Source organism: Lepeophtheirus salmonis, chromosome 1 (genome assembly GCF_016086655.4).
Source record: "Lepeophtheirus salmonis chromosome 1, UVic_Lsal_1.4, whole genome shotgun sequence".
Taxonomy (NCBI): Eukaryota; Metazoa; Arthropoda; class Copepoda; order Siphonostomatoida; family Caligidae; genus Lepeophtheirus; species Lepeophtheirus salmonis.
Genome location: NC_052131.2, coordinates 10,684,922 through 10,748,518, shown reverse-complemented (window position 1 = coordinate 10,748,518; position 63,597 = coordinate 10,684,922). Strand labels below are relative to the sequence as shown.

The 63,597-nt window shown below is 30.8% G+C and overlaps 4 protein-coding genes and 2 long non-coding RNA genes across 8 annotated transcripts; 4 read left to right on the top strand and 2 right to left on the bottom strand.

Annotated features, from left to right (window-relative positions):
* Positions 1–8,591: 8,591 nt before the first annotated feature.
* Positions 8,592–10,082, bottom strand: LOC121132101 (uncharacterized). Its single transcript, XM_040727549.2, has 5 exons — positions 10,007–10,082; positions 9,514–9,954; positions 9,225–9,448; positions 9,009–9,158; positions 8,592–8,941 (listed from the first exon to the last, which is right to left on the bottom strand). Exons 1-3 carry the CDS (start codon positions 10,022–10,024, stop codon positions 9,311–9,313), a joined length of 597 nt encoding a protein of 198 aa, XP_040583483.2. The 5' UTR covers positions 10,025–10,082; the 3' UTR covers positions 8,592–8,941; positions 9,009–9,158; positions 9,225–9,310.
* A 7,695-nt stretch (positions 10,083–17,777) lies between these two features.
* LOC121122625 (uncharacterized) lies at positions 17,778–18,418 on the top strand. Its single transcript, XR_005865823.2, has 2 exons — positions 17,778–17,970; positions 18,045–18,418. It is a non-coding gene; the product is annotated as an uncharacterized lncRNA (long non-coding RNA).
* Positions 18,419–20,058: 1,640 nt separating this feature from the next.
* On the top strand, positions 20,059–22,875 carry LOC121116714 (uncharacterized). The gene is made up of 2 exons (XR_005863924.2): positions 20,059–21,187; positions 21,347–22,875. It is a non-coding gene; the product is annotated as an uncharacterized lncRNA (long non-coding RNA).
* A 2,446-nt stretch (positions 22,876–25,321) lies between these two features.
* LOC121116689 (uncharacterized) lies at positions 25,322–29,233 on the top strand. The gene is made up of 6 exons (XM_040710983.2): positions 25,322–25,972; positions 26,051–26,408; positions 26,520–28,200; positions 28,268–28,443; positions 28,504–28,851; positions 28,914–29,233. The coding sequence occupies exons 1-6, from the start codon at positions 25,670–25,672 to the stop codon at positions 29,129–29,131; spliced, it is 3,084 nt and encodes a 1,027-aa protein (XP_040566917.1). The 5' UTR covers positions 25,322–25,669; the 3' UTR covers positions 29,132–29,233.
* Positions 29,234–29,353: 120 nt separating this feature from the next.
* On the top strand, positions 29,354–36,808 carry LOC121116698 (SH3 domain-binding protein 5-like). 3 transcript variants are annotated; one of them, XR_011779777.1, is made up of 6 exons: positions 29,354–30,495; positions 30,574–30,910; positions 30,969–31,333; positions 31,393–31,710; positions 35,614–35,742; positions 35,839–36,808. XR_011779777.1 is itself a non-coding variant. In XM_040710993.2 (4 exons), the coding sequence occupies exons 1-4, from the start codon at positions 29,954–29,956 to the stop codon at positions 31,523–31,525; spliced, it is 1,377 nt and encodes a 458-aa protein (XP_040566927.1). In that variant the 5' UTR covers positions 29,354–29,953; the 3' UTR covers positions 31,526–32,063. The 3 variants fall into 3 exon arrangements, 1 of the variants encoding a protein (XP_040566927.1); XR_011779778.1 differs by lacking the exon at positions 35,614–35,742; XM_040710993.2 differs by lacking the exons at positions 35,614–35,742; positions 35,839–36,808 and having other exon boundaries at positions 31,393–32,063.
* On the bottom strand, positions 32,425–34,010 carry LOC121116707 (uncharacterized). The gene is made up of 4 exons (XM_040711006.2): positions 33,542–34,010; positions 33,340–33,471; positions 32,876–33,264; positions 32,425–32,817 (listed from the first exon to the last, which is right to left on the bottom strand). Exons 1-4 carry the CDS (start codon positions 33,752–33,754, stop codon positions 32,544–32,546), a joined length of 1,008 nt encoding a protein of 335 aa, XP_040566940.2. The 5' UTR covers positions 33,755–34,010; the 3' UTR covers positions 32,425–32,543.
* Positions 36,809–63,597: the final 26,789 nt, after the last annotated feature.

Genomic DNA, 63,597 nt, shown 5'->3' with positions numbered 1-63,597 from the left:
TTACTATAATTATAATTGATAGATATATATAATACTAATAGACTTAGTCCATTTTTTGGGGGTCTTCTAATTAATCCATTATCTTATAGACCCATTTTGAGAAAATAAAAGGTCACATGTCTAATATTGATAGTTAAACAGGCTGTTTGAAATATTTTCTGCTTTATTTTACATATGTATACAAAATTGATCACTTTTTTCATTTTTGATCATTTTATCTTTAATTTTATTTGATGATAAAAAAGTGGACACATTCTACAAATAATGATATTTAAGGTGATAAATACTCTTTAAATTAACTAAAAGAATAGTATATTATTAATATATTAATTCTGAATCAACAGCAAAAATCAGAGTTATAACAGATTGCTACTAGATTGAGGCAGTAACAGAATCTGTGCTAAAGTACAGTCTACAATTCATAAATGACAGTTCATAGTACGACATATATTCATCATGGATTTTTTTAATTGATGATCTTATAAACCAAAGGAAAGACTTATGTTGTGTTTTCTACATTAAAGATTATTCAGCACTTATTTTGTATATTTATTCAATAATAAAATCTTGTAAAATATAATTTACCTACCTAAAAGGTGATTTTATATAATCAAGAATTTCAATACCATATCAAGGAATCATACATAAAGTACCGTGATAGTCATACCGTATTGAATTATGGTTCATACTGTACTTTCCCAGCTGGGCCGTATTTACTATGAGTGGTGACTAGGGCAAAGATAAATCTGCGGGTTCATTATTATTATAATAATAATATTTTTTACGTTGGCATCGCAGTAGCTAATGGACAACGTGCTCGGGATAAATTATTCTCTTGAACTCAATTTCCGTAGGTTTGCGTCCAGGTAATTCCTAGACATATACCTACTTTATGTATATGGACTTCACACAAGATTCCTATACTAGTTGGAGTAATTGTAAGACTATAATGTATACTTATACTTAATCAGGGCAATTCCATTAAACCAATATACGGAATATTAAAAATAAAATATTTTTATGTTTGATAAATGGCATTTTATTTCAACACTTTAAATTGCTTATTATAATCTTCGAACATCTATTCGAATTATCTTTTTCAAAGTGAATAAGATCTGTATAAAAATAAATTACGAGTAGACGCATGATAAGTGTGAGAACCCACGTGATTTAGGATATAATCATTGTTTGCCCAGATGTTTGTGTACTGGACATATAATCTCAGTACAAAGTGGTTTACTCGAAAAAACCCAAAATTATCAACAACCAATTATAGTTAATTTATTATGGTATTGATAATTTTTGGGGCTAAGCCCCCAAATGATGAAAGCTAGCAACGCCTCTGCCTTGCTTACTTAAATGTTGAAGAATCTCCTTTGTATAATCGTAATACATTTTACTCCTCCAAAATCATATGACAAGGAGTTAATGCTAAAAGAGTCTTATTTAAATAGTAACATAAGTCTTGCTCACGCCATCACATCATATTCTACAAAATGCCTATCCTTAGATATACATTAGACGACTCCCTCAGGACTATTTTGGCATAAATCAGTATAGTTGAATTCATTCTATGGATATATATACGTTAAAGGTTTGATTTGTGTTGTTTTTTCATCCTTAATACTGAAAAACCTTGAATAATATATTTATTTATATATATCCAATCAAAGGGATGGTGTTAATGAAGCCTTATTATAGAAGGTTTCATAACAATTTGTTCAAACTTCTTATCCATTTATGAAATAATCTTATTATTCATGCAACATCATTTTCTTGGCAGTGGAAGGGAAATTCTTTATAGCTTGTACTTGTATTGTGTTCAATACCCCCTTAGCAGAGACTAAGACTGGATGTAGACGGAAGGAAAAAGAAATGATCTAAGAATAGGAAAATTTTGATTTTGTTTATAGGGTCTTGGTTAGGGGCCATTTAGAAAGTATATACGAAAGTTTTTAGGCATTTTACTTCAACCCCTCCAAATTATGTTATGTTTCTTTAACCCCTTTTCTTATTTTGTTTATCTAATTTCAAGACCCATTTTATATAGGATTAGAGTTGACAAGCTTTAAGTTTAACCCCTATATATCTATATCATTTAACAGGCTGCTGATATTAGCATTTGTCTTTTCTCCTCGAGTTCCCCATCCCATTTTTGATAACTCTTATTTTATAAAAGTTTTAGAACAATGGTTTTCTAAATTCTTACGTCGCATACCAACCACGAAAATATCAAGATCATTATTATTTTAAACTTTAAAATTTATGACAAATTGTTATATAATAAAATTTGGATGATTTTTTTTTATAAAAGTCACATTTTTTTAAAAAATATTTTTGGTTAACCTTTTTTGGGGAAAATCTCCCCCCTTAATAAATCCTTTGTGAGTTTGACAACCATTAATCTTGGGACTTCAACAAGTTCACTTAAAATATCAGTGAGTTAAATTAACCAATTAAAAAAAAAAAGAATATAGATTAGCGTCTTTCCTTTTCCTATTGCTCTAACCAAGTCAAGATTTGGTGATTTTAACATCCTTAGAAGTACTAAAATTAGAATTATAAAGTTGGAAGAAATAATTTATTTTAAGTTTATGAGACTTAAAAAATAGGCTGAATAATTTATACAGTGCAGTGTTCAAACGGAAACATAATTCCTATGTACCACCTAACCTCTCATTTAAACTTCCTCTGACGTTCGTAACGTCCTTGAAATATTGTTAAAGATGGAAAAAAATAACTTAGTCTGTACGGGATGGCGCATTGAGACACTGGAATTATACACCTACGTTTATTTATGAAATATTACTTAACTACTTAAAATTGGTGAAGTATTATACTTCATTTCATCTCCGTAGGTATACAATTGTGTCCTCCAAAGGTGATACATTGATTTTCGAACGAAATGAGAGGAAAAAAAAAAGAATGGTCATTCAGTTTAGTTAATTTCAGAAAAAAGGAAAATTATATTTCGTAGTTTCTTAGAAAAATAAATAAAAAAATATATATATTTATTTATTTATGGATATAATGGAACATATCAATTTCCATTAGCACAAAACTTGACTTCTATTTGTGGAAGATATCAGAGTTTTCGGTCCAAAAACCTTGTTTAATAATCTCGTTTAAGGAAGGTATTTTATTGCTCTTAAGCGCAACCATGGCTGACCTAGTACTATGGCTGGTGAAAGAGCTGGTGTCAATACCGGCAGTTTCCGTGCAAACTCTCAATTAGCGGCTGAGAGTTTGGGTGGAAGCTTGTGCTACCGGGCCTTTGCATGTATTAAGAGGAAAGTGGTATCTCTCTTAACGATTTTTTGAAAAGATATTAGTTTTAAGATATGAGATACTGGGTCTAATCTTTCGTTCTCATTTTTTGCTATCGTTATTCCTCCTCTGAGATGTCTAAAGTTAACGTTTCTCACTAGTTCTAAGACGGGGATAAATAAAGAACCATATTTATTTCTTTTTATATTCGATCCTAAAATGCTCAGGGAAGATACTCTGGAAATGGAGGCCACGGCTGTTAAGCATAGAGTTTTTCTTGATAATTGTTCTAAATCTGGAGAATTTAACATATCCCGGGTTTGTAGTACATTCAAAAGAAGTCTGACATCCCAAGTTTCTCTGTACTTTGGTAAAGGCGGACATTTATTAAATAACCTCTTCATTAATCTTTTTAAATTAGAGGAATTAGACAGACCTTCTGAGTCTGTTTGAAATTGTACAATTACTGCTCTATGTGATGTAATAGAAGAGAAAGATTTTCCCTCTTCTACTAAATCACTTAAGTAATTAATCAAATACTCTGCAGATACGTTAAAAGGATCTATGTCAATGTCCTGGGAGTAGGTTATAAATCTATTAAAGTTATAGGAGTAAGCTTTACGTGAAGAAGCTCTTATGTCACCTATCATGATATAAATTGTTTTATCTGTTAAATATTTTTGTTTGATGTTGTTTTTCAGATTTTCCATGACATTAAGCAACCCAGGTGTATCTTCGACAGGTCTCCTGTTTTCCAATTCATTATTTCATCCTTGCCGAGATTCACAAAGTCCTGGGCTAATTCCTTTATTTCTTGAATCCAGATTGACGCATCACAACGAGGGGTTATTATTATCGCCAGTCTTAGTTTTGGGTCTCTTATTCTTACTATTTCTTTGTTGAATAAGTGGAACTGGCGGAAAGAAGTAACCCTCTTTCTCCCAGTTTATTGCGAATGCATCTGTCGTAATTGTTGTGTCGTCTGGAAGCCAAGAAACATAATTTTCTGTTTGGTGGCACTCCCTGGAGGCGAAGTAATCGCATTTTGGGTTGAACAAGAAACGCGTGATTTGCTGAAAAATCTGAGGCAAAAGCGTAAAATTCCAAATTTCCTGGCCCTGGCGTGATAGGAAATCTGCTTCCACATTTTCTTTTGTCGGGATCCAAAAGAATCTCGCTCTGCAATTCATTTCTTAGATTTTTTTACAGAAAGTCACTGCTAAATTTGCCATTTACTCGTTCTTCGTTCCTCCTATCGCCTTGAAATAATATTAAGCTGTAGTATTATCTACAAAGAAAGCAATGGAAGTATTTTAAGATGTTATATCTAAGCTTTGAATAATAGCTCTCATTTCCAGTATATTAATATGTTCTACTGATTCCCAATTACCCTTTATGCACCTCCCGTCTGAGGCAAATACCCCATATCCCGAGGGTAAAGCATCTGTGCGAATTTCCAAATCTGGATGAAAATCTTTCCAAATTTGTGAGCATTGAAAATTAGTATTTAAGGAGAACCAACAATCTAGCTCTTGTAAAGCCTCTGTAGACGGAGAACCGTACGTACATTTGGATTCTGTCCAGAGCCTTTTCTTGCTAACTCGCTAAATTGAACGAAATATTACTTGGGCAAATTCAACAACAGCTCTACAGCTTTCTAGAAGGCCTATTATTTTATGGCCGTCTTCCGGAGACTATTTGTCCAGTTTTCTAAGAGACAAACACCAAAATTTTATCTTGTTAATTTTTCCTTGTTTATTCGGACTATATAGTTCTTAGTATCTTAATCATTCAATTACGCTTCTCATTAATTTAGTGAAAGTTCTAGAGGCACTGCTTTGGCCGAAACAAAGAACTTAAATTTGAAGAAGTTATCTCCCCATTTAAACATAAGAAACCTTGTATGATTGCTATGAATAAAAAAAGAATGATAGGCGTCTGTTAGGTCAATGGGACAAAGGAAATAATCCCTTTTTATCGAAAGTTTTAATTTTTGAGGTGTTTTAATTTTGAACTTTGAGTGAACTACAAAACAATTTAGAGGTTTAAGATTAATAACCACTCTTCTTCTTATTTTATCTTTTCATTTGACAGCAAAGATGCTGGAACACACCTTGGGACATTAGGATAAATAATCCTAGACAGGGGTAATATCACCTCGTTCTAAAAAAGATGAAACCTCTTGATTAATTGCTAGAATCGTGTCTTTATCTGGATTGGGGTTCCCGATTATTATGTTCTTTTTAGGTCCTTGGCTAATAAGTTGTAATTTGTAGCCCTCCTCTATTATTCCTAATACGAATTTACTATTGGTTATTAATTTCCAATTGAACATACAATGGTAAGTTTTCCCCGCCTTTATTGGAAGGAAAATTTTATCAGACCAGGTAAAACCCAGTTCTTTTAAAAAAATAATAACTTCAAAAATATTAACCATGTTTAGTTTGTCACAAAAAGTGAAAAAACTTTGGTAATTCTTAAGATAGAGGAAACTCAGCACATTTTTCAGGGAGAGGGCCAAGTTGAAAATGTGATAATTTTGATTATAAACCCTATTTAACTATTATAATTGAAGCTTGAATAATTCGAGGACTTCTTATCCCTCTGATGGAAGGTTTTATTTGGTCCCATAAAGGTTGATGGTGTCGGCTGTCGGGGAGGGTAGTGTTTAAACCTTGTCACTTTTCCTATGCAAGATAATTTTGACCTGAATAAGTTCCCATCCCCTCTTTTTAGAGTTTGTCACCCCTTTGTCGAGGTCAGAGATTGAGGTTATCCCCTTGCCTAATCTGGTGGCGAGTTCAGGGTGGGAATTCTCCAACAATTTCAGCCTTCCTCAAATGTAAGGCCAAGGGATAATGGGGTTTTTTTAATAAGATCCGAAGACATCTTAAGTGCCCTCGTGGTTTCCTCATAAAAAGCTATTAAGGGTCTTAGAGCGGACCTCCAAGTTTTGTGGAGAATGGTTCTACTCGTCAGATTACCTTCCGTCAAATATTGTATAAAATCCGGATTTACCTCCGGGATTGCTAGCTTTTCATAGTTCTCCAAGCTCAGTTCGAGCTTTTCATCTAAGAATTCCTTAAAATCCGAAGTGCTTAGTCTGGTCTCTGTCGAGAAGAGCTCTTTTCGGAAAAGTTCCATAATTTTATCGGAAGGTAAGAAACTAACAGTTTTCTTACTCGCCCTAGATCCAGTATCAGACTCCGGTTCCGTCATTGCAGGCATCTTGGGAGCTGGCGGTGGAGCGGTGTTACTGCGAAAGTGTTCATTAGACCCGAGTAATAATCGAAGAAGTTATTTTTGCTCCACCCTGTGCTTAGGGCAAAAGGAAACATTGGGAAGGGCATCCCTCCAGATGGTGTTGTCTGAACTTGTGCCGATGCCCCCGATGTTGATTGTTTTGGGTCAACAATCGTGTTGCTTTAGTCATTGGCCTCCAGTGATGTTTTTGGAGACAATGACCTTGTGTTGGCGTATTTTTATTCCAGTGGAGATTTCCTCCAATGAACTATAAAAAACCCTAAGATATAAAGAAGAAAAAAATTTTGGAAAAAAAAAAATGTGGAGCGTTGTTACTCGTGACCTTTCCCTACAGCGTAGAGAACTGAAGAGAAAGTTTAAAAACCTTTACAATATGCTTAGTTTAATTGGACTGAATCCCGTTGTTCTGATCGTTTATAATAGTTATACATATTTCTCAGTAGTTGGATTTTGAATTGGCATCAAACTTTCTTGAAATATTGATGAAGCAAAATCATTGTAAGTTTCTTAATAACTATACAAAGTTCGAACAAGCAATTAAATGGACAAGTCACAGTGTCCATTATATTAGATAAAGATTTCAGAAACACTAAATCTGAAATTAAATTTTCACTTTTATTCAATACTTCAAATTAAGGAGCTCACAAATATCATAATTTGATAACCTTCAGCAATAAATTTTCGTTTTTTGTTAAGCTTTAATTCTATACTATTTGTAAAATTTGAAATGTCAAATTTATATTGTGAGGAATTATCAATCAAGACGTTCTGCCTAATAAAATATATTGATATGAGACTTATGCAGAGTCAATGATATGAACGTTGCGTTTTAAAAGGTTTTGGAGTTATGGTCAAAGGATGAAAGTAAGGTCGAAATGAATGGGATGAGGACAATGACTTAGAAGGACAGGCTTTTTCATTTGTGGCGAGGGAAAGCATCCCGCCGAACCACCGGGAAATCCAAATCACTTTAAAAGGCTATATCTGAATAGAATATGAAATATCTTTGTACGTTAATGCTGATAACTCTTCCTGGAAAACAGCAATGTGTTTGATCATTTATAAAGATATCGTAGATATAAGCCAATATTTTAACATTGCACAGGTGTGCACGTCTAAAACTGAACACTCCTTTAAATTTTACGGCTTGAGGGTTTGGACGAGGGGTTCTCCTGTAGACCTTAAGGCTTTCTTAGCTAGCTGGTCCATGGTCCTTCTGCTGACGGTTACCTTGCCTCTCTTGTCCTTGATAGACTTTTTCACGGCAGCAACCATTTTGTTCGACCTTCCAGGCCTTGACTAAGATCTTGTGGTTGCCTCGGGAGTCTCTTTGACTACCACGCTGTAAACGGGGGTGCGGCTGCAGTTCAGAACCTTGGCAATTTCAGTGGGAGTTTTTCCCCGCGTGGAAAGTTTCAAAATTGCGACTCGACGTCTCTCCATATTATTGGCTGTTATTTTACTGTTGCTATTAAGATTTTGCTGGAGTTTTGTATATAACTAGTCAAGACTCTTACCTTGAAGTATGAACCTGCTTCAACTCAATAAAATCACGAATATGTGCATGACGTAAATTTAAAGGAGTGTTCAGTTTTAGACGCACACACCTGTAGTATGTAAATTAGGAAAACTCGTTTACTAATTATTCTGTAATGTATCCACCAACATAGATTATTATATCCTTTCTTGATCAAGTTTAAGGTTAAAAAGGCCCATCCAAGTTAAGGAAGGATCAGATTTGTGTTTTTCATTTTCCTCTGAGTAAAGTCCTTCCCTAAGGAGGGTATATGAATTTAAATATTAAATTGTTCGAAATATTTTGAAGTTATATTTAAATTTTATGCTGAAAATATTATCATAACTTATCGATTATAATCATTATGAAATTAACATTTTTTTTAAATTTTACAGCCTAAAATCAATATTGTTTATTTTTCAAACATGCTTCCATCATGTAATTTAAATTTAAAAAATATTTAAGAAGCATACGAGCTCATACCACGGACTTTTAAGTAACATACTTAAACTTTATCGAAATTGCAATTAAAACCAGCTTTTTTTTAATACATAGACAAATATATTTATCTTACAAGACAATAATAATGTATGGTCAACCACTTACAATCTATATAATACAAATGTGAAGAAAAAAATTACAAATAAGACACATTACAGTTAAAGGCAGTGAATAATTTCATTGAGATTATTGGGCCAAACCACTGGCAGCGGATGGGACATAGCACCATTTCTTGACTACAGGCTTCAGTACTTTTCTTGGATTCTTTCTTGATCTAGAACATACTTCTTTGGGAACATCCACACATTCCTCTGTTGGTTTTAATGAGGGAACTAATTTTGTGACTTGTTTACAAGCTTTTTGTGGCTCAAGATTACAAGTTTCAACAGGCTCCTGAGAATATATAATAGAGATTTATATAATTTAATAAGACATTTAAGCAAGGAAAATAAATTCTTACCTCAACAACGACAACTTCACGCTTAGGGAAACATTCTTCTTGTCCAGGACGAGCAACACATCCAGATGGGCCACAGAGTTGTCTAGGCACCTTCTTGCATTCAGTTTCAGGACTATACTTTTTCACATTTTCTCGTCTACTTTGACAGACCTATAATTATTCAAACATAGAGTTGATTCAATACTTAAAATGTTTTCCATGATCAAGGAAAAATACTTGTCTGGGCCACTTGGTACACTTTTGTTCCGTGGTATATCCTTGAGTTACGTCCTCACATTTTTCTTCTTGGATAGTCTCACAATCTACGATATCATCTTGAACGTCATGCTCGTGATAACGAGTAGAACATTCAGTTTCAAAACCGTCTTACATTCCTCTGGTCCCTCACCTTCACAAATGAATGGTGTGTGACAAAATTGGACCTCTTCCTCATGGGCAGTCTTAAATATGCATAAGTGTAAAAATTAATTAGAATTGCATGATCCTACAAAACGTCCTGACTCACCTTTTTATATTCGATAAAACAACTCTTTTTAAAGTTTTCCTCGCATTCCTCCTCTTGTTGCGCCTCAAAGTCCGTGATATAGGTTGTATGACATCTTTCTGAATAGCTGTGATGACATTCAATATGTTCGTCATACTCTGTTTCCTCCACAGTCACAACTTTGTCAATACATCTCTCTCCAGCAGCGGCTATACTACCAATGTCCAAGGGAACATCGTTTCCTGGAGGAAGAAAATTTTGACGGGAATCTCTGGAAGAAGCGGCGTTTGCTACTTCATCGTGATGTCCATCATGGTGATCGTGATGTTGAGCATGATTTTGATTTTCGCGGGATCCTCGATTATTGAAGGGGAAAACATTGACAAGGGACTTGGCTGTCCTTTTGTTTTCATTTGGACTCTCTTTTGCTAACGCAAAAGATAATAAGCCAAAGAAAGTAACCTTCAGCAATGAATAATATCATTAACTAATCTAATATTTTTTGAGAAATTACCTGTATCAAAAGCTTCATATTGTTGTGGTTTGGGTTTTTATAATTCAGCCTTTCTTTCGTGGAGAAACTGCTGTAATTGATAATACACAGACAATTGGACCCATTTTTATACACTTTTTGGAAATAGGTTCCTCCATAAAGAAATTGCATACCAAACGAATGGTAGGAAGTATCATGAGGCAAAGAGCGCTCGCTCCTGCAGCCAAGGGAATAGGTAATATTCGTTGTTATTAGATTTTTTTTTTGAGTGTTTATCAACAACATATTTTATTAGAAAACTCAAATCCATAAATCAACCAAATTATTGGCCTTATTAAATACTTTACTATAATTATAATTGATAGATATATATAATACTAATAGACTTAGTCCATTTTTTGGGGGGTCTTCTAATTAATCCATTATCTTATAGACCCATTTTGAGAAAATAAAAGGTCACATGTCTAATATTGATAGTTAAACAAGCTGTTTGAAATATTTTCTGCTTTATTTTACATATGTATACAAAATTGATCACTTTTTTCATTTTTGATCATTTTATTTGGCAGTGATAAAAAAGTCGACGCATTCTACAAATAATGATATTTAAGGTGATAAATACTCTTTAAATTAACTAAAAGAATAGTATATTATTAATATATTAATTCTGAATCAACAGCAAAAATCAGAGTTATAACAGATTGCTACTAGATTGAGGCGGTAGCAGAATCTATGCTAAAGTACAGTCTACAATTCATAAATGACAGTTCATAGTACGACATATATTCATCATGGATTTTTTTAATTGATGATCTTATAAACCAAAGGAAAGACTTATGTTGTGTTTTCTACATTAAAGATTATTCAGCACTTATTTTGTATATTTATTCAATAATAAAATCTTGTAAAATCTAATTTACCTACCTAAAAGGTGATTTTATATAATCAAGAATTTCAATACCATATCAAGGAATCATACATTAAGTACCAAGATAGTCATACCGTATTGAATTATGGTTCATACTGTACTTTCCCAGCTGGGCCGTATTTACTATGAGTGGTGACTAGGGCAAAGATAAATCTGCGGGTTCATTATTATTATAATAATAATATTTTTTACGTTGGCATCGCAGTAGCTAATGGACAACGTGCTCGGGATAAATTATTCTCTTGAACTCAATTTCCGTAGGTTTGCGTCCAGGTAATTCCTAGACATATACCTACTTTATGTATATGGACTTCACACAAGATTCCTATACTAGTTGGAGTAATTGTAAGACTATAATGTATACTTATACTTAATCAGGGCAATTCCATTAAACCAATATACGGAATATTAAAAATAATCAAAATAAAATATTTTTATGTTTGATAAATGGCATTTTATTTCAACACTTTAAATTGCTTATTATAATCTTCGAACATCTATTCGAATTATCTTTTCAAAGTGAATAAGATCTGTATAAAAATAAATTACGAGTAGACGCATGATAAGGTTGAGAACCCACGTGATTTAGGATATAATCATTGTTTGCCCAGATGTTTGTGTACTGGACATATAATCTCAGTACAAAGTGGTTTACTCGAAAAAACACAAAATTATCAACAACCAATTATAGTTAATTTATTATGGTATTGATAATTTTTAGGGCTAAAACCCCAAATGATGAAAGCTAGCAACGCCTCTGCCTTGCTTACTTAAATGTTGAAGAATCTCCTTTGTATAATCGTAATACATTTTACTCCTCCAAAATCATATGACAAGGAGTTAATGCTAAAAGAGTCTTATTTAAATAGTAACATAAGTCTTGCTCACGCCATCACATCATATTCTACAAAATGCCTATCCTTAGATATACATTAGACGACTCCCTCAGGACTATTTTGGCATAAATCAGTATAGTTGAATTCATTCTATGGATATATATACGTTAGGGGGTTTGATTTGTGTTGTTTTTTTCATCCTTAATACTGAAAAACCTTGAATAATATATTTATTTATATATATCCAATCAAAGGGATGGTGTTAATGAAGCCTTATTATAGAAGGTTTCATAACAATTTGTTCAAGCTTCTTATCCATTTATTAAATAATCTTATTATACATGCAACATCATTTTCTTGGCAGTGGAAGGGAAATTCTCTATAGTTTGTACTTGTATTGTGTTCAATACCCCCTTAGCAGAGACTAAGACTGGATGTAGACGGAAGGAAAAAGAAATGATCTAAGAATAGGAAAATTTTGATTTTGTTTATAGGGTCTTGGTTAGGGGCCATTTAGAAAGTATATACGAAAGTTTTTAGGCATTTTACTTCAACCCCCTCCAGCATTATGTTATGTTTCTTTAACCCCCTTTTCTTATTTTGTTTATTTAATTTCAAGACCCATGTTACGTACGTACTTTATATATATAGCCCCTAATGATTAGAGTTGACAAGCTTGAAAGAAAAAGCTAAGTTTAGAAATTAGAAAAGGAAAAACGGGTGTAGCGAGTGCTATTCCTTCTTTTTTGCTTATTCTTTAATAGGCTGTTGGCTAACTTCTCCCTCTAAAGTAAGCATTCTCACCTATCTTATGCGTAAATTGTTCTAAATTTGAGAATAATTAATATAATTTCCCTGCACTAATTCTTTTTTAAATGTGAAGGTTATCCTCTTTAAAGCAGTAATTTATTTTCTCCCCCACTTCCCCCCCCCCCTCCAAAAAAAAAAAATATATCATTTAACAGAGAACACATCACTAATTTTATAAAACTAGTTTTAAAAACTTGAATAATGGTTTTAGAATAATGGTTTTCTAAATTCTTACATCGCATACCAACCGCAAAAATATCAAGATCATTATTATTTTAAACTTTAAAATTTATGACAAATTGTTATATAATAAAATTTGGATGATTTTTATTTATAAAAGTCACATTTTTTTGAAAAATATTTTTGGTTAACCTTTTTTGGGGAAAATCCCCCCCCCCTTAATCAATCCTTTGTGAGTTTGACAACCATCAATCTTGGGACTTCAACAAGTTCACTTAAAATATCAGTGAGTTAAATTAACCAATTAAAAAAAAAGAATATAGATTTACGACTTTCCTTTTCCTAATGCTCTAACCAAGTCAAGATTTGGTGATTTTAACCTCCTTAAAAGTACTAAAATTAGAATTATAAAGTTGGAAGAAATAATTTATTTTAAGTTTATGAGACTTACAAAATAGGCTGAATAATTTATACAGTGCAGTGTTCAAACGGAAACATTACAATACAAATAATTCAATAGTTCTCAATAACAAAATATACATATATTTAATTATACAATTTATATTTTACTCTTCAGGTAAATTACTATTTTCAAAAATAGTGTTTAATTGCCTCTTACTATCTATCATTTGTACTATTTTTTAATTTTAATAAAAGTAAACATATTTTGGTGATAGGAAATAAATCGTTTCTATTTATTAGGAGAAAATGTAAATAAAATAATCCTTTTACATAAAAACTTGAAACTAGATTAGTCAAAGCATTCAAAATATCTATTATAAAATATAACTTTAAACGATTTTTTTGATTTTATTATATTTGAAAGAAAACTATGTAATGATCATTTACAGTGTATAAATGTTTTCTTTATTTTTTGATGACTACCAATTAGATGATGGACTATGGTGCAGTCTAGTAGGGACCAAGGCAGTTACTAAGATTTTTTCTTTCTGGGTTGACTAGCTTGAGACGACATTATTTTTTATTTATTTTTTAAAGTTTCTTATAATGAGTAGCTCTTTTTGACATTTTTTATTTTATAGAAATGATCATTAAATTAAAAGTTAATTTATCATTAAATCCCTCTGCAGTCAGACTCCTGGAGGACGAATTTAAGAATAAAAGACTGATAGACACAATAATTTAGAATGTTATCTAAATTCTGTAGTTTTAGTAGAATAAGATATAAAGTTATGTTTAAATATTAAAAATATATTTTAGTTGGCTGGCAAAAGCATCTTATTGTACGGGCAGTTACGACAAATACCAGATATTTATGTGTTGGAAATAGATGTATAAGTACAAGTATTTGGGTTCGGTCTGCAAATCCCAGCCCAGTTATTATTTTTAGAGAACCAACCTAATTTGATCCTTAAATAAATTTAAAGATGGATCAGTGTCACAGAAAAATTCTGTCAAAATAGGTTCCCAAGAAAAATTCGACCTAGAAATTGATCTGTATTTGTATTATTTAAAATTCGGTTTAGAACAATGAATTGTTGATGGCCTCACGTGTATATTAAAATAATGAATATAGGCACAAAAACGTCATATATTTGTACAGCTCATGAATCAGAATAGGGGAGAAAATTGGTTCATAGCTTGATACCAAAATAAGTGGGACTATAAATATATGTATAAGGACCTAAAATACCACTCTACTATTTGAAAACATTTAAATTTTGGTGAACGGCCTGAGATTGTGATCAGGATCGAAATATCGGTTCAACTAGGTATTTCAAAAATCCCTTAAGGCTGAACCGAGAAAAAAAATCGATCTTTGACCGAGTTTGAACTTTAATAGATACCTAAATAACTAGAATCATTATTGATTTATTTCGCCGGATAGGATTTATCAACTAATTGTACAATGACAATTAATCAGATCTGAATCAACTCGGTATAGAAAAAATCACTTGAGACTGAACTGAGAAAAAAAAATCGATCTTGGACCGTGTCTCAGCATTAGGTACCTAAATAATTACAAATATTATTGAGTTATTTTCCAGATGGAAGTATAGCTAATTTGCCCATGACAACTAATGGAATTATTCCCCTCTCCCCCTGTTATTCTTATAGACATTTTTATAACTATGTCATAACATTTAGAACAATAGCAAGCGAAATTATACGTAAATTGAAATTCGCAAAAAGACTCATCTGCTTCCTAAATATTTTTATGGGACGATGTACTTATGTAATATTTTTCACAATACCTTAAACTTGATAGAATGAATATATCTAGAAAATTTATGAGTTCAAGCTTAAAGCAACAAAACTCATATATAAACAACGCTTTTTTCAACCTATTTAAGAATCTTTTTGCTCACTCCTATCGCCGTTCATCTTCATTTGGAAAATAAAAAGACTAAAAAAATAAATCGCAATTTTTTTTCGCATTACATGTGGTTTGAAGGTCAACTTGTTTATATACTCGTACTCCTTATAATTATTCTTTTTGTTGGAGAAAATTGTTAAAATAAAAATATAATTTCTCTTGGTCTTCGAGAAATTATTTTTAAGGCTGGCCCTGTCTATTGCGTAAATAAATCCACTCTTTCTAGTTTTTTTTTTTTTTTTTTTTTTTTTGGGGAGGAAATTGCCTTCAAGAACATATCGATGGTTTTGTAATAACAAGGCACATGAACCAGTATGATCCTTAAATGGAAATTTACAAATCCAATTATTATACTACCCTAGTTAAAACGTTTATATATTACATCTTATATCTAACAAAGCTTTTTTAAATATTAACATGGCCATTTTAACGTCTAAATAGTATGTAAAATACAGTCCTAATTCCTCATACTACTAATAACTTGTTTTAAAAAAAATTCAAAGTCGGAATGTCGCATGAAAAAGTATAAGTCATCTCAATGAATACGATAACCATTCCTTAAAATGACTTCTTAATCACATCATTTGATTATCGTAAATATACAGAGGTGCGGAATAAAGTTTATCTCCCGAGATTCCGTTTTCCTGGGATTTCTGAGGACGTTTCAACTACGGGGAATTCCTGAGAAATGACTCATCTAATTATTTAATAATATAAGCTACATTTAATTGGGTCATGTTATATATTCCACAATTATACAACCCCAGCTTTATCAAAAAAAGGGAGACCATGGGCTATAAAAAACGGGCAAAATTAGTGAAGAATGATATATATTTATAGATGATAATTGATAATTGAGTAAAACTTCCCACAAATTAAATCTTCACAGATTTCCCATTTTCCCACAATTTTTGTTTTGTATACTTAATTGTTTGTGAGTGTCCTTTATGGGTTCCCACACCATTGAGTCTAGAAGGCTGAAACGTTCATGGGTGTCTCTTTTGAACATTATCAGGCTAAAACGAAGGTGGCAATTTCTGGGAGGGGTATCATATGAGAGGGGCTTATTCTATAATCAAACACACAAAAAATATTTTTTGGAGTTCAGAGAGAGTGGAAGGGCTTGAGTTATTAGTCAAAAAGTCACTGACGTCTCAAAAAACAAATATACTAATAACAACATTTGCTAAGTTTATTCAAAAATCAAAAAGTTATGGGCAAAATAAAAAATCGCCGAAAATTGCATTTTCGTTTTTTTCAGGTGCAAAAAAATACAAGAAGACGATGGAATATTGGATTTGTTGAAAAAATGAAGTTTGTAATTATTTTTTTTTTTAAATTCGTTTGCATATGATTCGTCCATCCATCTAGGGAACTCTTGACGAGTTGATCTCGATTGGTGAAGTGACTGAGCAAAATTAATTGCCCCCCACTTCAACCCAATAGGATGATAAGAATCTCCCATTTTTAATAAATTGACAAATAGATTTGTAAAGCATCGTCTTGGATTTGTCGACGTCAATAAAATTTGTCGAGTTTGTTCGCTGAGAATATCATATTGTAAAGCTGACTAGCATGTAATGTATTGAAATATAATAATAAATCTGAAGCCCTATTAACACTGTCTTGATAATTTTGGATGAGATCTCGATTTTCGACCGAAAATTCACACACCATGAGTGATTGATATCTCAGAAATCAAAAAGGTTCGCGATCTTTAATTTTGAAAAACTTAATGATGGGAGAGGCTATGTATCCGGATATATAAAACAATAGATTTGCCTGAGATTCTTTTCTTCTATAGTAAAATTAAAATTAGAGGAACTGAAAATAAATATATGAATTTGGATCAGTCCTTTTTAGATTTTATTTTCACATTCATGCTTACTTTTTGATTTTCATTTAATATTCTTAAGTTTCTAATTTTATATCTTAACGTATGTAGAAATTATATATTTGTAAAGGGATTGAGAAGTTTCCCTTGTACATACGTTAAAATAAAAAATTAGAATTTTAATGAAAATTTTGAAATTTAGCACCATAACTTTAAAACTGAAACTTCTTAATCCCTTTACACATATATTTTTTTCATCAATACATAACAGAAAATCAGATTACCGAAAAATGGTTTCAACTTTAAAGTTATGTTGCTGAATTTCAAAAGTTTCATTAAGATTCCTTTGTATAATATAATAAATTATGGCATATTTAAAATCAAATTCTCTTTTAAAAGTAGTTGTATTTATTATTAAAAGTTAATCGCTCAATATTCAAATTCTCCTAGACGGAATAATTTTATGGATACAATAACAACAACTAGTTTAGCTGTTGAAATAATTGTTTAATTATAAGTACGAAAAACAGTCGTATATAATATATAAAACTCATAATGTCCTTCCACAACTATTCCCTCAATATGATTGATTTAGTACCTCTTCCTCCACTACAATTTCGTGAATCTACTCTCCTAGAAGCACCTACAGCTCCTGATCTTGATGATACTACTACGCCTACAGAGTTCACGACTGGGAAGAAAGGATCCATGAACGTATGGTATATATATATATATATATTTACTTTAGAATTTGTATTGTGTTACTATTTGATTTAATATATATGCATAATTCGTAATAATAAAAAGATACCGTTAAAAAATCCGGGTTAAGGAAAATCAATTTTAACAAAAAAAAACAAAAACAATCAACTAATTACAAATATCATAGTCAGAAGTCACCTCGACAGAGAAACTTTGGGAATTTCATCTCACGGGGAAATTTGGGGAAACCTTGAGGACACATGAGGCAGTGTAAAGGTCCTTAAGATACAGTTCCACAGTTCTTATTGCTATGATTGTTATGTTCACTATGCAGTTTAACATGAGGAGCTATAAAAGGTATGAACAAAATGATTTACATCGTATTAAATCCGCTCTAGTTGGTGTTCATTAAAAGAAACTCTACTTGACAGCAATCCATAGCAAGGCATCTTCGGATGGAGACGAATCCTAATGGAATATGAGACACAAGATAGAAATTCACTCGAGAAAAACTTTCTTTTTAACTGTTACATTTGATCAGAAACTTACAAACGTATTCACAACTCATCTGTTGGCAATGTATGCTACTCGCATAGGTAGGCAGTAAACATGATCATTCATCCATCCATCTAGGGAACTCTTGACGAGTTGATCTCGATCTGGGGATTGGTGAAGTGACTGAGCAAATTAATTGGGCTTCTCTTCTATCTGTAATCCACCTACCACAAGACGACTGCTCTGATTTACAAAAACAAATCAGTCAGAATCTTTGATTTGAATTAAACAACTACAATACGACTTCAAATTATTGTATTATTGTTTTGCTTCTTTTCTCTTTCTTTCTTCCTGCAGCTAAATTACCACAATTCTTCCTTTTTTTTTAAAGTTTCGGTTCGAACTACCGATTTCATCAATATTTTTAGGATCAGTATAAAATGATTTGATTAGTTGTCTCCATATAGTCCGCTGCCTCCATAAAGTCTGGCTTCCATAACTATTAATCCATATTTTTTTAATATTTACGTTAACAATACAATATCAATGAGAGATTTTTTTACAAATGATTTTACAAATATTACATGATTAATCTTATTTTATTATTCTTAATGCAAATTCACAAAGAAATTTGGCCTATATTTGAATTATTTTTTCTTTTTAACGAATAGCAACTCAATCTTTATTCAATAATTTAAATTTGATGTAGTTTGGACTTCATATATTAACTTGGTTGTGTACACTTTTGTATATATTTGATATTCAAATCTGTTGGATCTATGTATACTATTTAAGACATTGTATATATCGATAACTTTAGTTTAATTAAGCCTATAATTAATTACCATTATTTAATTATGTTATACATAGATGAATGGAGTTTATTGATTTGCTGTTCTAACTAGCTACTACCTAGAAATTCTGAACTCCTCTTAAGTATTCATAATTTGAGGTCTTGTCAAGTTTTGCAAATTGATTAGACAGAGGAAGGCTTAGTGGTAATTCATTTTTGGACATCAAACAGTCTCTATGGCTCAATAATAAGTTTTTATACTATTTGAAGTGAACTAAAATATAAGTTTTGCGTTGAAATTTGGGTCAATTATGTATGTAAAAAAAATCGAAAATAACTCATACCTCTGTATAAACGCCTCAGGTATGAAAGATTATATAACCCAAAAAGAAAACACGGAATTAAAAGTTATGTTTTGATTTAATAGTCATTTAATCACTTCAAGTTTAGAGATTGTTTTCTTTCGAGTATGCATGTTTTTTGTATAAATTTGATAACTTCTTATTTCGCAAGTTTCATAGGACCTATCCCAATATATTGAGCATAGTACATCAAAATATTTTAATTTAAAAAGGAAATAAGGGATAGGTATCATACATAGCTTCTTAAACTATAATTTTTCCATCTTTTTATAATAAGTAATGCTAATATTCTCTTTGATTTCCATTGAAATTATGTAATATTGAGTTACATGTTATCCATTGTTATTAGGAGGAGGAATAAAGAGGTCAAGTTTCTACATCATTTTTAGATATGATTATAATGTTTACCTTTTTTGACAAAAATAAAAAATATTTCTATAAAATATGTTACAAATATTATGAGAAAAAAGCCTTGAAGACATGTATAAACAGTTTTAATTAAAAAATGTATTTTCTTAGGTTTTCAAGGAATGGGTACTTGCCATTTATATTATTTACCCATTAATACATAGTATGGGCGCCGTTAAGGGGAGAAGCTGGAGTTGTTGAGGGGATGTCCAGGGCCAGCGGTGTAAGATATATATTTGTAATTGCGGGCCAAATTATATATTGATGACCTCATAGTCATGCAACCTTACTATTTCATTATTAAGTTTTCTATAGTTCCCTTGCCACTGTCCAGGGCCGTATTTAGGTGGCACGTACTCCAGTCCTGCACTTGATTATATAAAAAATAGAGGACCCTGCAATGTCTATATTTTTTTACAAATAATTTACCCATAATTAATAAATGTTTCTTTCTTTAAAGAAGGGTCATTAAAATATTATGTTTCCTTAAAAAGCCATTTAAAAAAATAATAAACTAATTGGAAATGTATTTGAAATTTATACAAACAAAGAAAATGACCGATACATTTATCTTTGCCCTAGGCTCCACTCACAGTGGAACCGGTGCTGAAAATGCCCGCCTCCTAGATTTTACATAATTTATTTAGTAACAACCTTGATTGCCCCAATGAGTTTAAAAATCCTGCCTGCGGTACTGCTACATACCGTATTAGGATTATCAAGTTTTACGCAATTCTCACGAATTTCCACGAAATCTCACGCCACACATGGTATTATACTCTTATCATCAATCATAACAGTATAAATGGCGAATTTATAATCACAATATTTTAAATGGGAGCCAACCCACCCTGTCATAAAGATCCCAAAACTAGCCACTATTTCAGTTTAATGTTTTATCTTATGTTAAGAATTATTTTTGTGAGTATACAAAATTATTCTTCATTTGTCAAAACTTAATTAAGAATTCACATCGTATTAATTTCAAAACTTGAGAACCTTTCTGTACATTTAGTCTAGCACCACCACAAAAGTTTACAACACATTTTCTTTTCGGTTGCAGATATTTTGGTTCTTTTCCTTTAATCAGTGTTATATTAATGATAAGTTGAAATAGAATTAGCTCTTGTTAAGCTGGGAACAATTCCCAACAACTGTTAAATTATTATTCCATAGTTGGAAAGAATTGACATATTCCCAACTTATTTGCATTTTTTTCTGTTTCTTTTTTAAGGAAAGGTTGCGAAATACTATATCGGTAACAGTGTGTTAAATTTGTGGGATCTAATAAAGAGGGATTAAGCACGCCTCACATTCTAAAATTGCTGTGGAGAGTGAAGAAATTATATTGTTCTTTGTTTTTTCCTTTTTAGAATATTCCTCGAATTGAGAAGTTTTCAGTAATATATTTTTTTGATTTATTAATTGTTGTGTCTTGACGAGTTGTGTAAGACACAAGCTATAATCAACAAGTATCCAGGACAATCGAGGAAGAACGTGGAGAAATAAGACAAAGGTTGATTTAGATGGAGCACAGATATATTATATTAAGTACATAATATAGACTATTCTAATAAGAATAAAAGGTGATTGTCTATTTTAACTCTTAACATCAAACATAGTACTTTACATATTATATCTATGCATATCTAACATATTAAATATTTATAATAAGAACAATAAGAAGAGGAGAGAAGAAATTTCATGCACTACAAAATAATAAATCTATAATTTTAGATACGACAGTCAATGATTGTCAGAGGTGAGAAATTGCACTCTATACTTGCGACTCAATATCAAAGATTCGAAGCATGCCTTGGACTCCAAAGCTAGTATATTGCAGACTCGGGGGGAAAAGCTTTAACACATTCCTCAATCTGGCAAAAGGTGAAATATGAATTGGGCATCTTCTGAATCAAGACGCAGTAAATAATTGAATTAATTAAATGAACAAATAAACGCGTTTCACTCCTCCAATCAACTCAACAGTGTGTCAGATATCCAATTAAGGCTGTTTTTAGAGAAAGAGCTTACTTTTTATTCTTATCAAAAGCATAAGAAAGTTTGTCTATATTCTCAGTTCAAACAAAATTAAGATTGTTGATACAATTCATATTGTCCTAGCTTATTTGTAAGTTATTCTTGGGTAGGGAATTTATAATGTAGGACCAAAAGAGATGATTACGAAAATTAAAATATTGATTTCTTCTGATGTCTGGTATATAAATTATAATAAAGATGCGTTTCACTCCTCCAATCAACCCAACAATTTGTCAGATATCAAATTAAGGTTGTTTATAGAGCAAGAGTTTGTGTATATTGTGAGGTCAAATAAAGTTTATTTTGCTGATGCAAATCATTACGTCAAAGATTATTTAAAAGGATATAAATACTATAATGTGTAACTGAAGGAGATGATTACAAAATTGAGAAATTGATTTTTTGTTAATGTCTCTTATACCAATAAGTTAAAATTTACGAATTTTGCTCTCTTCACCATCAATAAGGACAGAAGAAGACTAATATATACAATGGACCTTGTTTATAAGTACTATATGCGTAGTAAAATTATATTATGATTTTTAAATTGATTGAATTAATACCTTAAAAACGTCTAATTTCATAGTTCAAAGCTATGGTCCCTCTGTTAATGTGCAAGAAAATAGGAAATGCAAGAGACATAGTGATCCTGGAGCCAATAGAAAAGTGAATAAACTGAAAAATGTATCTTAAATTCATTGTATGTCTCTAAATCAAAAATTTATTGTATTTAATGTCATAATTGTATTTATAATATTGTAGCAAGTAAATGTGCATTTCATTTCTGTATTCAGGGTGAAATATTATTTATACCGCACTAATTTTTTTTCTGTGGCAGCATTTAATAAAATTGTTTCATATCTTTTTTAAACTGGAGTCTTTAATGTATTATCATTGGTTTTCATTGATTTATATAATGCTGATAAATTATTTTTTTAATTATAAATTATGTTTTATTGAAGTCCTATACTTGTTCTAAGAACATAGTCTCCTTGTATATTAAGATACTCCACTTTAGTCCTTGGCTTTTTTCAAATCATGCCAAATATATAAGATTTATTTATTGAAGGTTCCCCTCAGCAAAAACGAGGTTATGTCATTTCAATCTCCATGCTTCATCCTTCCAATACTAAATACACCATGAAAATATAGTTTAACTTAAAATATATTTTCTCAAGTTCAATGATTATTCGAAAAAATCACTTCTAGTATATTTGCTATGAGGCACTTAAAGTAATAGGCTCAAAAATGTTATTATTTGTCCAAGTTGAAGGTATAGGTTATAATATATTGTTTCAGTGATTCGTATGCACAGAAGGTGAGTTTTCATATTTTTTCTCCCAATTAATTTATATCCATTACCAATTTTTGTTTTTAAAATCAATCTTTAGATTATTATCATACAACCAATTTGGCAATTCTATTAACAAACTGTTGACGATTGACTTCAAAATCTTTTCCGCTGTACATTTGAATATACATAAGTTATGCACTCAACAGTCTGTAAAAATCAGGGCTGCAGAGTTGGAGTTGTGCCATTTCTGGTGGAATCGGAGTCAGAAAATTTGTACCGGCTACCAAAATTGATTTAATTTATGTAAACAAAACTTATTTATAATCCAAGGCTTATATTAGTATTCGTTATGTTATTTTCTAAACATTTATGAATTATAGCTATTAAGTACTATTAATTTATTAAACTTATTAAGTTAACTAATGTATTACTTCACTAATTTCCAAAGTGCTTTATAGTCCATCCAATCAAAATTCCCAAACTTTTAAAGTTTAAATTATTGTTTGGGGTAGAACAGATAGCGCTTTAGAGATGGAGTATGCTCTCTTTTTGATATTTTACAAGTAGTCATACAAAAAAATTTATCCCAGTTCATTCAATGTATATTAATTATATCGGATTGAATAAAAGTAGATAATATTATATATATATATATATATATTCATATTATTATACTTCAATAAATTATCATCAATTAAGGGACCTAATATTAAAAATCCTTTTTAAAATGATGAGAGGAAAAATATTCATATTTGACCCTGTGCATATTTTCAAAAATTTATATAATAATTTCTTATGCAGTCGAAATTTCATTTTCCCATCTTTTGAAAATGGCAAAATTACTTATACTGCAAAATTAGACGGCATTAAACCTATCTTTGAAAAGGAAATAAGCATGGGCATCAAATATGTGCATAAAGTAACTAATCAAGTAATTCATCCACATCCTATAGAAAAAAACAAAAGTTAACTTATCACTAAAAATTTTATGAATCAACAATAAAGGCTTTAAATCATTATGGTAAAAATTTCGGAGAATTGCAAAGTTACAACCAAACCTTTCCAAATAAAATTAAGGGATGGTAGTAGAAAACCAATTTCTAACGATTAAAGAACACAAATATAGTATCTAATTTCATTCGGAGAATAGTTATTGAAGTGGATGACAATATCTTGTAAGTGCAACAGTTTATCCAATGAAACAGTTCAATCTGCAATTCACGCAGTTAAAGGATCGACCTAGGACTTATCCTCTACATATACCTAAAACACGTTAAGTTTATATTACTTAGGAAAATAAATTATGATTCTATTGAAGGAAAATTTGTTATATTGGTGGAGAGGTAATTAATTTTTGAGTGTTGTCATTTTTTGAGAGAGTGATTTTTTTTTTTTTAATCAGGTCCTTATTGAAAATGAATATTACGACCTTAAGATAATTAAAATAAATTTTCCCATTGAACTCTTCCTTACAAAACGTTGAACATGATTCAAAAACATTTTCTCATGATCTTATTTATGTCGATATAAACTCAAAACTTAGCAAATTAAAATTATTTACAAAATAAAGAGGATAAAAACGAAGATGGGGCAGATTATTGCATATTTAATTCTTCTTAACAGAGTATGAGTCGCAATCAACTTAATTTATTTATAACTTAACCTTACAAAATGAATTTATATCGTACAATGTTTACCAAGTTATTTATTTATGACTTATAATTACATCGATTAATTTATGAATATCATATTAGCATCTACCAATTGGAAGAAAATTGCTGAATTATAAGTTAACTAATTAACTCATCAATATTGTGAATTCCAGAAAAATCCCAATAATTATAATCGTACAAACAAAAATTATTCTTAAGATCAACTGTACCTGAATTAATAGACATTAATTTAATGATTGACAACTTACCCCATCGTCTATGACAACCCATCAAAACATTTAAAACATTAAATTTATCTTCCTTATTCAGATACATTATAATTTTTACAATACAAAATTGTAGATAAAAAACTATTTTTATTGTTATATGTAATTATATTAATTGTGTCTAAAATTAGTTTGGATGGGTTACAGCTCCTCCTCTCTACCTATTCCCGAGGCTTCTACCAATAATCATATTTGTCAAGAAATTCGCAAACAGGGATGAGGTAAATTGCATTACTGAAGGGACATGAGGGACAAAGGGAAGTAATTCAGCTTTTTTATATATAGTTATTTCCTTAAAAAAAAATATGAATCGTAGTGATCTTTTGAAAAAATACTCATGAAATGACCCCTTATAGAAAATGAACAAATGCCGCTCATTTTTTCAGTTCTTTCGTTCAAAGCACAATTCATTTTTCCGTTCAACCTCCATGCCTGTTAAAAAGTGTATGGCGTTTATTATTAACGTAATTTGAGTTACAAATAACCTCTCTGGGAGGGCCTTCACCTATCCCGAAGCCCTGGTCATATTAAATTTAAAATATATTAAGTGCGTCAACATGTCTCCATCTTCCCTAAATAGGACAACCTGTCTCGATCTTCCCTAAATATGACAACCTGGCACGATGACGTCACCATTTAATGTTAAAATATTTAGGGAGGAAAATTTTGAAAAGGGAATTCAGCGTTACAAAAATGTTTTCAAAATACTATGATAAATCCTGTCCATGAGCGATAAACGAATTTTTCCTCTTCGACCCAAGGTAAGGGAGCGACTCCATGAGAAAAGTTCTACTCCAGGTTCTTTACTCCTCATGGTGGAGTCCTTCATTTATCGCGCGTTAGCTGCGGGTGCAACACGGATACTCATTGAGTTGGATTTGAGCCCTTCTGTTTATAAGCTGCGGTTTATGGATGATGGAAAACCCATTGGCTATAAGGAAATTCCCAGTAATTGGATCAAGAGTTCAAGACGGGTACAAATATCTTCGGAGAATCATTGCTGGATATTCCGAGAAGGGAAATTTGAGGTTGTGTGAGACACAAATAAAAATGTTCAAGATTTTTATTATAATTAAACCATTCCTTTTTTATATTGATTTTATTAGGAAAACTCTACCAGAAATGTTGACAATGAAGGGCCAATGCATAATGAAATGATATTCTCCGATTTCTTATACTTAAGTCCTGTACGTCAACGAATTCTTCATCCATACAGAGATGTCGAAGAAATTCGAATACAAGTGGTAGTTCCTTATTCCCTTCTTCACTTCGATGTTCATTTTATGTTAACAGAGAGTAGAACAAAGGAAATTGTATATTCCGTCAAGGGAAATTGTAAAAGTCGAAAACAGCGATTTATTAGTCACCTCAACTATTGTAAAATCCCATTTTCGGAAAGTCATATGAGAGAAATTAGTCAAAAGCTAGAAGTGTTTCATGTCATTGGACTTATGTCCACGTTAGGTACGATATTATCAATATGCTCATTTATGTGATGGTTTTCGATGACAGTCTCAAGGCAGTTTATTATGTATTATTACATTCTATTATTCCTAATATCATCTCTTTGTCAAGGTATACCAGAAGATAAGCACCAGTTTCTCTTTCTAAATGGTCGCAGTATACAAAAAACAAAATGGCATGGTTATATCAACGGAATAGTACATAAATATTCAATACACGCTTCGGCATCCTCCAATCCTTGTTACATATTAGCCATAAAATGTCCTGAAAATGAATACAATATAATGTACGAGTCTAAAATGATGAAAGTGGAATTTGTTCGTTATAAATTATTAACTGAGCTTCTTAAAAATACCATTCTAACATTTTTGTCACAAAATGGAATTGGTGCTCATTTGAAGCATGTTCAAAATCGAAAGGGTCCTCGAATCAATGCGTCTTCCTTTTCTATGAGTGGAGTGACACCCTTGGAATCAACCTCAAAAGAAGATCCAAGAATCCTTGCTCACGTATTAAAAAGGAAACAAGACTTGTCTCAATTTCAAATTGCAGATCTTCACGATGGTGTTAGGAAGGGACTCCCCGCTCAAAAGCTAAGAGTCGTTGATAGTGTTCAAGGATTAAATAATGTTTTAGATGATGATTTGCTTCTAAACAAATTTGTTAAAGAGGATGATGTTATGTCTTCCGCTCGTTCTGCAGATTTTCCCGACATTTTTGGAGTACGATCCCAATCCTTGAAGAATACATCATCCCTTCATTCATCTTCTTCATCTTGTAGATCATATGATAAAAATAATCGAGAGGTGGCTTCATATGCATTTTTAAATAATTCAATGGATGAAGAATGTTCCGATTTTCCACTCTCCTCCACCTTGACCAATAGAATTATTCAAAATGTATCTCCTATGGAAACAAAGTTTTCAATGGATGAGTCGAATACAACTGCTGCTTCTCATAATTACTCAGCTATACTAGAATCTACTGATGATCCCTCTATCTCAGGAGATCGTTTCCTTAATATAGGACATTGTTCTCCTCCTCCATTTAATTTTATAGAATTAGATAATTTTCAGCAACAGCCAGAAAACTGTGTGGAGGATGAATCGGTAGAGAATAAATTGGTGGATACTCTTAACGTTGATGTGACAGGATATTCTGAAGATAATTCTTTTTGCAGAAAATTTAGAAGTAAATCAAGCAAAAAGATATACAAAGAGTTCCTTCTTCAGCAAATGAAGCAAATCCAACAAAAAATCGATCAACTAAATGAGGAAGAATCTTCTCCTGATCATGATGCTTCCCAGGAGCTTCAATCTGTTGAAACACCCAAAAAAGTTCCCGGTATAGTCATTCAGTCCCAAATAACAACAACACAGTTACAAGTAGATCCTGAATCTAAATCTTGTCCGACAGAAGAAATCCATGCTACATTTCGTGTCATTGATCAAACTTTGGCTTATCCCGAAGATTCCATTCTTAAGTCATCCAAAATACCTTATGGGTGGATTAAGAAATCTTTGACGAGTGGCGAAGATATTTTTATTCATTTAGAATCTGGTTTTACAGTAAACAGCATAGAGGAAATATCTCAAAAGTCGAATCCACCTCATAATAAAAAGTTATTAGATGTTGTTCGAGACCGTGGGAGTTTTCCTGAAAACACTGGTATGGATAAACCAAATATAAAAAGTGATCAAGCCAATCAACTAATTCAATCTTGGAAGAATCCAGTTATAAAAAGTATTGAAGATAATATCTTATCGACCGTTTCCAAACCTGATGGTGGAGGGTAGGTTTTATTTTTAAAAAAAAAACACATTTTTTTAAAGGATACTTAAGCTATTATTATCTTATAGACGAACTGTCAATGCCGTCGAAAATATGAAATTTGATAAATCAGTTTTTCAAAATTTAAAAGTATTGTATCAATTGGATAACAAGGTTATCGTTACATTATTAAATGATGAAGTAGTAGTACTATTGGACCAGCATGCTGTTCATGAGAGGATTCGTTTGGAAAAACTAATAAAAGGTTTTGTTCTTCAATTAATTATTTTTGCAAATTCATTTTATTAATACATTACTTTATCAGATAATTATTTAGATAATAATGTTTCTTCATCTGAACTAACTACACCTGTGGCAATTTCTATTTCTGCGTCCATCTCACGCCTTCTTTTAGAATATCCCTATGTTCTTTCGCGATTTGGATTAAAGACACTAGAAATATCTTCTGAGGATATTTTGGTATTCACTCACGTCCCAAATTGTTTCATTTATCAAGGCTCAAATGAATCCAAATACAATACTAACACACCCCTGAAAGAACTTATTATCTTATTATGCAATGATATCTACCAAAATATTTTGGATTTGGGAACGGAAACAAAAATACTTCCTAAAACCATTCAAGATGTCCTTAATTCTCAAGCCTGTAGAGGTATTTTTTTTCCGATTTCATTGAACAATTGACAAATACTATACATAAATGATTTTTTTTAGGAGCAATAAAGTTTGGAGATCCCCTATCATTAAAAGAATGTGATGACCTTATTCAGGATTTACAATATTGTCAAACACCTTTTCAATGTGCACATGGTCGACCCTCCATTGCACCTATTATTAATCTTAATACCCTCAAGATCTCGAGCGCTTATAGGAAGGAACAATTCTATAGAGTAAATTTTATTAAGCTCAAATATAATAGATTTGTTAAATGATTGAAATGTAATTAGTTGTTAATTAATTTTGTTATATTTTATCAACTTATAATTTATCCTACACTTGTTCTTAGAATAAAAATATATGTTAGTTAATTTGAATTGCAAGATTGCTGGAACATTATTATTATTATTTAAGATAAATATGCATGGGCCATTCATATCAGTGACCTCCATAAACAGAATAACTTCCTAGTGAGTATATTAGTCATTGTATGTAGTGCTTTACCTACTTGAGAAAGCTTGTGTGTTGTTATTTTTTTGTATGTTTTTGCCCCCCGAAGAAATTAATTATCTTAGTTTTTGTTTGCCTTATGAGGGAGTTTACTTTTTGTACTGCTACTCTGTTTGCAAATCATTGTGGTGACATACATATGAGTGATTGATTAAATTATTGATGCAATAAACTGTGTTAAAGCCACTTATTTTGGGGGATCCTTAGTTTATTTAAGGGAAGGTGTTATTTGATATCATGGCTATGCTATAAAATAGTGGAAAGACCCCTGCATGGATAGGAATGGTTTTATTCTATATATTTGAAGAGGAAAAGAATCTCCGACGAATATTTTTCATTTGATATATTCTATTGACTACTATAATAATGATATAAGTTATAATAACATAATAGTTAGAAGAAGTCTCTCTCCCACTGCGCTTTGCATTTCTCCCCCCAAAAAAGGACAGAAGAGCTAACGACTCTGCTGTTCTCTACAGCTCCTTCTTTTCATATTATATCAACACAAATTCATTTATTTCATATTATTATTTATTTGTCTAACTAAATAGTTGCTCATACTTCTCCTTTCCTCATTTTGACTCATCATGAGCATGGAGCGAAGTGGCGAAGAGGATTCGGAAGAGCTAGATCCTCGAATCCAAATCGAATTAGAAAAGTTAAATAGCTCCACAGATGTGATTAATAAGTTGGAATGTGATCTGGACGAGGCTCGATCCCGTTTTCGAACTCTACTGAATGAGTCAACGAGGGAAATGGATGGACTAAGTCGAAGGTTGGGACTCTGTGTTGAAAAGGCACGTCCTTACTACGAGGCTAGAAAGAACGCGCGTTATGCCCTGGCTGAAGCACAAAGAGCAGCTTGTCGCTTCGAAAAGGCATCTGGGGCGCATGAAGTGGCTAAGGAAATGGTCACTCTTGCTGAGGAAGGATTCCAGGGAAAGGGGATAGCTTTTGATACGGCATGGCAGGAAATGTTAAATCATGCGACTGGGCGAGTTAATGACTCAGAAAAGGAACGTAATGAGAGTGCAGAAGAGCATCGTCAAAAGTCATACGAGTATCAAATATCTGAAAGAAGAGTCCATGATCTTTTAAAATCACTCAAGCGATCCATTATCAAGTCAAAGTGAGTTTTTCATACAATCAGCCATTCAATATTACTATTAGCATATCTCTAATTTGTGTATGTTCTTCTTCGTTACAGACCCTATTTCGAGCTTAAAGCCAGGTCTCACCAAATGCTAGATGATCAAAAACGACAAGTACAACTTATTGAAGAGACGATTCTCATGACTAAACTTGGGTATTCAGAAAGCCTTAGAGAACTAGAAAAAATAAGTGAAGAAATTCACGAAAAGAGACAAAAAGAGTTGCATCTACATAAGAATTTGGGTGTTAGAGAAGCTGGAGTTGGGGCTGAGGAAAACGTTACCGAAGAACAAAAAGATGATATACGGGAAATAGTTAAAAGAAAGATAAAAAATTCTTTATCTACAGATACTGTGAACTATGTTAAAAGGGATAAATCAAAGGGAGAGTTTGTAAGTATTTCTTTATCCGGCATTTTATTGTTTTATCGCACGATAATTTTTCTGATAGGTCAATTCTTCTACACAAAGTAATATTACAAATCTAGCTCCAAGTAAATGTGAATCTGATACCTCTTTAAAGTCATCATCAAAATCTCCTATGAATCATATAGTCATTAATGAAGGAATTCCTTCTTCAGTCTCCTCTTCTCAGTCAGCATCTGATAAAACAAGCTCTACATCCTCAAGTGGAATCCCAAGTCCTAGTTATGAAAATCTGGAGGCTCAATCCCCTTTGACCTCATCTCCAGAATTCGAGAAAGTTCAAAACTCCAAAAAGAAGAGTGGAGGAATTGTTCTTCCTCAAATACAATTACTCAAAATGTCTTGTGATGTAAATTACGATGACGGATCTGACAATGAATCTCTTAATAGGTATTTTTATTGGTAAAAACTTAGCAAATTTATTTATAATTGATTTGTATGTATTTTAGTATGGAAGTAATTGATGATACTCAAATTGATTTACTTATGAAAGAAGATGATATTAAAAGCACTTTTGAAGAAATGTTTCCGTCCGAAATCATTTCTTCTTCTTCAGGAAAAAAACAATTTCAAGAAGTTTAATCGTCATAAATCATCGTTCAATTCAATTATTCCGTAATGATATTAGTGCAAATTATAATTAGTGTCTGATTCATTTTGTTTTTATTATACTTCAAAATTTTTATATTGTATCAAGTGTTTAAACTTCTACAGATTGTTTTTCTCTCTCCTTATATGAAGATTTTTGCTTATTGCTGATATTTAAGGTATATACTTTTTCGTTTCGCACTATTTCTACCTTTTATTAAATTAAAATCCGTTTTCTATACCATTTAATAATTTTGATCGTTACATATTATGAGCTTAATTCTTTATAGATAGATTATTATTAGTTACTTTAGGTCATGACTAGTTTAAATTGTATCTTTTTAAAGAATATTATTATTATTATAATCGATACTATAGTTTTTTATATGAAATGTTTTATCAATATGTGTTCGTCTACATATATAGATATATTTATAGATAATTATATAAATTCGTTTTCGTTTTCATTTCTTAAATTTGTCTGCTATTTTAAAAAAATATATAAATTTGTCATTTTTTTTTGTCATTGGTATCTAATGTTTATATTTATTTATTTATCCAAGATTTGAAAATCGACTTGTTCACATGAATCAAGTAGGGTACAACGTATATTTATTCGTACGCAGTTGGAAAGGTAATTTTTTTCTATCCATAAAAATGACTGCCAGGAATGTTATTTCTGGATAGATATATCCCGGCTAATGTGTGTTACTTAGAGTCTGACTGAACTAAATAGAGCTCAGTTGTCACGTTACATATTTAAAGAACGTAGATACATAATATGTTACATTCTATTGTGTTAATACTAACATTCCTTACAATAGCACACACATATTGTGAAAATCGATCCTAGTAATTTTACAAAGGTATATTTGCGTTTTTAAAGAGTTCGTGAACGATTATATTCCTTTATAGATTCCATATTTTCTTTAATAATATAATTTTTATAATTATAATATGAATATATAATAATACAAAATTTTAATTACTATAACATTGCTCCTAACAGTCTCTACCCAACAACACAATCACATATATAGAGATTACAGTAGTCGATTGCATTGTTAATGCATGTCTCACGGCAGTAATTATTCCCCAAAATACTATAGAACTCGTATTTAATATATGAGGATTTGCATATGTATGTATTATTCATGTTAACCGGAGGTAAAATTGGTTGAAATGTTGTCGACATAGTTATCTGTTGGGATGAAACTGTCGTAGAGTAGACATCTGAAGAATCCTCTGTAAAGGGTTTCGCTTTTTCGCATAGTTCTCTTGGACATCTATGAATAATAAAAATATAATTGATTAATATGCCTTTAAAATAACGAATACTCTTACTTTGGTCCTATGCAAATATCTGCACATCCTCTAAAAGTTTCTTGTCCTCCACATCCTACTTTACCAGTATCAGCCAAGTCAATACACTCTTGCGTAAAATAATCGAAGCTTTGTGGACCTTTTCCCCAATTATTTCCAGATATCCATGTCCATTGAAGAATGCATTGCCAACAAGTTAAACCTGGCGGAAGACGTAGTTTAAGCTTATGCCTCTTTATTCCTTGAACTCCCAATGCAATGTGATATAGGGATTCTCCGTTCTCAAACTTAAGAGGATATTTTTCAAAGCATGTGGGGAGAGGATCCTTCTTGGGGTTATTATTATTGCATAGCTTAAATCCGAAGAAACCTCCATGATTTGCAACTATGTCTATATAAACATCTATCACCTAAATAATTATGATAAATTAGTAATAATTTTTTTCTCTTAATACAAACAGTATGGTAAAATTATTTTATACAACCTGGCCTGGAGTAAAATAGCTTCGTCCTATAATCCCAGTGGCATATTGTCCTGGTACTTCGTGAGGTCGATCGTTAGATTGATATGGGTCACCACAAATAGCACATTTGCCTTTGGAAAAACTATGCTGGTACTAAAAAAATGATTTTTTATTCAATAAGTATAGCAATTAATTAGTGATTAATGAAAATCCTACTACCTACCGACACACCTCCACAGTAGAGGGAATTATGATTATAATCAATCGGAACCGAGCATATGTTGTTATTATGTTTCCCTAGACTGGCTCTGGATGGAGGTTCCCAAAATATTCCATGTTGATTAGTAGATTTAATAAGAGAATAAGAAATAATTATAATTATTAACAACATTTCTTTAAAATGATGTAGGTAGGAATAAAAAATGGGATCATACATTTGTAAAAAGTCAAATATCACTTGAATGCTATAAAAGTAATATGAAGCTACAAACAATTTATTAGTAAATTTTAAAGGGGGTGTACCAATAATTTCATTAAATTCCTTCTTTTATACACAGTAATTCTTATTATATTAAAAATTATATTTATTAAAATGAGGAGTTTTAATAAAAAAAAAATTGAGTGAGAGTTAATTCATAGATCATAGTTAAATTTTGTTTTACGGAACAATTTGTTGTGACAATGCAACCTCAACACTCATTCCAATGTAAATTAATAAATAAATTATTACACGTAAAAAATTAATTAAATAAGATGTATAAAAAAATTACAAAGACGAGATAAGTTATCAATTTAAAATGAATAATTGAAAATGGTAACACTGTATTCTACAAATTGTTGTTAACTAAATCATGGAACAGTCCAACATTAACTTATCTAAGACAATTTTATACTTCAACATCCGCATTTACTCAATTTTGTAAATCTTGGAATATGATATTTATATGACATATTGAAATTCCAATATCAATATGGCTATGAATCTAAGCTTTTGCTGCAAGACGATAACTTAAGTACAAAGTTGATGAATTAGAGAGACTTGGAGGAGTCCATGGAAATGACAACATCTCACTATTCCGGTTAGATACTGTTCCTATTGTCCATTTTGACGAAAACATGATAGATAATTTGTTTGCTCGACGTGGAATATAAGCGTATGGAGTTAGCGAATATTCAATATTGTCAATCTATTGGATCTTATCGAATATGTAGGTAGTAGTTAAGTTCTGCATCATTCATATTATGAATTCATCTTGACTCGAGTTCCAAACTTTGAGCTGAACAGGGCATTCATTCCGGGCAATAACTTGGAGGAAACCCCTCTCAAACATAATGTGAATCCAAGTTTCCAAGGAACAACTCTATTGTCAAGTCAATTCTGCTCTAGGCATATAAGAATGAATCACAATTAATATTCAATTGAGTATTTAATTAAAGTATATTCACTATATATTTATGTTACATATGAAGGAATAGGCCAACAAGGAATCCTCCATAACCGCAAAAGCCAAGATATAATGTCCTCAAATGCTGCAGTTGAACCCTATCGCCTATCATCACAGATGTAAGATTGTAATTTATCAGATCCAGCATTCGAATTTAATGAACATGAGACGAACTTTTTGAAATTGGTTTGAACTTGAACATCGTATGTTATGACTAAGAATGTGTTTCCCGTAGGCCTTTCCGGTAAACTACCAAAAAATCCTCTTTAAAATGAACGTATTAGGAATAAGTGGATCTTATGCACTAAACATGAAATGATTGTGTGAAAAACATAAACTAACAATAACATCTTAATTTTTCATTTATCTAGAATATAATAAATATGGAGTTCAATGTAATTATCTTGCTTAAATAACCGAATATGATTAATTGAATAAGCCTCTTTTGCCTTTTGATTTTGACTATTCTTTCTAGAGACATATAAGTATTACTATTCTAAAGCATCCCCACTTTCATATTGCTTGGAATAATTTGTAATACAGACCAATAATAGGAAGACTTTTAAAATTTCTACTCATCTGACAGGAATCTTAATAACGAAATAGCAATTGTATGTCCAAAATAAAACTGAATGAATCAATAAGATAAAAAATAAAATAACAAAGAACTCGTAAAACAGGGAATTTAAATTTAGAAAAATATCATAGATGTTCTTATTATATTACTTGTTCCATTAATACTCAAATAATCGATTTATTATTTTGATAAGTTTTAACTATTGTCTTCAATCAATCAACTTATAATTAGCTCGTATGGCACACATATAGTAATTTTTTTATTTTTGTAAAGATCCTAGATATTCGAGAGGGAAATATTCCAATATGCTAACAATCGATTTAGTTGTTTAGAAGAGGATTCCTGAGTCAATAATTTGGAAATTGCATAGGCATTCATATATTCTAATAGAAATCTACAGAAGTCAGGAAGTCACTTATATTTTTTAAAACACATAATCGTTTAAAAATTCCTAATAACTATTTATATGTAATATCATAATATAATTATACATTGCAGACCAAAATATGGAGAAAAGAGTACCATAATATCTTTGAGAGTTGAAAATAATCATCCACCTATTTTCCAATGAAAAAATAGTCTTATGAGTACTAAGGAAATTGGGAATGAGACTTGATGTGTTCAAGATGTATAGTTCTCCCTATTGGCAGTACAGCACGAATTCAAACATATACATGGAATTGATATTGTAATAGAGACTATTCAGTAGTGATTCGTGTGTTATATGCATAATATACATATTAGTCCAACAAGGACTTACAAAATAACTCTGCAACAACAAGTTACTCTCCGTCTTTTATGAGCACACACGAATTTTCAATCAGGTTTTGATAATAATTGAATCTAGTAGGAAAGGAAGTTCATTACTCAGGAGTTTAATAATATTGACAACTGCTATGGAAAAGAAAATTCATTCTTCGGATCACCAATTCAAAAAAAGAAAAAAAAACCGGACCAGCTAAAAAATACAGACGATTTACATCACTAAACGTACACTTATATTTTATTTTAAGTATTATTATTATTTAAGGAGTTGTATTATTTTGCCGCAAGACAGCGTCACTTTCTGTCCCTTTGTTTACCAATTTATATAGGCAAACAACAATCATGCCCAATTAAACATTTTCTTTACAAAAAAACACTTACCAAACACTTGAAAAGGGCCAATATTAACATTTTTTAATTAAAAATATATGTAAATTGTGTTTGAAACATGCACTTCAAGTTACACTTAACTAATGAAGAAAAATCATTTGTCAATACATACATGTTATAAATGATCTTCCAAGAAACCAAATGAAATTCTTTGGTTTTCAAAATAACAACATAAATATTCAAATTGGATTTTTGTTAAAAATCAAAAAATCAATTCAATTAAATAATAGATATTTATGTTTTTTTAAACTTGTGCCTCGTTATTTATAATATAAAAATGTAATAATAGTTAAATAAATGCATTCAAAACGTTTATACTCTAGACAAATGTCTCCCAACCTTTTTACACTTGCGTTTTCTTTCATAAAAGATTAAAAGCTCTAAAGATTCCTTTCCTCTTATTTCATTATCATCATCTGTAGGGACGTGAATATTGATGAGCATAAGTAAAAAAAAAATATATATACATATAAAAAAAAATTAATAAAGAGAAAAATATGAATGCTCCCTATTTTGAAAATTGTAACACATCAGCAAGCAAGGAACACTATAATTTAATGTGATCTCTGGCAACAAATTCTTGTCTTTTAAAGTTATCATATTTTTATTACGGCGTTACCTCCCCAATACAATAATATACCGTTTATTGGATTGTCAGTTGTAGGTTTTTCTGCTTCTTTTCTCATAACTAGTGTTCTTAACGTTGATTTATATTTATATTATTGAATAATAATTCCATAGTTGGGATCAATTGGCTAACTACCAACTGATTTTCCCCCTTTTTTTCTTATTCTTTTTGGAGGAAAGGTTGCATAATGCAATACAGGTAACAACGTTCTTAGACGTGGGCTTTTACGTTCACCTCAATTTATTTCCATATTGAGCATTGCCCAATCATCTGTTTCCTTTTATTTTATGTGAAAGAGCAGGAAAGATCAATGGTAAAAATCCTGTAATGATTTGCTATGTAGCCCACAAAACCAAGTACTCGCAACACAATTGGCTTGAAACCCCTCAGAACCGGCTTTGATGGGAAGTAATATGTGTGAGTATTTGTTGCATTATGAGAAGATTGAGGATCGGAATTGGAACAATTCTTGCACAGGGTTCTAGGTGGATTCACCTTGAACGTATCCGTCTTTTATTTGTTTGCCTTGTAACGCTTTTCCCTTCTGACGTTTTTTCCTTCTGATATTTTCGCCTTCTGCCGTTTTTGCCTTGGAGTATTTTTCCTTGCGACGTTTTCGCCTTGAGACTTTTTTCCCTGGGATAATAATAGAGAAAGCTTTGAAAAAATTTATAACAAAAAGATAAACAAGCTAGACAATCACAATAGCATTCATATGCAATGCATTTCTTCATCAAAAAGTTCATGAATAAATATTGAAATCTCTACTTGCACCAAGGATTTCACTAAAGCTAAAGATCAAGATAGAGACCTCGTGCATGAAAGATTGCCTTCTAACTATCTGATTTTTTATGATTTTTAAATTGACTGTGAAATAATAAGTATAGTTATTATTATATTATAACTTTAAACCTCAAACTGTGCAAACTGTGAAAATCTCCTTATCCTACCCAATACTCAAAGCTTGACAACTCTACAGATCAATGGGGTTCTTGTATGTATCAACCGCTAAAAAAGATAATTTATTTCGGAATGTTCTTGAGACGATGTTTTTCTTCCATTCGTTAGGATCCAAAATCCTCACAGTAACAGAAAGATTGCCACAAAGAAACGAGTTGGTTCAGACATTGACATAATATCACAAAAGACGCATAAGATATAAACACACAAGCTTGCAAGATAATTTACTCCTGAGGCACAGGGAGGGAAGAACAAAGTGAAGTGTCGAAGTGAAGACAGCACAATCTATGGTTGTGATAAATTAAGAAGTATTTAGATATATTATGTATCAGATTCACAAATACATGCAGACTTTCATGAGTTGCACTGACTCAGTATAACTGAACATTATAGTATTACATTTACTCCATCTGACCAAGAAATCTTGTTTGAAATCCATATACATAAAGTATATTTCTTTCTCTAGGAGTGACTGTGGAGCGAACCTACGAACATTGAGTTCAAGAGAATAATTACTTCCGAGCGCGTTGCCCATTGAGCTACATCGATTCTATTAATTTTTTGAAAAATTACATATATTTATGAAAGGAAATACTTTTCTTTTACGAGTAAATTGAATTTTTTTAATAGGTATTTTTTAAGTAAAATATGTGCACATGTAAAGTAGGGTTATAGGAAGACAGCCGTAGGAAAATTGCCATCAGTAGAAAACTGTCTGCATATATTTAATGATTCATCTACCAATCTGTCTGATATACATCTACTGGGTTTTAACGAGTCTCGATGTTCCACGGTTATCCTACAAAAACTCTGTCTGTGGAAGACTCGTCTTTAATAACGATCGTGTATAGCTAAAGTTTAGCGCGTCAAACTAAAAAAGAAAAGAAAAGGGGAGTTCATACATATATGAGTAAAAAAAGCTCAGTGTGTAATATCAAAAAAGAAGAAAAAAGGGGACTACATATCAATATTATTAAATCAAATATTGGCGTTTGGCAAATTCGAGTTCATGGAGTATTTTTTTGAAATTGCTGTCTGTTTGGGAGATATCCCTTCACTTGAGAAACTTGCCAGGATAGTACTTACTAAAGGGAAAATTATTTTTGATTTACTTGTAGTCTGTACATGGTCAAGGAAAGAAATAATAGAAGGGTCGAAAGTATGAGTGGATAAATTTATATCATCAAAACATTTTCCCTCCTATTCTTTTTCAATTTTTGCTGGTTCAGGCGTTTAAAATTGAACGTAAAGTATGGTCTGTGCTCATGTACCGCTCAATCTCTTAGTATGTTGACAATACATTAATATTAAAATATTTCTTAAAAAAGACATGGGGTTCATTTTATTTTCAAATATTGACAAAAAAATCAATGGGGTTTCGATATAATTATCTTTCAATATTAATTAATTTAGTTCACAAACACTACAGGAAAATGTTTTAATTTCATCATTGGGATGTACACGTACTTGTTGATTATCAATACCAGCGATTTTATCTCGGACTTTATAAATTATCTATCGTCTTACGTCCCTTATATCCGTAACAAAGGAAAGTAGGAGAATTTCTTCAATTAGAAAAGGAATAAAACTCTTAGTAAGGGTAATAAATCCCTTTACTTCAAAATAAACCCTGAAATTAACTACCAATATTAGTCTTATAGAATGACTTCACAGACGTTAGAGATTGCATTACATGCAGAAAGAAGATTTAAATCTACTACAGCCTTACTATGTCAAACTGCCAATTGAAATCCTATTATCGTCTCTACCAATTTCTTTCTCTATACATGCCCCTTCCAATACGGTTTTACCTCGTTAACAAAAAAATATCCGTTTTATTTTGTAGTCAAATATCGATGTTTTTTTTCCTCCAAATCTGTGTTCTGAATGGTTCAAATTAGAATAACCTTTTTAAAGCTCTGAATAGTTATCAACAGAGATTGAATAATAATTCCAAAATTTGGAAGGATTTGTTAACTACCAGGAGCGTCTGTAGGATAATATTTTGAGTAAGGCTGGGTTTGTTTTGTTGAATTTTTGTTAAAATATCATCGAAAAAAAAATTATCCGATGCATAATTTGATCAGATTACCTTTTTTCCTTTTTTTTCATTAAATTTTTTCTTCCATAGCGATAATTTTTCTTAGTCCGAGACAAAAATTCCTTCATTTGGGGGCTAAATCTCACCGCCTCTGGACTACAAACTGATCTAGGGTCTTTTTTTGTTCCTTTTCTTGATGATAAGCTGCGTGATACTATAAAAGTAAAAGTGTGCCAACTGATTTTTTGTCTTTTTCTTTCTCCTTTTAAAGGAGCAAAGGTTTAGGGATACATTAAAGAATTTTAATAGAATGAAACTTATACAAACTTTTTTAGTTATTTTTTCATTGGGTTACTATTGGATACAACGAGAGGGGGGTTACCCTCATTCTGCTACTTGTCTTTGATTATAATTCAATAAAAAGAAATAATTTCATCATACATGTAAGTATAAAATAAATTCATGCATATTTTAAAATAGCTCACATATTTATGTTGACATTATGATTCTTGGTATATGATCTGTCATTTTTTTTTACAACTTTGTTTATTTATACAGGAAAGTAAAGGTATTAATTATTCCTTGTATATATATTTGATTATGAAGAATAATTTATGGCATCCATTTTGTTTTTATTTTCTTTACTTACTCTAAAATTAAATTTTCATTTGTTAACGAAAAAAAGACACACACATGGTTGTAAACTATCGTTGAAATAAATTAATAAAACCCAATTATTTAATGCATCAAGTGTGTTATTATTAGGGAGATCGAATTTAGACTTTAGATTTTAGACATTTAGTAGGAGAGACCGGGGAGAGTTGCAACATATTTCATTCCCACATATAAAAAAATATGTGTAAATGAGGTATATTACCCAAGGAACACAATTGCTCCCAGCAAAATATTGTCCAAAAAAGCCTAACTTTAGTTAGCTTTAAACATACGGTTTTATTTATGACTAGAGATGAGTTTTGTGTAAGAGCGCGAGCAGAAGACGGGAACGAAACATATGGTATTACTGAAATAAGATTTTGATTCATATCAGCTCTCTGTTATATGATTTTGGTAGGAGAAAATGAATTGCTGTTGTAAAAAAGAGAACCTTCAAAATTTAAAGTAGCTTTAGTGCAGGGAATATATTCTAATTATATTTAAATTCACAAATATTTATTTTATTATGAATTTTTAAATCATATTAAAACAAAGAAAGCCAAGAATTTGTCTTTTAGTAGGAGATATTAACATCCCTACGACTTATAAAATAATGAATAAAAGAAAAGATATATCAGAAACATCAATTGTTTTCCTTTCTAATAGAGATACTTAGTTTTTTCTTTACACAAATCCCTTATGCACTTCTAACTTAACCTTCAAAACTCCTGAAATTGCCTGAATTCAACGAAGTTATGTCCAAAATGAACATTTAATTTTTCAGAAAATGTGTGTTGTACCATTAATTTTTATTATTAAAAGGCTGAATCTACAACATTAAGCTTTTTATTGTAGTATTTTTGCCTTATTGAGTAATGTTTGATTAAAAATAGAGGAATAAGGTTAAAATTCATATTTATCTTTAACCAAAAAGATTCTTATTTCTACTTTCCTTCACAAATTAATAAAGAAGACAAGTTTTTGTATTCTAAAAAAAAGAATAAAAATGCATAGAATAAAAAAAAAAAAAGCTGAAAATGCATGTGTCTCAATTGTTAATATGTTCCAAAGTCTATTTATATTAAAAATATTATTTACTTCAAAAAATTTGTCAAAGTATTTTTACTTCTCTTAAAAAAATATAGATTTTAAAAAACGAATTTGGGCTTTAAAAAATAATTCGTCTCTGAGGATTGTTATATAAAACTTCGTATGTTCAAGGCTCATCAGCTTCATATTTATGGTTTTAAGACTCCTTTTAATAAACTCAAGCGCTCTGTTTGCTTTTCTAACGATATTGTAAATGAGAGTGCTGAAATTCCTATAAGAAGACATCAGTTAAAGACACCCACATTCTTCATCTCTCCAAGATCAATAGCACCGCCCGAAAAATCACGAAAGAGCGCTTCTCAAGATTTACAGGAACTCTCCAATGGTCGTTTCACCTCAGAAATTCTCTGAGGTCATGTTTGACCTCCTCTTCTGAGTGCCAGACAATCTTTGTGTCGTCAGCATAGATATATATTTTGGATCTGAGGTTGTCACACAGGTCATTAATATGGACAGAGAAGAGGGTAGGTCCAAGGACACTACCCTGAGGTACAGAGGATGGGATACCTATTGAAGTTGATCCAATACCGTTTAACAGAACTCGTTGTTCTCTATTTCTAAGCCAAGATGAAATCCACTGCAATAGTTGTGTTCGTACCCACCATGCAGCACCTTGTCGAACGCCTTGCTGAAGTCAAAGTATAAAACATATGTATCCAGTGAGGAGTCCCTACTTCGAGCGACATCATCCCAGCATGATAACAGGTTTGTAACATAAGTACTTCCACTTCGGAATCCATATTGTCTGGGAGATATCAAATTATGTTGGTCAAAAAAATTTCTCTCTCCAGAATTGATTAGCTTCTCCATTAGTCGAGAGATATGGCTTGTGATGGAACTTGATCTGTAATTACGAACATCCTTATGGCTTCCTTTTTTTTTGTATTGGGATAATATTGGCGCATTTCCAGTCAAACAGCACCACTCCTTTCTGCATCGACTTGTTGAATATTATTGTAAGAGGGAAGTAAATAATATTACTAAGCTTCTTCAAGAAGAAAGCACAAATACCATCAAGACCCAACGAGAAAAAAACTATTGAGGGAGGAAATGGCTTTCAGAACAACTGATGTTTCAAAGAAAATATTGGATAGGCTAGGATGGTTATCTGGGAGTGGTTCATCAATGTAGGGAGAATCAGAATCTATTGAGTAAACTGAGTGAAAGAAGTCGTTAAAAAGATTTGCAATGCTATGGTCATCGGTCATTCGAGTACCGTCATCCAATTCAAATTCGTTAACAACCTTATTGAGCATATTTGTGTTTTATATAAGAGAAAACAGGCATTAGGTTATTTTTATGAAAGTTAGCAAACAATTTATCTTCCAATTTACGTCTACTCGAAGATACCATAAGTTTAACATCATCTTGAGAGCTTTATACTTTTCTAAGTTTTGAGGACATGGGAATTTTTTGTATTGACACCAAGCTTTTTTTTTCTTCTTTGCTTATAAGATGACGCTCCGAGTAGTCCATGGAGAGCTCTTGTTTTTATGAGATTTTTTTTTTGGGAACGTACTTATTAATAAGAGAATGATGTATGTCACGAAATATAAACCACATATCCTCGACACCTGGTACCATATTCGTGGCGGAGAAGAGTGAAACACATATATTTATATAACATACAGGGAGCGGGGATCAAGTTGTCGCCTACTTTAAACCTTGATAACTTGAAGACGACATTATCAAATAAAAAACCGGTTACCAAATAGGAAAGCTATTCTCGTCAGCTGACGATACGTAGTTCAGTTAGCACCATGCCGTCATAATATGAGGAGATAAAGAGCTATAAGTGGAACGAGGAGCTTTCGAGGTCTGCCGTAGTCATGGCAGTGGTTAATAATGGAGGTGAAATCTCCAATTCAACGATTGCTTCAACCTTAGGAGGGAATTTACGGACTGTTCAGCGTATCTGTAAGAAGCTAGAGGACACCTGGGATGTTGATGCCACCATTAAGAGGGCACCCAAGGAGGAGGGCGCCGATAGGAAGGTCAGGGACACCGACTTTGTCGACAAGGTGAAGAAGATGATTGAGGATGACCCTACCAGGTCCATGAAGGCCATGGCGAGGGATCTGGGCTGCCATGAGAAAACAATAAGGGACTGTGTATCTGAGGATCTTGACCCAGAAGGCAAAGGACAACAGGCTGACGAAGTCAACAAAATTTCTCAACAAGCTCAAGCACCCAAAACAGCCCGGGATGCTGTGGTTTTTCTCTGATGAAAAGAATTTCTGTCAAGATCAGAAGGTCAACAAGCAGAACAACAGGTGGATAGCCCCCTGGACCAGCCATGTGAGGAAGGTAATGAAGACCAAGTTCCCTGCAATGGTCATGGTGTTCGGGGTGGTCAGCAGTGAAGGTCATGTTATGCCTCCCCACATGTTTGAAACGGGTCTAAAGGTCAATACAGAAGTCTACCTGGATGTTATGGAGAAGGTGGTTCTACCCTGGATCCAAGGGGTGGCCGGAGACAGGCCCTGGGTGTGGCAAAAGGACTCAGCACCCTGCCATGTTCCAAAATCTCCATACAGTGGTTAACCGATAACTATTATGACGTCGTAACCAAGGATTTGTGGTTTCCTAACTCTCCCAACCTTAATCCTTTGGACTATTCTGTCTGGAGCTTTGTCGAGAGACATACCAACAGACATCCCCATAGCACCAAGACCAGCCTGATGGACTCCATCAAGGAGGTATTCGGCAACATGCACAATGAGATTGTCAGAAGAGCCTGCGGCCGGTTCAGATACCGTATTGAGGCTGTTATTGATGCCAACGGGGATTATATCGAATGAATGGCTACTCTATACCTATATGCTGGTCATAGTTTTGATTTTCAATAAAAAAAGTTAAAAAATGTATATTTTGTGTTGTTTTTGCAGAAAAATATTTTGCCGACAATTTGATCCCCGCTCCCTGTATTTAAATACTATATCATCTTACTATGCCGATTTGTACAATTTTGAAGCGCACATGACGTCATAAACAATTAATCTATATAGTTAGCGTGGATTTTTTTTTTTGAAACTGATCTAGATTAAATCTTCTTTTTCATATTAAAAAAAAAGAATCTCCTTATCATTTGATTTTTATGAAGTAGTCGTTCATTAGTCAAAACCTCTTTTTAAGAAAAATGGTATTTTAAGGCCGTCATAGTTATTTTTCTTTGAAATATGAATTCTCTGAGTAAGATAATTTACTTGGATTTTGAATGTTTCTTCTGTGTATTAAAGCTATAAAACTAAGTAGTGAAACGTACATGTTAGCTTCAGGAGATAAACTGTTATAGATATATCTTTGCCAAATGCAAGTTATCACTTCTTCTTATTCAATTTTATCATTTTTTCTTATGCCGTATGCAATTTTTTCTTCCCTTTGCAGAGTTTACCATGTATATTAAGTTAAAATAGCAAATTAATGAAGCTACCGTTTTTATGGAGTAATATTCAATGCTCCTAGCGGACTTTAAAAAGTCGCAAAGAAAAAATATCAATCATGTGGTCTTCGATTCGCTAATTTGTTTTAAAGCTTTAGAGTTTCTCTGTAAATATTCAAAGAGTACATTTGACAATAAAGAAAAGAACAATATTTATATATATATATATAAAGAAAAACATTGGTGTTTCGTAGCAAAAATAGCTGCTCCGTAACGAAGAAAAATGCTCATTAGTTTTATTAGTTTTTATTAGATTTTCAGATTAATAACTGTCATGTTCGTAATGTACTTATTATTCTTATGCTTAAATGGACACAAACTCATAGTACACATAAATTAATACTTGATCAGATTCATTAAATTAATTTATGGGAAGATACACATGTATGATTATCGGAGAGAATGGTCTCATGAAGAATTTGCCTGTTATGTACAATAATTGATGAGTCTCTAATGCTAAAAAGAAAATGTATTAAACAATATAATATTAATTTAATTTATTTCTAAAACGACTTACGACTAATGTTATGCTGCTTTAATTTTTATTAACTTGGATATCTATTACTCTTTACTGTAACTATTTGGATTTATATTATAACATAATACTGTTACATCATGTATCGCAGAGTCCTACAGGAGAGCAATTAATGCCAATTTCCCTGAACGAATTCTAGTCAATGTAGTCTTGAAGGGAAACTTTGTGTACATCACAAATCAAATTTCAAGGGAAAACTTGATACCGGAAACGAATATCTAAAAATATATATTGCTAGAAAATGGAAGCAGGACAAATATTTCAAGGAAATACAGTAATCAAAATAAATATTAACACCAGCCACTGCAATCTCACTATGTCAATAAAAATTGACTCATCGATTACATAATTGCTCAAAATTCTAAGTTTCACACTCCAAAAATTGTCTTATATAAAAAATCAAGAAAAAAAATTATCTTTAGTAGAACAATTTCTTAAATTTATGAACTAACCTCCACTGCTAACAAAATTCTGAGGACACTCCTGTAAGTACAAGATATGTGCCATTATCAAAATATTTGTAGTGTATTTTTGGTTGAAAAAGTATCAAACAGAACAGAAATACTGATACTTATTTTAGTAACGGAACCAATAGAAAATTTTATAATCGTAATATCAGTATTATATATTTATCATGGTTTTTCATTCAAGTAATGATACTTAATAATTTAAATAATTAGTAATCAATTAATTTACTTAATATATATTAATTATTTGATCAATAACTTCTGGATTATGGGACAATTTTTAGAGTGAAACATTTAACACAAATGTAAACTCATTAATGTAATTATGAATAATATTTTTCTATAGATATAATTTCTAATAAAACTCAAGAAAGGAATATCTATTGATTAATGCCAACTTGTCAGATGATTTAGATTTTCATTGAAGTCCATAACAGGAAAACCGTGGTTTTTTTTTCTTACTTTCCACTTATATAGGAATTTCTTAGAAAATCCAACCATTTGTTTTTGAAATAATGTTAGTATATACTTATTTCAATGCTAATTTTGTTCATCTTTCTAAGATAATGTATGATTTATTTTCATTAATCTATATTTAATTTTTCTAGATTTTTTTGGATTTTTCTTCTAGTTATTATGGATTAATTAATTTCCCAAGTTATATTTTCGGAACCTCTAAATATTGAATACGTATAAAATAAGTATATAATGCCACTGGCATGAATATATTAAAAGTGATAACTTGATGTCATAACACATCAAACTTATTTTTTTTTTTTTAAATACGATTTTTTAAGCAATTTTTTAGTTTTATTAATGTATATATTATACACATTTACACTCCATAGTGTAATATCTTTCAATTGAGGCAATTTTTTTAATTTATGTTAGGTTCCCTTTAAACCAATTTTTAATATATTTATCAGTATTTATATTTTTTGGTAGAGCCTTTACACAGAGTAAAATTGGATAAAGATGTTATCTTTTGTTGTATATATATTGCAACCTTTCTTCTAAAAAGACAAAAAAAAAAAAAGTATTTAACACTACAATAGCCGTAGTAAAGCAACTTCCTTTGAAGACTGCTTATGTCAAAAATGATCCTACCGGTTTTAAGCAAATGCAAAAAAAGGTAAAAAGTTATTTCAAAATATTAAAAGAAAAAAAGGTCAAAAGAATATTATAAATTTACTTTTAACAAATAAGAGTAAATATTCTGCCCAACCAAAAAATTACATTTAAGTGTGTTGCGTGCAAAAAGAATTTCACTGTTCCCTTAAGTAGCATGAACTGTTTCAGTATAACTAAAAGGCTATGTCTAAAAAAACTTCATCTGACTCACATGATTCGTAAAAATACAATTTTTTTGGAAGGCTAAGGTTTGAACATTAGTAATAAATTTAATGAAAATTTCAAAAATTTTATCGTGGTCGTTCTATTGTTAATTCTTCCCGACCATGGATTTACACTTGGCCTCCCTCTAAACAGCAATGTTTTCTGAGGAATACGCAAAATATTTATCCTTTTTGGACTTGTATTTACGTGAGTCCAGTTTTTTTATAAAACTTCTGTATCTATAATAAGATTTACATTACAAAAATAGACATTCTTAATAAGCTCAGATGGAGCCGATTTCTTCATCGTGTTTGACACCAAACTTTTTGAATCCGAATAAGATAAACACAGCATCATTTTAACCCTTAAAATACCTACTGGATCCACTTGATAAATTCTAATATTTCTCCTGCTCCCCTATTAGTTCCAAACAGCCATAATTTTGTGCAGTTATTTAAATCTTTAGGTATTACATGGAACACAGATTGTTTATTTTATCAGTTCTGTATTATATTCGACATATACACAGAAATATAGCATATAATACCAAGTGATCCAATAATTCCCTTTTAAGTAATACCCATATATGTAGGTTCTCATATTTACAAATAAAAAACGTTAGTTAACTTAAAGTTTTGCCCAAATACTCTACAAAATATCATTTCAATGTTACTTCTCCAATTAGTCATCGTCTACAAAAAAGATAAGTTGAATATTCTATAATATGGCAATTTTTTTGTTTTTTTTAGAAAGGAAAAGATTAATCCATATATTCATATATAGAGAGAAGTCTTGTTATTATTTTTTTTTTTGTAAAAAACTTATTCTCCCCCCCCCCCATATTATCGTTGTTTCCTCGAAAAAAAAAAAGAAATCAATTTCAGTTTGTTCTTTTAAAAAAAACATTTGATACCTACTCCAGAAAAAGGTTTTTCATATTTATTAGATTTCAAGTTCGATAAAAAGTAATTTAAATACATCTAAGCATTTATTACTTATGTTTTTAAACTGTTCATGCCTTTTATCTATTTACTTAATTATAGTTTGAAAATCCAAGACATATGCTTATGAAATTTATTCAGATTTGTCCCATGTAAAGAGGGATTTTCAAGCTACGTTGTTATTATAGGGAAAGGAGTACGGCCTAAAACCACGTTTATCATCGTTTGGCGGAGGGGTGCCGTCAACTTAGGGGCACTTTTGGCTAAAACTACTTAGTTGAAAAATATTTTAATTTTTAAAATTACTCATTGGAAAAGCAATTTAGTTATATTATTTTGAATCTAGAGTAATAATATTACTTTATTATTCAGGGCGTTAATATCAAAAACCTTTAAGTTGTCACATAGGTCACATTTTTCGGAGGATTTACTTAAAAACAATATATAAATTACACATAGAAATTATGAAATTTGATGTTTTTAATCCAGTACTAATCACAGTCTGAATTCAGGGCCGGAAGGAGGAGCAGGATTTGACGAAGTAGTTCCTTGACATGGTGGTCATTGTTTCCTTGATTGATGCAATAAGAGAATCCTTGATCTGTTCTACGTAGCCTTAGACAACACAATCCATCAAATTAAGATCAAGACTACTGGGGGTCATATTCCCTTCCCAATGAAGTCGTAGCAAGTGCTCACTTAGCAACTTCAGCAAAATATTCCCTTAAGAGATGAACAATGATGAATACTATCATGAGTAGGTTAGATAATTAAATTGAATAGGGATTAGGCAAATTAATATAGAGTCCTACTATTTAAAAATTAATTTATACTATACATATGTTATCTAGAATGCTTGAATACATATCTACAATTACAAGATGAGTTGATTTGCCTTTTTTTTGCTAGTATTTTGATTGGATTAATACATTTTTAAATAATTTCAGTAATGGTAGATTCTATTAATTAATATTTTACAAATCATTACATATTTTTCAAAGATTAATTTCTTTATATTACAAATCAATTTTTTAGTAAAGTCATATCGTTAAACCATTAGATACTAGAACAGTAATATAGTTACAGTAACTTAAATCCCTGTAGATATGACTAATATGCCAAGATGCTATGAATGATTTGATACACAAATTTGAACAAAAATAGGCCATAGTAAAAAAGTTTAGTTTAAAAACAAAACAAAATGTTCATTTAAAAAAACAAAAAAACATCATTCGATTAATATATGTAGTAAAAAGAGAACTTGAAAATATTATTTAGTCTTCTAAAACAAAAGCCCCATTTTATTTAAAAAAAATGTTTTTTGGTAGGAGGTAAATAAATCCATGTGGTTCTACGGGTAGGGGGAAGGTGGTAAAAAAGATAAATACGTAAGGATATTCATTGTACATAGATGAATAAGTAAAAACAAAAGTCAGGGGCGTCTACAGGTTTTTTTAGGATGGTGGGGGGGTGGAGGTTAATTTTTTGATGTGCTATCAAAAAAGTTGGTGGAAAGAACCTTGTGAGGATGGAGGGGGTACTTTTGACACCAACAAGGAAACTAATTGTGAGACCCTTTTGAACTTTTTTTTGACACGTTTGGCCCTGCTACAGGCCTGATGCCAACCTCCTTGACTTCACCTTTAGGGTGCATGTCGAGAAGAAGACCTGTAGTGTGCGTCATCCAAACACTGAGCCCTCAAAGCCACTGTCAGCCAGCACTGGAAAACCATAACCTACGACTATATATGCAGCGGGAGCCAGGGCTTCCACCGCCACCTGGAAGCCATCATTGCCGCTATGGCGGCTACAAGAATGATTAAGAGAGCTCAGACACACATCTATTTATAGTATTAATTTTGTTGAAATTATAATATTAACTAATAAATTGTAACCTTGTTGAAGTTTAAAATTCTAAGTGATCAGATTTAAATGGACATCTCGGTACTATATAATACAAATTGGTTTTTTTAAAAATTTCTGTGGATAAGACAGATGCAATAAGGGTCAATACAATATTATATAAATGAGGTGTGAATTTAAGTTTCTGGGAAATCATATAGTATTAAATATAGCATTTCACATGGGGATTTGTGTCAACACATAAAGCAACACATTTTAGAAATATATTTTAACAAATAATAAATATGTTAATCTTTATTATTACATATTCATTGAAATAAAACAAATTTCACTACTTCAATTAAATTGAATTTATTTTCCATTTGATTAATTAAAATTTCATTTAAAAGTTAAATTTGGGAGTAGACAACTAATAATTAATGAATGTTTACAATGTATACTTTACAAATCAACAGTCATAGGCATTGATAATTTTGTTAGTCTGGACTAGACGAAATGTATTGGCCTACGATTTTTTTTGGATGATTAGAAGAGACTAAATAAGACGAGACGAAATGTGACAAAACGAGACGGGACAAAATGGGATTAAATAAGGATATAACGATTTTAGGAGAAATAAGACAAAAAAGAGACAAATTGAAAAATTGCTCACATAATGAATAATGCTAAGATGTTATAAATCGAGAGATCCTGCCTCAAAGATAAATAATAAATACTATTATTTCGACTCAAACAAATTTTGACTTGGCTGAACTCGACTTCATTCAATGATATTTCGATTAAATACAAATAATGAGTCTATTTTCAAATTTGAAAAAAAAAAAAAAAACCAAGTCAACTTCATGCTTTAATTGAGTCGGTTTTCAGTTTCACACTCCCTAAGTGATTTTCGAATTAATCACAATTTCTAATGTAATTGTACTCATCTCTGAAAAGGCAGATTAGTCATAAACCACAGTTTTGTAATGAATTGGACAATCTCAAGGTATAAAGTGAGTTACTACATCTATCATGCTCATGAATGAAATTTATTTCGAACAACTCTATCAAACATCAAATGTTGTCCTTGTCAAAATAAAGAGATTCTTTGATTGAAAAGGTTTCTCGTTTGGGAGAGAGAAAATGCATCAAATTTTGCCAATGTGAGTTGTTTTATTGCCCTTAGCAGACAAGGTCTCTAGAGATTCTAAAGTTTAATTAGAAATGTATTTTCACTTCTATAATCTTTACATAATTTTTCACAAAACCTTTTTATTTTGAAAGGGTTGAGTTGTTGAAGTTTCAAGATTATAAAAAAAGGAGTTTTTTGAAATAAATTGACTTTACACATATAACGTGTACAGTGTACACGTATAAAGAGATTTACTAAGTCACCTTTAGAATAATAAATGGGCAGTGGGTATGCGTAGCTAAATAATTTTTTCTTTTGTTTTTACCTTTTCTTATTTAACAACTCCATTTTGATCCTAAACGACTTATCTCAATAAGATGGCCGGATATTAAGTATTAACATTATTAATTGTTAGATGACAACTTCAAAAAATAACAGTCTACCCTTTCATTAAAATAGAGGCCTCTATTCATTTGTGAGAGCAAGTCGTAGAAACACCTTTTTCTAAGATCTATGAAAATTAATTAAAAAAACCCAGACTGTGTCTAGTTACATATCTCTTGCCGTAGGAGAAAAGATGGTAGAAAGTTTTATCCACTCAAAAACAATTTTAATAACTTTTACTACTCCTTCAATTATAATTAAATATTCATTAAATCGTTGGAGCTGAGGTTTCTCGTTTCCTAGAAATTGCCTTTTAGCAGAATCCCAGAAGGGAAATACATGTTTAAATTACGGTCAATCAATGTATTTCTATTATGTTATATTGTATTATTTTTTAGTATAGATTTATTAGCTTTATTCAAGGAAATATGCATTTTATTCTATAGTATTCTATTTTTGTATACATATACGTCAAGATCATAACAACTTAGGAGAATCCCTAGAAATATCTCCTTCATAGCCCTCTTGATTTTCCCTTTTTCCACGTCAAACTCGTTAGTGAGGCGATTCATGGATTTTGTGGGGTTCTCTTTGATCTTCTTCTTCAGGTCCCTCAAACTCTGAATCCTCTTTCAAGTTATGTCCCTTCGGTTCCTTCTTTTCTTGAGACGTCTTGTCCATCCTTTTTCATCTTGGCGATCTTGAAAATGAGGATCCTGGTGTACTTCACAATGTCCATATTCTCTGCCACCTCAATTTTGGAATCCAAAAGGTCTGAGATCCTCTGTCTTTTTGCTTCTTGCTCACTCATGATGAAAGATTTGAGAAATGTTTATAATTGTTTACTTATGTCGAAAGGACAGGAAATTCGGAATATGCAGGAAAAAATTACAAAACCTGTCCTATCTCGATGAAATGAAAATTCACTCTTAGCAACACATTTGTTCTTGCACCCTAACGCAAGACACAACATAAGACATGATTTGCAATTTCACTTTAAAGCTTAACTATAAATAACTTAGGAATACGTAAAATGGCTGCGGACAGCTGAAGGGTGAGTCCTCTCTTTTATTATATAGTTTGTGCATCCAGTTATTATATAGGTTAGCGCTTCCACCACGCTTTTAATATTGGCGTCAAAGTAAATGAGTGGTTGCGTGTTTTGTCAAAATCTGTTTTTCTTGCTTAGCAGTCGGTACGATACATTAAATTGAAAATTCTATAATAGTGTCATCATAACTATGAAATCTGACTGTCTTACCCAGTAGTCGGTATAATATATTAGATTGAAAATTCTAGAAAGCCCGATTACGTTATGGTCTAACTTTGTATTTTTATTACTCTTGGAATAAACCATGACGCTATATATTTAGTGTATTGGTTATTAGTTAATGATATAACAATATAGTTGTGTAAATAAGATTATAACCAGTTGTCATCAATATTGGATCGTTCTAAACATAACATTCGTGGGCAGATATGTAACAATATTAATAAACTATATAGAATTAAATAAAACTATATAGAATTAAATAAAACTTATATAATGAAATAAATAAATGGGAAAATAAAAATTTTCAGGAAATTCCCTTAGGTGTAAAATCCAGAGAAAACAGGATCCACTTTTTACAAGATATCTAGGGATATTTTTCATTTCTCATATTTATTTATATATTATCTACAAAAAATTATTAATTTGGTTTTTGCGGTCGGTTGTACAGAATTTAAAAAGTGGGACCCATGGGTTCTAAAAAAACAACTCATGATCTACAAGTGATATGTTAAAAATGAAGAACATGATAATTGATCATTTATGGGCGGGACTAAAGGTACTCTAAGGAAAGAAGCGACAAACATAATAACGGAAAACCTTGAGTTCCTTTGAGTTCAAAATTGTCCAAGTGCTTATGTTAATTTTTTAACTCCCGTCATTGATAGGGATGATTTTTTAAAAGTCTCATCCTTAGTTATTTTTGGATCAAGGCTGTATGAATGAGTGAGCTTTATATACAGTGATGCTACTCGGGAGCATTATGCGCATGCTCAAAAGAAAAACAAAATAAAACTAAAAATCAACATGATTATTTATAATCCTAACAATGTTTTGAAGTAGAGCATCTCAGTTGTCATGACATTTCCTTATATCATCTAAAAGAAGCTGATACGCGGTGTAGTAAAAATAAACAAATATATAAGCAAAAATTACTCCGATGTCGATCATTAAACATACGCCAACAAGGACTTATAATTATAACTCTGCAATAAATCCTCAGTGTTGCATATAGTAAAAAAATGAATTAAAAGATAATGACAACAGCTTAGGAAAAGAAAATCACTTTTTAATTTGCCAACGACAAAAAGAAAAAAGAGTGAGCTAAAAAAAGGCATTAGATTTTATTAATAATTATAAGCATACATATTTTTTTGTTTTATGATTATTTCAATTTTCATGTCTCCTTTTCCTTCGAGTCTCTTTAGAAAGGACTATTTTAAAATGTATCATTCTTCTTAAAATATAAAAATAAATATTTAAATTTCATAACCTTTATTATTTAATTTCGATATCCAAGTATTTCCCTGGCTCCCGTACAAAGACAAGTTCCCGGTAAATGAAAAACCTCAGTAAGTACATATGGGTATAACACACATGCCCATTTGGTGTGTTTTTTTAGCTGGCACTTTAATTTGTTGTTGGTAGTATAAAGAACGAATTTTATTTTCCTTAACAGTTGTCATTCTTATTTAGTTTCTGAGTAGTGAACATCCTTTTCTAAAAATATACAATATATTCGAAACTTGATTCAACTTACATGTGTGCACATAAAAGACGGAGCAGAACCCTGAGGATTTGTTGCGGAGATATAATTGTTGGAGTCAGAGTAGAATTGGGGATCAGCATCGGGGTAAAACTAGTTTATTTCCTTTTTTTCCTTCCTCTCTTGTCACAGCAGATTGTAGCTGATCTAATGAAACGTCGTGAGCATTATTTTTTCTCTCCTCCGAAACCTCCTTCGATTTTTCAGGATTACCTTGTTGATTTTCTGGTTCTTTTTTTTTTATTGCCATTCTACACTGGATTTTCACCTTTGTATATCAATATTGTTTTCTGCTCCTCAGGGATTTTCTTATAGAACCTTTTTGAGGATCATGTCTATTTTATATATCCCTCTCTTTTTTGTCTAATTCTTAAACAAAAACATCTATGTATGAACAATGTACATGTTTAAAGATTTTACAAAAAAGCTTATAAATATCTTACCAAGTTCTTCTCTAACTTTGTAAAATATATATGAAATAAAAAGTTAATAAAACAAGTTCCTCTTCGATGTAGGCATTTGTTGAATTAAAAGGAATGAGAGTGGTTTATATTATTATATATTAAAAAAAAAAAAAAAATGAAACTAGGTAGTTCAAATCCACGTAGACATATTTTTATAATCCAAACATTATATTGATAAATTGCTTTTCATTATAATTAGCAAATGATGAAAGTTAACAAGAAGGACAAAAAATAATGCTGTATTAGTTGTGAGCTGTTGAGCTTTACTTTTTGCCTTATCAGGGTTCTGAACGTTGATTGGTTTAATTAGAATTAGCTTTGGTTAAGTTGTGATGAACAATTCATAACAATCATTGCATAATAACTCCATAGTTGATAAAAAATGGCTAACTAGGGTATTCTTTTTCAAATGTACAGATTTTTTGTGTTATTTGACGAATAGACATCCTGACCAAAAATGATTGAAATCGCTGAGGGTGATGGCAGAAGGGTTTGTACACTTGACTTGGAATGCCCCAAATACTAAATAATTTTTACTCTTATTTAGGTATTCTTTATACAAGAACGTAGAAGCTTAGAACAGTAGTTCTCAAACTTTTTACAGTGTATATAAAATAAGAAATTATGAAGCTCTTTAAGTATCACCAATCACTATGTTGGTCAAACAGAATATAGAAATTATTTATCTAATTCATATGATATTAGCATTTTTTGAAATGGATGATCAAGTATTTCCCTTTCATTCCCTCTATCTTCCTTTAGTTCTAACTATTGCCTTAGCAATATTAAAATTAAAGGTACATCAAAATTTCAAATATGTTTCAATTAGACTGACTGAATTATTTTAATGTGCAATTTTTTATAAATTTTGGTTGTTTCTAAGTAGCACATATTTAGTATATAAATATATCACATACAATTTTGAACCACTTCTTTGAATACGTTGGTGGTGCAAATATAGCTGTATTTATGAATGTATCAAATATGAAAGCAAAATAAGTTGTTATATGTAAAATTATTCACTGATCAAATTCGAAATTCATAAATGAATCTACAATTGTACTTTTTCTCATCGCTTCCTATAATGTACAATTCAACATTTTCTCAAATAAAAAATGTTGGGCCTTCTTGATGAAATTTTTATTTGAAACAGGTCCAAACCTAAGTTGTCTAATGAAATAGTCTGGTCCCCTAAAAATAATTTTTGGTCTAGGATTTTTAGAATAAAACCGATACTACTAGGTAACGAAAAAGTTTCAACAGTTGAATTATTATTCAATATTTTTATCAATGTTAGTACACCTGAAAGGAAGTGATTTGGTATACATGTGATATGTTTCAATCCAATATTTAGCTATTTGTGTGCTTTTTTTTATCCTCATTAAAAAATGGCCAAGAACATATGTTTCAAGATAATCTTTGCTAGTTGTCACCCTTTCCTAGGACTGATACCTACGAAAAGTAACTTTAATAAGATAAAATCCCATCTGGCAAAAATTCAAACTATCTCATGCTCTTCCTCGTCAATACAACAAAGTGTCACTGCATGGTGGATAAGTAGAATATCGACATAAAATGAGGAAGATATTTCGTAGGATTTTATTAATATAATTAGTAATTACACTTAGAAATTTAATAAAAATGGCATCAAATAGTCATGTTTGATTTATTTATAAAGAAATAGCGGTAGTACCAAGCATTGCCCGAAGTTTTAGGTGAATATAACCCCTCACCAAATATTTAGGAGTAAACTCCGTTTTTTTTAAAGACTCACATGTATTTACGCAATACTTAGATATTCTCTCTTCAATAATAAAAGAATAATAAAAACAGCTAGATATTTTTTTAAGATGACGTGAGGAGCCAGGGAGTACTTTAGCTCTTTGATAAACTAAATATGAAATCACATTCATTTTTTATAACGTAATTCGCATTTTCTAAAAATATGAGTTGACCTAAACGCCTGCAAGATTTTTTTCATTTTCACATACTGTTTTTTTAAGGATGCGTACGCTCTCTTCTATTGTGATTTCAAAAATGACTTACTTTTAGCATAAATACAGACATGTTTTGCTTGTTAATATAGATAATATATTGAAACATATACAAATAATATTGTTTCTTAATGAGTAGAGCTATGCCGTATTAACTCGTTTATTCTTACTACAGCTTCGTATTATAAAATATTTGAGGCTATGAATATGATAAATTATATTAAGAAGGTCATAACAAGGCCAAATACAGTCACACTATTGAATTTATGACACTTAATTATACCTAATATTCTTGAGTATTTGAACAAAATATGCTTATATAAGTACTATTTGGCTGTTAATATTTATGAAGTTGATCATATTAATCCCCTTTATAAAGGTGATAAAACGAAATATATATTTACAAAGCATGATTTGAAAAATTAAATTAAAAATTAAATATACATTTAGATGTTACATATTTATTAGTGAATATGTTAATTAGAAAAAATGATTAATAATGAAGATACTCTCTTGAGTACAAATGACAATTCAATACTTTCTACACTTTAGGGAGAAATAATTAAAAAAGGATTAGTGTTTGCAAAAAAAGAAAGAAAATAATGATGGAAATAATAGGTTATTATTCATTTTATCATGTGTTAAAGTAGTAAATGTAAAATTGATTAAGTATTTGAAGTACAAAAGAAATAGAGTTTGCAACCCTCATATTTTTTCAAATATAATATGCCGTCTTAAAATTTGTGGATCACCAATCCAAACTTCCCTTGGCAAAAATTCATATTTATGATTACATTTTGTTAGAAAAATTCGTTACTTCTAAAAACTTAAGAATTTTTTCCATAACTTTTCTTCCTTATTTTTTGTTCATTTACGCCTTTTCTATATGTCAAAAAAATTGTCTGAATATTCATCCAAGAGACTGAAATATGCTTGCAATAGTTTGTGTGTATCTTATTTTTTATTTTCCTCTTAATTTATCGTATACTTTTAATATCCATTTTTTTGGAAATGGTACTTCATTAGTTGCTGAGTTATTAATGAAGTTTGGAGTTAATTAATTATTTAAGTTTCAAACAATGTTTTGCTGCGTTCTCATTATTTATCTATTCCAACGATGAATACGAAAAAGGGATGTACAAGGAGAGTAGGAGATAACTTATATAGAATTTAATATCTATTTTTTGATAAAACTTTATTAATTTTTGCAATAATCTTTCCTTTGAGTAATGATTACCTACCGATTAATAAATTTCTTTTATAAAATTGTTTTTTCAAAAAAAAAGTCATAAAAAATTATTTTAGATTATGAAAAAATAGTCAAAGTCAATCGAATAATAATTACTAATATGTGTCCATTTAACTGAAATTTTATTGTGATCGATAATTTTGTGATTTCAGTGATATTCTTCCAAAATTATTTCAGAATATGTTTTTCATCTGTTGAAGGGTGTGTAAAAAATGTAAAAAATCTGTGATAAATACGAAATAGGGCGTCAATTATTTATATATTTTTTAAAGTAATGATTAAAAGTGTTCCTTTTGATTAAAAAATATAATTGAAAAAGGTTAAGCAATTGATATTGTATTTAAAACGTGGTTCCTATAAGTCTTGAATTTTTTAAATAAAATTAGCTTATATTAAATTTTTATTGCAATTTCTTTTTTCAAATAAATTTTTAAATATAATTACTCTACGCAGCGAAGCAAACAATTGGAATAACTCCACTCGTAATTCGAAGCTGCGTGTCCACCTTAATTAATATAATAGACTCCTTCTCAGGGGGAGGTAGACCACTAGCCACAATATATTTTTTACAATCATACTGTTGACAAATAGGGTCCATCCAAGGAACGTTGTTTGTTTCGTCTTCTTCTCTATCTCTGATAATTTTTTATGCGAGATTTACCTGTTTATGATCCTCTTAAAAAGGGGGGATATGAACGAATAAATATATGTATTATAGTTATGCAACTAGATTCTTGATCTCATTGGATTGTAATTAATTATTTAATTACGGAAAAATATTTTTTTATTATTATTCTAGATTAGTTGAAATCATTCACAATATAATAATACCTGTGGTGTATTATGTAATGTTCATTATTATTAAAAGTATGAAATATATTTAAAAAAAAAAAATATTATAAAAATTTATATCTAACATATACTTTTGATGCCAAGGTTATGGATAAAAGGACCTTAATCAAAAAGATAATTATGTACTCATAAATAAATTTCCCTTAACAAAGTGCAATACTCAGCAACTTACTTTGTTCTGGACTAAATACAGATTCCTGGACGTCTTCGATCCAGATAATGATATTAGAACTTGAAACTATAACTTCTGGTATATTCAATAAAACTACTGACGTAATCTAAACATATTTGTTGGGGTTTGATAAATATACTTTTTAACTAAATTCAGAAGATGAAACTTGACTACAGGGTCGTGACTAAAATTTTTCTTTGTGGCGTGTTGGGAATTTTTGATAGTACTTTGATAATTTCAAGAGAATATTTTTTTATAGATACCAAAATCGACAAATAAAATTTTTGAGAAGGACAAAAGACAAAAAATGACAAATAACTTATCTTTAAAAAAAGACGAATTTGAGTGAATATTTTTTTAGGAAATTTTGACAACTAACTTCTTGTAGACAAAACGATTATTTCGACAAGAAAACAATTTTGTTTTAGGAAATTATTAATTTTTAAAATATCAATAAGAAAAAAAAAGAAAAAACGTTTTTCTTTTAAACAAATGAGACAACAAGCTTTTGGGCGTAGCACCTTCCATCCACTCTGGCACAAGCCTGCCTATCAAGGATTAATTTCTAGAGTTTTAACATGTAAAAGTTAGAGTAATTGTAGAACCACAAATGTAAAGCTTAATAAACTCTAATAATATTCATAAGATGTTATAGGTGAGAAAAGATTTGAATTGATATATTCCATAATTTAGGGATTCTCTAGAAGAAATGAGATAAACAATTATAGAAAACAAATTAAATTACGTCTTGTACGATGAAAAAATGAAAATACTGAGCAGAACAGAGTGAAAGATTTCACTTTCGAGGAATACTGTAAATGACAGTTCAATGAAAGTATAATAAGAGATTACATATTTGTATAGAAACTCGGTTTGAGATCGAATTTTTCGCTCCTATAATCACGAATGGAAATTGGGCAATCCCGTTCACGTATCATTTTGTCGACTTTTACGTAAGCTATAGTGCTCAGGTTTGTTTTGTTTTGTAACTAATTATTTATGCTTTAATATATTAAAATATGAATTAATTTCAATAACTCAACCTTAATTAGTTATTGAATTCGTAAGTATTCAGATTTCAATGGAACAACCGGTACAACACCTCCATATGAAATAGAATAAAAATATTCTTGCACCTCTTAACTATAAGGCTATTCAGAAATTCCATATTTCAAAGCTAATAATTCACAACATTGACTCTTTCAATAAAAATCGATAACTCTCCTGATTCAGTTTATTTAATAAATCTCACCATGGACCAAAAATTTGATCACTGTGGTAAAGAGATGTTTGTTATTAATAATCATATTTGACGTGATCAAAAATTATTTAAAGTATTAGTCCAGACTGAAAATTTAGATGAAAACAATCAAAATCGAATGTATACAAACCGATCTTTTTCTTAGGAGTGTGTGAGAGACCTAATTATAATACGTACAAAAAAGTTATGACAGTCTATCCCCCATCATTAATTCCGATATCGAATTGCAACACAATATGGAGCTATATAAGAAACGATGATCTGATGTTCATCTCGAAAAGATTTATGATCTTAGGAAGTTGATGTAATGAATATGTATAGTTTTTTAAATGTTTTATATAAAATAATTACATCCATAAGCAGAGCTTTCAAAATCACTACTCTGACGTCCTAGGCCTATGTTCTTTATCACTCGGGCTACTAAAATGTTACATTTCTGGACGGACAAGCTAACTACAAATATATCCAATATCTTGGCTGGCGGAGAGAATACGGCAACCATATATGAAATTAATATGATTATGGAAGAGGGACTGACTTATTGTAGTTTCTACATGGGAATATATATTTTTTATTTTCCGAACCTGTTGTCATTATTCTTATATTATGGAAGAGTTTAAGTATAAATTAATCACTATTGCCCAAAAGAAAAAATGTAGCACTGAAGGTTTGCTGGGAAGTTATAAGTTTATAGAGGATTATAATTGAGGATATGTTATTATAACTGGATAAGGTTGAGTTTTGTGTTTATTTTCTTCATTTCATAACTAATAGCAGCTAATTTGATGCAACGTCATACTAGCTAGGATGTTCTTCTATCAATCATCATCAAATATTATTTTCATAGATGATGATGAAGTGTGAAGAATAGTTTACAAAACACGTACTATTTTAGTTTGCAGTCACTATACTATAAATCACTAAACCATTACTACAAAACATACATACCAGTTCATTGAATTTCGGGCTACAAATACCTAAATAGTGCCTGCCCGAAGAGCTACATTGAAACTTGAATATTGCGAGCCCAAGGTGTTTGCACCATCTTGTACATTAAACATATAAATATTTAAATGAATTAATCTTTTGAATATTATTAATAATCATTAAAAAAGAAATGTTATTTGATACCGTAAAGTTCCAATCTCATAAAATGTAAATAAAAGTATAAAATTGTTTTTACAGTACAAATAATTGAAAATTTGCATGAGTAACAAAAATACATTGTGCAAATTAAAAAAAAAGATGATTAATACAAATAATTTGTTACACTTGTCTCACACATATGTTTGTTAATAACATTTAAGTGTAGTCTTTAAGAATTGCTTACAATTTTTTTATTGTAAACATTAACAAATTAAAACAAATATGCAGTTGTATTCGTTTTAAATTATAAAAATAACTATACTTTACATACGATTATATGACCCACAAACATAAAAGAAGCAAGTATTTTTTCTTTTTTTTTCTAAATTGAGTTTGGAATTCATGCGTAGTTTTCCGCAAATTATCGTCAATTTCTACAACTTTTGATCTTTTGGAGGCATCCCAAATTGTATTTAAAATAACAAAAGTTCACTATCGAAAAGGAACAATAGATATGGATAGATTCTATGGTTGAACGGCAATATCGGGATCATATTAAATATCGTTAAATAAATAAATTTCTTAAGCAATATTTAATATTCTTGGGCCTTTCAACTCATCTTGGAATTTTGATTACATTTAAGTGCAATTTGCAATATATACAAAAATAATTTGAGAATAAAAATTGAAGATAATTTGTCAAAGAATATAATTGTAATCCACAATCTATTTTGATAAAAACATACTAGTTTGCTTCTGTTTTGATGGGCCACATATCTTACATATCTATGCAATGGGGTTACAATATACAAGGGTAACATAGTTAAATATATATGTGTGCCGATCACTAATTTAAGTACTGGCATGAAGTATAAAAACTATTTTTAGATATAAACACCTCTCTTTCGAGAACCTTTTTATTGTGATCTTACCATCTCCTAAAGTTTTCATTTCAGGTTTTTTGTTTTAAACTCTTTATGAAACCCTATCAACTATTATTACTATTATTGACTCTTACAGAGACACAAAACAGTGACTAGACCAAGTGATATATTTTTTGCACACTAGTGGAAGTATCTTGGCATTGCTTGGAGTTAATAGGCATTGATAAACAGAGAGAAAAAGACAAACCCACTTTACTTTAATAATTTAAAAATATACTCTCGTTTTTTCTTCTTTTCTTTTTTAACATTATGCGCAGAGCTTGAACAACACACCCTCATTGCTACATTGATATTTCGTCAATCAATAAGACACAAAGTTCTAAGACATTAAGCACATACAAAAAAATGAGACCTCAACAGGTAGACATAAAAACTTTGCATTATTAATTTATACAGAGTTGATCACACCAAGTGGTACAATTTTTTTTTTTTTTAATATTTCAAGAGTAAAATTTAAGCAAAAGGTTTTGTGAGGACATTTATTTAACAATATCATATAAACAAGTGCTCAGTAAACTTTTATATGACCTCTCATCTCTAATAATTGCATCAATGAATGGCCTAAATCGTTTGCAGACATTGACTATGTAGTTAGACTCGAGATTGGTCCAACTTTTCTTGAGGGAACTCTAGAGCAGATCTTCTTTACCTGGGTTCGAGTGAACAGTGAGACAGTCTCTAGGATTTGGCAGAGATCAATACCTACATGATTTGTGATCAAATGCTCCACTTGACCAATTAAGAAGGGTTCGTTGAATATTCATCTAAAACTGGTGGGATTCAGTACCTCCAA

Bases quoted from the DNA above. Each gene is read 5' to 3' on its own strand.
- LOC121132101 (XM_040727549.2), bottom strand. The intron at 9,449-9,513 runs GTGAGTCAGGAC...TGCATATTTAAG, and splicing joins GTTTTATCGAATATAAAAAG to ACTGCCCATGAGGAAGAGGT.
- LOC121116689 (XM_040710983.2), top strand. From the start codon at position 25,670: ATGAGCGATAAACGAATTTTTCCTCTTCGACCCAAGGTAAGGGAGCGA. The intron at 25,973-26,050 runs GTTGTGTGAGAC...TGATTTTATTAG, and splicing joins TCCGAGAAGGGAAATTTGAG to GAAAACTCTACCAGAAATGT. The intron at 28,444-28,503 runs GTTTTGTTCTTC...TTACTTTATCAG, and splicing joins TTTGGAAAAACTAATAAAAG to ATAATTATTTAGATAATAAT.
- LOC121116698 (XM_040710993.2), top strand. From the start codon at position 29,954: ATGAGCATGGAGCGAAGTGGCGAAGAGGATTCGGAAGAGCTAGATCCT. The intron at 30,496-30,573 runs GTGAGTTTTTCA...TCTTCGTTACAG, and splicing joins CGATCCATTATCAAGTCAAA to ACCCTATTTCGAGCTTAAAG. The intron at 31,334-31,392 runs GTATTTTTATTG...TATGTATTTTAG, and splicing joins GACAATGAATCTCTTAATAG to TATGGAAGTAATTGATGATA.
- LOC121116707 (XM_040711006.2), bottom strand. From the start codon at position 33,754: ATGTATGATCCCATTTTTTATTCCTACCTACATCATTTTAAAGAAATG. The intron at 33,472-33,541 runs GTAGGTAGTAGG...TCATTTTTTTAG, and splicing joins TCTACTGTGGAGGTGTGTCG to TACCAGCATAGTTTTTCCAA. The intron at 32,818-32,875 runs GTAAGAGTATTC...TATTATTCATAG, and splicing joins GATATTTGCATAGGACCAAA to ATGTCCAAGAGAACTATGCG.